General features: G+C 43.9%; 2 protein-coding genes across 2 annotated transcripts in view; both read left to right on the top strand.

The window, feature by feature from the left end:
* ttc12 (tetratricopeptide repeat domain 12) overlaps positions 1 to 27,462 on the top strand; it is a gene marked incomplete at its 5' end in the record, with an annotated part of 37,057 nt that extends 9,595 nt beyond the window's left edge. The window contains 21 exon segments of the mRNA XM_083636602.1: positions 7,233 to 7,393; positions 7,699 to 7,729; positions 9,958 to 10,035; positions 10,332 to 10,453; positions 11,074 to 11,133; positions 11,890 to 11,961; positions 12,311 to 12,371; positions 12,956 to 13,139; positions 13,141 to 13,142; positions 15,094 to 15,163; positions 16,327 to 16,415; positions 16,801 to 16,969; positions 17,379 to 17,474; positions 18,546 to 18,609; positions 18,790 to 18,924; positions 20,058 to 20,150; positions 20,560 to 20,628; positions 23,871 to 23,972; positions 24,397 to 24,484; positions 25,138 to 25,366; positions 27,305 to 27,462. Of these exon segments, the coding sequence (XP_083492728.1) occupies positions 7,233 to 7,393; positions 7,699 to 7,729; positions 9,958 to 10,035; positions 10,332 to 10,453; positions 11,074 to 11,133; positions 11,890 to 11,961; positions 12,311 to 12,371; positions 12,956 to 13,139; positions 13,141 to 13,142; positions 15,094 to 15,163; positions 16,327 to 16,415; positions 16,801 to 16,969; positions 17,379 to 17,474; positions 18,546 to 18,609; positions 18,790 to 18,924; positions 20,058 to 20,150; positions 20,560 to 20,628; positions 23,871 to 23,972; positions 24,397 to 24,484; positions 25,138 to 25,366; positions 27,305 to 27,374 (2,045 nt within the window). The 3' untranslated portion in view covers positions 27,375 to 27,462.
* A 29,546-nt stretch (positions 27,463 to 57,008) lies between these two features.
* Positions 57,009 to 65,432, top strand: ankk1 (ankyrin repeat and kinase domain containing 1). The gene is made up of 9 exons (XM_083637899.1): positions 57,009 to 57,197; positions 57,459 to 57,741; positions 57,992 to 58,143; positions 58,343 to 58,392; positions 59,255 to 59,410; positions 60,507 to 60,619; positions 60,929 to 60,962; positions 61,492 to 61,717; positions 61,936 to 65,432. The coding sequence occupies exons 1-9, from the start codon at positions 57,010 to 57,012 to the stop codon at positions 62,975 to 62,977; spliced, it is 2,244 nt and encodes a 747-aa protein (XP_083494025.1). The 5' UTR covers position 57,009; the 3' UTR covers positions 62,978 to 65,432.
* Positions 65,433 to 72,089: the final 6,657 nt, after the last annotated feature.

Below are 72,089 nucleotides of genomic sequence, written 5' to 3'. Positions count from 1 at the left end.
TGTATTGTCTCTTTACCACATCTACGGTGCAGTGCTGTGGAAATGATTCTGATGCATCAACAGCAGCTGAACACTGTGCGCAAATTTCTAACTGTTTTGTAGGCTTTTATGAATGACAAATTGTTCTCTTCAACATTTTTGAATTTGTCCTGTATAATTTGATTTGCCATTCTCACACGCTTCATGGTTCTCATCACTTGCAGTGTCCTTCCTTGAAGCCTGTCTAGTGTCTAGTGATGTGTGTCTCGTCTTCTTGTCTCGCCTGCTATTTAAAGACTTTGGAAACATGTCAACGTGGAATGTGTGAGACGACACTAGACAGGGACTTGGCTCCTTGTCTAACAGCGAGAAGGTCCTGGGTTTGAAACCCACTCCATCCGGATCCTTCCTTAGTGGAGTTTGCATGTTCTCCCCCGTGTTCGTGCGGGATTCTGCCGGTTGCTCTGGTTTCCTCCTTGCACATCTGGAATCCCTCATCCTTTATGTTGCTTCACAAAGCATAGCGACCTTTGAGGGGAAAGGTCACGTCTCCAATTCCATTAGGACATTCCAGTCAACACAAGAATTCCTCAGAGTTTTGTGTATTGAGCACACTATAAGTAACTCACAGCTCAATGGGTGTCCTCATTCGACACCATAAATCAACTGTTGCATGTGACCAGCCCTGCTCCGCCACTGAAGATAGTGCACCCCGGAGGGGGAGACGGCGACCTGGGTGGGGGACGAACAGCGGATGTGATGTTGGATAGGAAAATGTGCAGGACATTTACTCATCAGGTCCATCATAAATGTCCATTGAGATCTATTTCAATATAATTCCTGCTCTATAGACGGTTTTCACCAGAGCGCAACCCCACAGCACTTCCTTTTTCTCAGCATTCGGCAAACTGCAGAAATATTCACTCGACATCGTTACTTTTGTTTTCGCCGCTCAGCTGTATAGATGGTTTTCACGGAATGGTCAGTCCTGCACTTTTTTTTCTTTTATGTCCATAGCAAACACTGCAACAGGAAGTGAGCGGGGGTTCAATTTAGAATGTTTTTGTTGTCAAGTTAAAACCGTGGTGGACTCGTCCTTAGGCAATCCTGTGAAAGGATTCCTACACTGACAAAAATGCATTTTCAAATTTCAACCAATCAGGTGACAGTAGCCTGTATAAACCCACAGGCACTCGCCTCACCCTCATACCAGTCAATTCAGCTGACTGACGTGGAGGGGAGCAGCAGGTCTCAAGACCAGAGGGCTCTGATGGTGGTCATATAACCTACTACGGTATGTTATATATATAATGTATGTATTCCCACCATCTGGCATCCTCTGGTGGACTTGTTCTGACGATGGGGCCACGCTGGCCGGCCATTGGGTGTCCGGTCCCAAGGACAGCCGCCCAAGAGACTAGATCTAGGATCAAAGAGGGTCTCTTGGACATCAACAATGATCACAGAGCCCAACCCACTGAGCAGAATGCGGCCACACATGCCCTGTGTCCAGATAAGGAGCACAGAACCATAGAAGGAGCCCGACATGTCCCTCAGATAGGATCTGGTGAAAGGACAAGGCGATGCCCAATATATACCGCTGTGCATGATGTCCATCAAACTTGCCCTGCCAATCAGGGCTGTTGATGCAGCCACACCTCTGGTGGAGTGTGTGCGTGGCTGCTGTTTGCTAGTTGATTGTATTGTTAGTTTGATTCTTTGAGAAACCAAAACCAGGACTTTGTGGTGGCTGAGATGTGGTCCGTGTTATTGTAGGCTACAGTATTTAACCAAAGGTTCACCATCATGCATTGGGACTTGCATTAGCTTCAGATCATTTTAGGAAATGTATTTCAAAACTGTATAAGTAAAGGTCATGTTTGTGACGGTGATGATTAGGGTGTGTCAATTCATTGGGCGTCACTGTCAGAAATACAGGTGCATTGCTGTCAGCTATCCAAAGAGCCACTCTCTCTCCACACATGTAGCCTCCCAGGTACACTATGAGGCCATTTACACCTGAGTGCAGATCCTTGAAATAGCTCGCTACCAAGCTCTTGACACAGCAGGGCATGTGGAAGAACTCCATGGCTGATGTGGAACTGACCCATAGGCGTTGGCGAGGTCAAGCCCGATGACATGCAGGTCCGTCTTCTCGCTTTTGAAGTTGCTGGACTGACGGGGAGAGAAAGGATGAAAGTGATGTGCAGATTGGGGGAGGCAGCAGAGAGAGCCTCCTATTGGATATATGGAGTAGGAAGGAGGAGTTAAGCTGGAAGCTGCAGGAGGGAATGAGCAGTGAATTGGCCACTACTGCTGACCCGCCAACAGGAGAGTGTTATGGTTAAGGGTTGAAAGTTAACACTCAATGGCTGGGTTTCCCAAAAGCTTCTTAGCGCTAAGAAGCTTCTTTAACCCTTCTTAAGGCCCCCTTAAGAAGCAAACGCGTTTCCCAATTGCTTCTTAACCTAAGATGATCTTTCGTTACGAAGGCATGCATTTCCCAAAAGCTAACCTCGCGTCACCAGGCTCTTCTCGGTGAGAAAGAGCCTGGCTCCCGCCCACAATTGATTTTGTCACCCTACTGGTTCCGGCCTAGAGCCCGCCCTAGACCGGATGGCAGCGATTCTAGCTCGTCAACTTTCACGTTAACTTGACAATTTGACCCAAGTATCAGAACGGCAAACAACAAAACAAAAGATGGACGTACCGAAGTTCTTTTAGAAACATTGCGGATTCACAATCTCACATCTTTTAAGCCAATACAGAAGCTTTGCATCAGACAATTAATCGAGGGAAGAGACATCAAGCTAACAGCAACACAGATGTTTTTTGGCGCACTGCCTTCCGGTGTTCATTCTGGTTCCGTGGTTTACGCCCCATGACAAAAAGCGGGGTGGAAGGTGCCCAGACTACCCAAAAGCTAACCCTAACCCTAGCGCTAAGAAGCTTCTTTGACCCTTCTTAAGGCTCCCGTAAGAAGCCAACGAAGCCAACGCGTTTCCCGATTGCTTCTTAGCCTAAAATTATCTTCTGTTGAGAAGGCTGCGTTTCCCAAAAGCTTCTTAGCGCTAAGATGATCTTTCGTTAAGAAGGTTTTGTAAGAAGTGTCTGGGGCATTCTTAACACCTTCTTAATGACGAAACACTGGCAGATCCAGCCGCGTCAGGCAAAAGGAGATACTTGTGTCCACTGTTCCTCTTGTGTTTTTCCCTTTTTCCTTTCTTTCATGCACCCTTTAGTGTTTAAAATTGGGGAACACTTGAAAATCTCCCCTGTATGTATGGTTACTTGTGTTTAAATGTTTTACCGTAGACTATTATATTCCTCTAATCAGAATGGATTCCTTTTATAATAAGAATGTTGTGGATTTATATAGCACCTTTCACAGAACCCAAGGTCGCTTAAATTCTGTAGTGTTTCTCGCAATTTTGTTGTATGCTGTGTATATAAAGCAATTTGAACTGCAGTCCATGTCTGAAATAAATAATTTGGGAAACACTTCTTTGGAGCCTTCTTAACTCCTTAAGAAGCTTCTTAACTCCTTAAGAAGCTTCTTAACTCTTAAGAAGCTTCTTTGTTGGGAAACTCAGCCAATGACTGTTGGTAACCATCTGATGACATGAGCTCCTGGTCAAGGCTGCAGTCATTATGTAATGACTGAAGGAAAAGCATCCTATATGTACACTATATACTGTATATATATATATATATATATATATATATATATATATATATATATATATATATATATATATATATATATATATATATATATATATATATATATATATATATATAATGTTATAATGACAAACGTAACCATTGTCAAAGAGATATGTGATACACATCTCCACAGGTACACCTTGATTAGCCTATCAGAAGCTTCTAAAGCCATGACATAATTTTATGGAATCTCCCAAGCTATGCAGGCAGTCAACTTAGTGTATGTAAACTTCTGACACACTGGAATTGTGATATAGTGAATTATAAATTAAATAATCTGTCTGTAGAAATTGTTGAAGAAATACTAGTGTCATGAACAAAGTAGATGTCCTAACCGACTTGTCGGCTCTAGTTTGTTGTTAACATGAAATCTGTGGAGTGGTTAAAATGAGTTTTAATGACTTCAACCTGTGTAGGCGTAAACTTCCGATTTGAACTTTAAACATTCACTGGTCTGGCTCTCATTAACATTCCAGAGAAGGAGGTTCTTGCACCACACCGGAAGTTAATTGAACCCCCCCCCCCCCCTTAACCCTGTTAAGAAGGCATTTGGGAAACACTTCTTTGGAGCCTTCTTAACTCTTAAGAAGCTTCTTTGTTGGGAAACTCAGCCAATGACTGTTGGTAACCATCTGATGACATGAGCTCCTGGTCAAGGCTGCAGTCATTATGTAATGACTGAAGGAAAAGCATCCTAGGATGTATATGTACTGTATATATATATATATATATATATATATATATATATATATATCCGAGTTGAACTTTAAACATTCACTGGTCTGGCTCTCATTCACATTCCAGACGAGGAGGTTCTTGCACCACACAGGAAGTTAACTGAACCCCCCCCCCCCCCCCCCCCCCCCCCCACACACACACACACACACACACACAGCTGATGAAAGGAAAAAAAACATAATGTGTTGGTAATAAAACAGACACATCTATTAATAGGCTACAACCTACAACACTTTTAGGTGCCAGGGGCAGGGTCTGAATTTAACCATAGGGAGGCAGTGTTGAGCTATTGGTGAGAGAAAGTAACAGGAAGCGGCTGTTCATTGGCCTAGGACAGTGATTCTCTAAGAAGAGGCTGGTGACGCGAGGTTAGTGATTCTCAACCCTTTTCATCCATGACCCTAATTCAGTCCACATTAAATCCACAGATTTGATTAAATTTGATCTCTCTGATCCAAATCTGAGAATATTTTTTTATGGTCAGATGATTTTGTCCAGAATTAACTCCATAACTGTATATATAGAGAGAGATTATGATCAAAACAGTCATTCTACATTACATTACTACATCTATGTTCACTTCTTGTAAATTAAACACGTTTAACAATTCATCGGTTTTCTGGGGAGGCCCTGGAAGCCCCTCAAGGACCCCTGGTGCCCAGACCGCACATTGAGAAGCACTGGCCTAGGATTTAGCTAGGCCACTAGATGGTAATTAATTGAGGGAAAGGGCAAAAAATGTAAGAAATTCTTACATTTTTCCATTTTGCCCTTTATTTATAATGATTTTAATTAGATGGTTTATTCTTACTGAATTTAAAATCGTTATAAAGCTGCCCAGACGGCACTATTTGCAACTCTTTCACACATTTCTTATTTTGTAATATTATTCTTCAAAAGGTTTTACAGAAATGCACTTTTAGTAGCAAATTCTTTGGGCTGGAGCAAGCACGTGACCACCAAGGAGACAAATGCGGCCTTCAAGGGCTGTCGTAAAGATCCGTATTAAGGCCCAATTATACTCCATTTTCATCCGTAAATAAGGGCGTCCGTTTCAAACACTGGTTTCAAACGCTGTAATCGTCACTGCCCACATACTTCCATGCGTCTTTCACGTTGGTATCATGTTAAGCAATACATCCACCAGTGGGCAGTAGAGAGTCAAATGCATGAGTGTGTGTGTGGTTTTCCTCCGTTGGGCTCTGTCCGTCTCCGTCTCCGTCTTTAACGTTGAGTATAATTGGGCCTAGTGTGTGACGGACTGTGTGTATATGTGTGTGTTGGCAGTGGTTGGCAGGTAGGTATGTCAATTTGTTTTCGACCGCTGGCGGCGGTGCATGTTTTCAGTACTCGGAAGTAACATTACGAGGATCATGAAGGCAGCAAGAAGTTACCATGGTTACTCAAAACGCTGAAGCGAAACTTCAAGAAAAGGTAAAGTTAGCTTAGCCACGCTTAAGAAGAGCTGCCCTGTGGAAGAAAGCTGCATGATGGACCAGCTTGAAGACATCGAAAGTTTTGTGAAGAAAGCTGACAAAATAAGTGAGTAAACGTTATTGATGGAGCTTCTTCGTGCCAGAGTGAAGGTGCACATTAGCATATAACCTAATATACGAGGTATCAGTGTTGGTAAACAAAGAGCAGCACCTGCATTCCGTGTGAACTGATAGCTCATAATTATAATTATAATTATGCTGCTTTGACAGCATCGGTGTTCAAGTTTGCTGTCTGTTGTATGTCTATCTCAAGACAGATTTTCGATTTGCATAATTTCCTATGGATTCCCAGATTGACTGCCACCCTTATTGTGACCGCAGCAGTTATGAGTTATGCCAAACAAACGTTCTCAAAAACTCTCTCTCAAAAGCTATACATCACATCGCTTATATTTTGACATTATGTCTGAGTGAGAGCAGAAGTAGCTCAAGCCAGGCACTGATGCATAATAAAGGAGGCCTATATTACTATATCAGAAGATCACGCTATAGAACAAGACAGAACAATATGCATCCAACAGTAGTGTCTTGGTAATCCATAGAGGATTAATAATAGGAATATTCTACTGATACCATACAAACATACCCTAATTATATCGTTAGAATATAACTAAAGTCGCCATTGAATATCACAGGCACACTCCACTAGCCTACAGAGCAGGCTACGACACATAGGCTCCTATAGAGGAATATTCGATATAGAAGGGGAGGGGGGGGGGGGGGGTGGTAAGATAACTAAACTCACTGCCAAGAAACAGTGACATTGAGAAACCATGACATTATATGAATATTATAGTGATTTTTCAATAGGGCTGTTGTCATCTTATTGCTCTCTCGGCTCTCTCTCTCTCTCTCCCTGTGTCAAACACACACACACACACACACACACACACACACACACACACACACACACACACACACACACACTTAGCTGCTGCTCTGATCTCTACTCGGGGCTTCTGAGTATCAAGATACACAGAAAATATAAAAAATAACAAAGGATTTCAACCATTTAACGGACAACCATGCGACAGCTTACTCTAAAATAGTATCTAGGCTACTCTCACAACATTCTTTGGTAAACTTTTTAGCCTTGCAGTTACAGCCTTGGCCTCAGCACCCCCACTTTCAGCGTCCCTTAGCCATTTAGTTATTGTATTTAAATTCTACCCGCAATGAGATGTCCTCTGCTCTCCCCCCCCCCCCCCCTCTCTCTCTGTCTCTCTCTCTGTCTCTGTCTCTCTCTCTCTCTCTCTCTCTCTCTCTCTCTCTCTCTCTCTCTCTCTCTCTCAGGTGAACTGGTGAAGGAGCTAAACTCCTCTGATGCTGATGTCCAGCAAAAAGCAGTTGAGGAGGCTAATCACTATATTTCTGCCTTGGAGGTAGAGCCATGCAGGACAACAATCAACAGGACAACAATCAACACAAATCCTCCACCACAGCCTTCTTCACTGGTAAAAGACATTACAAAGGCTGTAGCCCATACATTACACATCACACACACACACACACGCACGCACACGCACACACACACACACACACACACACACACACACACACACACACACACACACACACACACACACACACACACACACACACACACACACTGTCCCTTCTTACTGTTACGTAGATTTGTGCAATCCATGCCATAGCAGGTAAATGTGTACTGTCTACTGTATGTAGCTACACTGCATTTGAATACATATCTTATGAAGTCCGTTATCAGTATTTTTAATTACTCTCATTGTTTTTACAGAGTCCACAGAATACTTCAAGTGTAAATCCAGGTGAGCAAAGTTGAAAGTAGATCTCCCTCTGCTGTCCTTAAAAAAGAAACAAGCACAAACCTTTTTTCCCCTCGTCCAAGATGAGACTTAGCTCCTCCACTTGGTCAGTAGAAATAGCATGTTCTGTCAGATTTGGTCACTAACCATTTTATAGGATTGCATTCAGCTCGAACCTTCACCAAGGAGAGCAGCATCAGTATTTTCTGTTTTGAGGTGTTTGGCAGTCTGATGATCTGTTTCTGAAAGAGAGCCCCTTGGTGCCATGGAAAGAGAACAAATCATTTTAGAGAGATTTAGCGACAGGTTCCGCTGGTGGAGCCATGAGATGAGAAAGTTTTGAACATTCAAATGCGTTGTGACACTTTCCCGTGTGGGTGTTGGTCTGAACATAGGATTTTTTTATTTTATTTTATTTTTTGCATTACTCTGAATCTATGAATACTTAGTTTGTTGGCAGAATTTTGCTCTGGTGTTCAGAGTGCAAATCAAGTACGGGTCTGTTTGTAAATAGTCACTCCGGGCTGGATACGCTCTGGACTTACTGTTCGTAAATTGGGAGCGCAGTTGGAATATATTTTGTAAATTTCTACTGTGGGCGTCCTTGCAAAATGAGAGCTTGCTCTCAAGGGCCTCGCTGTATAAATAAAGGTAAAATAAATACCATCCTCTGTCTGAGGAGACGGAGCAGCAGAGCACCAAGAGCAGAAAATGAATTAAAATGGTAAAAAAAAAACAGAGGAAGAGAAGAGAAGGGAGTATAGGAGCGGAGAGCAGAGGAGTGAGCTGTATAGTTAGCTAACTGCTAGCTAGCTTGCATTTTTAAAACGTATGTCCGTTCGTTAATTTATACAGAAAGCGCACGCTGTGCTTTTTTTTGAACAGCTGCGCTCTCATTTTAGTGTAGAGCGTCAGATTGGATTAACAAATTGTCAACTATACGCATATTATCCATTAGATTAGCTCATCAAGCTATGTTCTGACTGTTCTTGTTTCCAAATTATTTTGTTTTTCAGATATGAGAAATTGGCTTCCAAATATGCCTCTCTATGACAGGAAACAACTTTCTGGTAGTTTATAATTTAATATATATATTTTCTTATTGGTTTTGGCTTTGCCCACAGGGCAACAATCATCGCTGATATATCACAGCACTCTATCTGGCTCCAATATGGTTCAAGAGACTGGAGGAAAAAACACAAATGAATTACTTGTGATTACTGAGTGAAACTGAATGTGATGTAATAAGGCACTGATGTGGTGTTTAGAGGTACATTTTCATTCCAGTTCAATGAACCACATCTACTTTTTTAGTTGCTGGAAAAGATTCTGGTTTCCATGTGTTTATTGGTTTGTTATTTGTAGTGCCTAGTGGGACTGCATTGTTTTAGGCCGCAGATATGCCTGCAGAGAAAATATGTATGCAGCACTCATACACCAATACGGTAGTCACACAAGCATGAGCGAGCGCTAGGTTGGTGCGCAGTTCATTCACTACCAGGAAGAAGCTCGGTGCCTGGCTAGTCAATGCATGAATTACATATTTTCTTCAGCTTTTCTTAGTTAATTAAAACAACACTGTGGGGTTTCACTCACTCCAATCATGCATATCCCCCTACTCCACCCTAGCACTGCTTGCACTGCTGGGACACTTGTCAAACAAATTATCATCAAATAAACACCTAGAATTCTTCTTTGTGTAAAACAATCATTGATTACACTATGGCAATCGAGATGCAAATGAGCCAACTTTTACACCTCTTTGTCAGAAACCGTTCAATTCAATTTAATTCACCATAAACAGAGCAGAAAATAGTTTGTGCTTGAGGCACAGAAGACTGTTTCAAATTACTTTTAACTCCACGGTCATTGCACACTGATTTTTTGATACCATTGCTGACTGTACATGTACCTCGAACTGACATTTACTACTGCATATTGGACTTAAAGCAGTGTTTGTCTTTGGGATAACATTTTCCTTTTTTACTCCCCCGTGGGGATCAGTAACATTAACTTTCACTTTCAAAACATGATCTGAAAATGTCACTTCTAATACATGAATTGCTGCAATCTAGACCCCAACATTACTTTTTTGATGATTGGATTTCCGTTATTGGTAACAAAGGAACAAACGGTATTCCTGAAATGGTATGGATGTGAAATAACTTTACAGTTCACTCCTATTCTGTTCTAGCATTTATGCTCATCTGTTTTGTTTTGTTTTTGACTAGAGAATTTTATGAATTTTATGGAGAAAGATGCTGAAGACAGGAGACAGAAGAGGAGAGAAAAAGAGGAAAAGGCAATTGGTGGGTGAACTTTGGAGGCCATCGTATTCAGCTGTACTTGCTGCTCTGTGGGGTCAGCTGTGGTTTGTTTTTGGTGTGGTTTGTTTGTCTGTTTGACTGCAGGATTACGGAAAAACTACTGGCCGGATTTTCATGAAACTTTGTGGAAGGGTGTAGCATGGGCTAAGGAAGAGCAGATCCGGATCCGGATCCGACTCACGAATAGCGCACAATAGCGGGCCTAGCTTGGCGTAGTTCTGCACCTTCCGTGTGCCCTTCTGTAGATTTACATGTTGTTCTTTTATATATCGCTCCAGCACTCAAAGTCAAGGGGAATGCAGCTTACACCCAAGAAGACTATGAAACCGCTGTGAAGTATTACAGTGATGGATTGGCTGAACTACGTGACATGCAGCCATTATACACCAACCGAGCGCAAGTAAATATTTTCATCCTTTGTTCATACCTTTTGTTTTTTAAATGTTGACTTTGTAATGAAGACATGGGGTATGGGAGAAAGAGGGAGTACATTGTACGTTTGAAAAAGAGATTTGGATCCAGGCCTCTTCAGAGGCAGAGGAGTAAAACACATGAACGCTCCCCAACCTTCTTTTGTGGGGGGGGGGGGGGGGGGGGGGGGGGGCAGTTTGAGTCCAGCATATTGAGGACCTCATTGATGTTGAGCCCAACCTCTAAAATACACGATAGATCTGCCAAAGTAATGTTTTGTTCCTCAGAGGAACAGAAATAAAGCTGCTCTTACTGTAGCTCTGCGCTTGTCAAAGGCACCTACAGTCCAGTAATGGGACGTGGGCTTCCACGGGGGCCTCTGTGAAGCATGAGGGTTGTGTCGGCGTTGTTCATTTCAGATGTTCGTCAGATGCTATTACAGTCAGTTCACATTCATTCGGTTTCATTCCGAGGGCCCAGTTTCTGTAAAGCCTGCACTATAGTGGCCACAGCAATCTAACACTACTGTTTTACTTTCTGATCTCACATGCATTTACTGTATGCTTTCGCTGCCTCGTTACCATCTGTCCATCATTGAACTCTACCTAGGCCTATATCAAGCTGGGGAAGTACAAGGAGGCCATCAGTGACTGTGAATGGGCCCTGAAGGTAAGGCCAGAGACTTGGCACTGGGGTCAGTTGGTTCGCTACCTCATTCATCATGGTGTCATCTCAGCACCATTCTTTGTAGTTCTGGGAGTCCAGAGGATCATAGGTTTCGTAGGAAGATTGGTGGTATGTCTTAACACCAGACTATGTTCTGTCCTGCAGCGCAACACTCAGCCAGGAGCAGTAATAGATGCAGGGTACAGGTCATGAGCAGTGCAGCACTCTGAAGAGAACATTCTGTTCGAAAAAGCGTATAAACGAATCATGTTTATTGGTCCATCCTAATTTGTTTTTCTTTCTTTCCCCTAGATGTCTGTCTGTTCTTGGTTACTCAAACCGAGTACAAGTTCTAGCTGTCCCCCCGCCTTAGTTTTGGATGATAAATATGCTCGATAAACAACTGTTGTTTGTTTCATTTAAATTTGTGTAATCACATCTCTATAATACAATATAAACCAGGCCTATACTATATAAACGCTTGACGTTCACAATGAGTATTTTCAATTTCACTGTACCAATGTTTAACCATGCGGGGCGGGGGCGCACACGCACGCACGCGCACGCACGCACACACGCACGCACGCACACACGCACGCACGCACACACACACACACACACACACACACACACACACACACACACACACACACACACACACACACACACACACACACACACACACACACACACACACAATTATGTAGATTTGCTGCTGCTAAAGTGCTTTAACCCAAACATTCTCCTGCTCATTCTCAGTGCAATGACAAGTGCATCAAGGCTTATCTTCACATGGGCAAAGCATATATGGCACTGAAGAACTATAACAAGGTGAGCATCATTACCCATCATTACATCTAATTATGCTTCTTTGATTTACTTTTTTCTTTTAACAAGGCGATCATAATTACCCATGATTACACCTAATTATGCAACCCATTCATTGGAAAATACGCATATTTAAACATATTGCTATCTTGTCAAGGTTCTCTTTGATACAAATATTGCAAAGTGCACAATAAACAATTAATGGTTTCCGATTTGTTCTTGCCACTCTTGTGCTGAGATCGTATTTTGGTGAAGCCATACAGTAAATGTATTGATTTCCATGGTTCCAGAAGAGATATGCACATCAACCTGTCATTACTAGAGTGATGTACCAAAAGCCTCTCTTTTTCAGTCCAGAAACTGCTATGAAAAGATCATGGAAATTGAACCTGGAAGGGAGAAGATGGTCAAAGGTAAAGAATCCCCCTCCCCCCCAGATGTTGGGTAAAGACAATTCAAATTTATTTCAATCATTTTGAGGGCATTACCCTCATTAGTGCTGTATCATTTCACACCATCTCAAGTGATTTTTTTCTTGCAATATATTTATGCTTTTTGGAATTTAAGCTGTAAATTTAGAGGGTGATTTCATTATTATTCCATGAAATCATTCAACCATTATTAAGAATACTACTGTATATCCAATCTGGGAACCCAGAGTCAAACGTCCGATATTTAGGAGTTTCCGAACCTAAAACCACTCCCTTACTTAGCGTCTATCACTGTCTCATGTAGCTTTGCAAAGACAATTTTGTTGTATGTATCATACACTTTGAATACATCGGAAAGAGTGCTAGCACACTGTTCTCCTCCTCTCTGGGTGTGCTGAGGAAGTGGAGAGAGTCATCTTGAGGTGGCTGTTGGCTTTCAGATTGCCTTACTCTGTGGGGGTACAACTATTAGTTACACGCTCAGCTGCTCTGGAACCATTTTTCTCTCAGATCAGGTTCTGGTTTCTCATTTCCCTCCTTCATGTCTTTTCATCTTCTCCTCACAGGATACTTAAGCCAGGTGGATTTGGAGGAGGAGAGAGAGAGCCAGGAGAGGATTGCGAGGGAAGCGTTCAACAAGGGAGAGGAGAAGGCCACAAAAGTGCCCCAGCTGCTAGAGAAGCTATCAAGACCTGGACAGATCCCCCTCTACTACTGTGGAGGGTTGGAGCTTCTGTCACAAGCCATTACCCTGTGAGTACCCATCTCCTCCTGCTTCTATGGCCACAATGATAGCAATAAAAGCTCTTTTAGGTCAGGTAGGTAAATAGGGCATGAAGGCGGAAAAGAGAAAAATCTTCACCACCTTAAGCAATTCGAGGTCTTATTCATGATTCGGCTGTAGTTGTCTTTCAAGTCAACCTTTTTGTTCATACATAAGTGCCTGCAATGGTCTTTCAAGGACATGACAACAGATGAAGCATGGCTGCCAAAACCAAATATTTGTTGTGGGCAACTGTCAATCTGTAATACCTGTGAAAATGGAAGCGATGGGAGACCTGATGCTGTCCACCATTGATTTCTCTTCATGCTCCATTTGCTTGTTACAGTATAGTGAGCACATTTCCAATCCAGTCCATAGAGCCACAGAGAGACAGAGCAAAATCTCAGTACCACCTGTGCAGGACAAGGGAATACAATAATAAATACTTAAAGTGAGCCCAAGCCATGTTCACTGGGGAGATGATGGTCTTCTCCTTCTGGCTAAGCTTACACCTATCCTAAGGTTAACACAGAGACAGATGGTCAATGTCTGGAATAGGCTCAGAAGTGTTGAGAGCTGCCTGGTGCGACCGATATAGTAGGTCCTAATAAAACCAAATATCATAGTTTATTTTCTCTTGCACAGATGGAACACTGCCATGCATACATATACGCTGTGTGTGTGTGTGTGTGTGTGTGTGTGTGTGTGTGTGTGTGTGTGTGTGTGTGTGTCTGTGTGTGTGTGTGTGTGTGTGTGTGTGTGTGTGTGTGTGTGTGTGTGTGTGTGTGTGTGTGAAACATGACTTTAGGCGGTCTTTAATAGTACATTATAAGCCCAATGGACATGACTTTTCATCCAACATGTGCATGAAAATGACAAGCAGAAAAAGCCAAACAAAATCTTCATCATTTGGAGGATAGTCAAAAGTACTTCTGGATGAAGAGGCATGGCCATTTGTTTATCAGGTGCTATTTGGAAGGGACAGGTAGAGTGTTAATAACCTTGGATTACAGACAGCAAGTCCACTTCATCAAGTTGTTCGCCTCTCTTCTGTCAGCTGCTGATACACCCTCCTGTGAATACTCTTGACCCAACAATTTGACTTTGAAACGCTGCACTGCTAAAATATCTCTTTTTGGCTCGAGTCAAAAGGCAGAAAAGACACATTTCTGCATTTTGCAGAAAGGGCCTAACAGCACAATTGATCAAGGTTAACATCGTCCTCAGAGGAGTATTAATTTTGTAACATTTCAACTGAATAGCTCTAAACGTTATGACGTGCCCGACACATCATTGCTCTTACTGTTGACAGGTCTGGTAGCTATAGCTCGTCACTCTCGGTAAGCCATTTACTCTCAAGACTCTTCCTTGGTGTAATGTTAACTCTCTCTCTCCCTCGTTTAACTTGTTTTGCTATGTCTAATACACCATGTTCCTTTGTACCAGGAGTCCTTTGCAGAAAAAAGAGAAGCGTTTCTCATCCAATCCCTCCTTTTTCTTCATTTGGATGATATACTGTCAGAAGATATAATGCCTGTCTCACAGTGCCATTGAATGGAAAAGGCCAATTAAGTTACATAACTCACAGCTGAAAGGACCTGGGCAGGGCTGACAGTACAGGCTTTCTCCACTCGCAGTGCTCCGCCTCTGCTCTGCTCCGCTGTCTGTTTACTCCAACTCATTATTTGAGGGGGGAAAAATCGACCATTCCTTACTCACCCACTAATTCCAATTGTGTTTTATAACTTATTTATTCTACTCTCTCATGCCCTTGACCGTGAACCAGTGCACAGCCAGGGTGATCTAGGAGAGAGAGAGAGAGAGAGAGAGAGGGGGGGGGGGGGGGGGGGGGCGTTGTCCTTCTGTCAAACCCGGAGGCTACCTAGTGATGATATATGGGTTATCTGTGTTCTTACATGATCTCGTGTTCTCTGCTAACAGGTACTGGCCAGACCCTGTTCAGGCTGAACAATGGCTTCAGTATCATCAGCGGCAATGACACGGTGAGGAGGTAAGGAGACCAGAGGCAGCTGACAGGCATCGGTGGGGAGGGGCTTTGACAGATGGAGCCAGTGACAGGGGCGTACAATGACAAAGATGGTCCAGCCTAGAGAGAGCTCACCCTCCTCACCTTGGCTGTTTGTCTTCGTAAATGATGGCCCAAAAAGGAAAACATTATCACAGATTGAGATGAGCAAAGGACCCGTATTTTGTCCCAGAAAGAGGTTTTTTTTCTGTACGATTACTGTATGACTCCCACATGTCAGATTAGTACGGGTATTATTAACTACACTGTGTTGGCACTGACATTCAAGTTGGAACAAAGTGTCTGGAAAGTTGTTTAGGTTCCTGCAAAGAAATTTAGCTGGGTGGAAAATGGCCAGTAAGCTTAATGAGCCAGCCTGGTGGTGAAGCACAACGAAATGAAATCTATGACAGGTATTTTGTGTAGAAGACCAGTGCCAGATAGTCGGTCTGTGTGTGCGAACGCCCACAAAATGTTACTTCCAGTATCGTTGTGTCAGTAGGACGAATGCTAGGACCGTGGGGGACCGTGGGGGACCGTGGGGAACCCCCCCCCCCCCCCCACCCCCCCCCATATATCACAATGTGCTGACTCACCAGCAGAAGGTGCTGCGGCTCTACACTACAGGATTGGGGATTCAAGAGCAGGTACATAGACATCTGTTCAGATGTGCGTTTACTGCGGGAGTTGAATCCCCGACCCTGTCTGCCTGTGCTGGGCTAGCAGCTAAATGCTAACTATGCTGAATGTGAAGAACGAGAGGATTTCCCCCATGCTGACCCATTGACCACGGGTCTATGACGAGACACCGCCTGCATGTATTCTCACCTGTCTTGGTCACTCTGGGCGCTGCTTTAGAGAGCCTACATTTAAGAGTCAAAGAATCAGGGACTTACAGCAGCAAGAGTTATCGACTCCCTGTCTGTACTGGTACAGTATATTATATTGTGGCTATTTGTTATGTGTTATATTGTGTTTTATGCCGTGTTTTATTGTGTTTCCGTTATTTGTTTTGAGATTTTAATGCATTTTTCCCATTGCCATTTTTCCCATTGTTAACCTTGTGTCTAAACTGCATTTTCCCTATTTCTGCATTTGAAGAGCAATTACTGTAAGAATAAAGAATACATATTTTGTTTTCTGTCCAGTTGCCTGTTGCAGAAAGCGAGGGAAGCGTGCGCACAGGAGCTGTGTGTGTCCGTTCTGAAGTTATGGCGGGTGATTTGCAATGGAAATGGTATGTCGGTGCTTGAGGTACACTTCATTTTCTCTCTTTCTTCACACAGCAATTTGTTCTCATTGGATTGGCAGGAAAAAAGAGGAAGCATTCTTGAAATACCGAACATCTTCGATAAAGCCTTTGTGTTGTTATTGTCACGGTGGTGCTGAAGCCTCCTCTTGTTAAGCCCTCACTTGAGTCACACGCTATGTGGGCTGCAACACATCAAATCTCACTAAATAGATATACACAAAATCCATATGGATGGAACTTTGCAGTCCACTTTGTGCTTAGAGTAAGCAGGTTACCAGGAACATATAGAAATCAAATATATTCCTACACAGCATATTCTGTGTGGAGTAAGCTAATTCTCTGCATATGCCCAATTTCTTTCTGTTCTTAGATGAAAACCAGAAGATGCTGATGACATGCCCAGTCTCCCGCCAGTCCCTTGTTTACTTGGTAACATGGGAACATATTGCGGTGCGGACAGAATGCCTGGCACTGCTGTTTTTGTACTCGCAGATGCCACACAGTAGACGTTTGGCCATTGACAACTTGAATTTGCATATGTAAGAAATTGTTCCATTTTGTCATCTTATTGCAATTGATGGGAGTAATAGCACAGCTTGATTAAAAATGCATCCAAACCCATAGTGCGTAGGGAATTAAGAAATTAAGAAGTGTAATATGATCGGGAATTTGGGTTTATACTCTAAATAATAACATATTCTATTCCACGCCTCTCCCCTTGAATAGAGCTGGAATTGAACTAAATTGTTGTATTCATTAATGTGCTAGTCATGCGATGGCTCCCTGTATTTGCACTAATAGTCCTTCCTGTCTTGAGGTATTAATCTCATTTTACGGTTCTGCCACTTATGGAGAGTGTGTAATTTTTAGCAAATGTTTTCTCCTCCTTTCTCCTTTCTCCTTTTCTTTTCACTTTGTCTGTACTGTGCACTTAATCTCTATGTGAAGGTTCATGAAGAACCTCATGGAGTGCATCTTAAAGCCAACACAGCAGCAGGAGAACACAGCAGTCGTCGTTCTGGAGAACTTTGCATCAGAAAACAAGTACTGCCGATGCAGCAGAGCACAGCAAATACACACGAGCTTTCATTCTCACACGAAAATGATGAATGCTATTTCTGCACGAGAAAATACATCTAATTTTCACATCCTCTGCAGAATTCAGACTATTACCCATAGGACAGCCTATTATCCTCACATAAATCATGTCCATATATATTAAAAACGCTTTAACATCCACCCACATCAGGGGAGGGCCTCTGAGAAATGGAACATCTTTAATAAATCAACACGCGCTATCGGTGTTAATCTCACTGGAAAGCAAAAGGCCCTTGCGTTTCTCAACCTGTTTCTCCCTCTGGAGCTTCATGAAAATGGAGATGAAAAGACAAGGCAGGCAGGCTCTCAATTGCAGCAGGAACATAAGTCCAACTGTCAAGCAGTGAAATAGGGAATAATCTTTTTCCCTGTCCGTAGCTCTCGGGACATTTCTTCACTAGTGCCAAACCCATATTGAGTACTCATATTGTACGTGGAAAGATTGAGAATGACAGATTATGTCCAAAATGATTTAAAAATGTATATTCCAAGTCATTTCATAAGCCCTTTGCTAAAATGCTATGTGCAACTAATTGTATAATGCTTGTTTTACTCTCCGAACATAGACAATAGATTTGTTAGTGATTCGATTTAAAAAAAGGATGGTCCAATGAAAGTACCCCTCACACCTGGATCTCAAATACTGTGTTGTTGTTGTTGTTGTTGTTGATGGATGTTGATCAATGCTATTTGACCACTCAAGTGTACTGCTATGTCACGCAAATCACCCTTAATCCATTGATACCTGATGCAGCATTTGTGTGTATCCCTTTAAGACCGCGAACTGCGTGACGCGGTTCGCGGTCTTAAAGGGATACACACACAAATGAGGGATATACACACAAATGCTGCATCAGGTATCAATGGGTTAATTACTCTCAGACTACCATCAGCCAAGCGTTGCTGGATGTTGTTGACAGAAATGTGCTAATGTTTGATGATGGAATATTTAATATATTCAACCTTTGTCTTACATTATATCTCTTACATGGAGAATGTTTTCCTATTTTCTTACAGATTTTGCATGCAGCTAAGGGATGTGTTGGAAGAATCTGTCTGTGTCCCATTTACAACAATACTGGTAAGCTATTTGCAAAAAAAGTTGCTTCATCGTCAAACATGCCAGACCTAGAGGTAATCTCACCTTTCAGGATCTTATTGTGTGTGTGTGTGTGTGTGTGCGTACGTGCACCTGTGTGTGTGTGTGTGTGTGTGTGTGTGTGTGTGTGTGTGTGTGTGTGTGTGTGTGCCGATTTCTCAGAGAAATATCAGCAAGTCCAATCAGCATGTCCTTCCACCTCTGATCTCAGCTATTGGCTGTCTGGCTAGAGATGATGTCATCCGCCACAACATGGCTCACAATCCAGAATGTTGGGAGGCCTTTCTGGTCGCCATGGTGAATATGATTACAGACTTGTCCTTTTTGTATAGAATTACTAAGTGAGTACTATTCACTTGGTATTGTGTTGAATTCTGATACCAAAACAAGGCTTCTAAAGAAGAAGAAAACAACAACACTTCAATGGGAATGCTAGAAAATAAAACGCTCAGATATCAGACATATACTGTACAGTAGTTTGTCTTGCATAACCCTCCATTCAATAGAAAGGAATTGCATAAAGATTTCCCCATTCTTTAGGATCGAGTTGTACAATCTCTACAACCCAGCTTGCACCGGTTACCTGAAAAAGCCCAATTAATGGATCAACCTGGGATCTCCGAGCACTGGGTGGGAGACCCAGGGGTCCCCTTGGGGGGGGGGGGGGGTGGGGGGGGTGGGAGAAGGGGTCTCGTAGACCTTAAAGTTTGCATTGAATGGAGGATTCATAGTAGATCGGGTGATATTGTCCACATTGTTTTGCTGGTGCATAGTTCACTGGATATAATTTTATTCAACTAGAAATCGCGCGCTATGCACACAAGATTCCGCTGCGTGGCCTCGCCCGCTCTATTGGCATGCGCAGTACACGTTTGCACAACTTCACATCACTGATGACATCACAATTGCTCGAGTGGCGTCACTCAGCGCATGTTCAACTTTGCACGTCATAGACATTGTGACATCATCAGTGACATCACAATTGCTCAAGTGACATCATTGATGACATCAGTGATGACCACACTTCCGGTTGAGTGACATCACTTCCGGGACAAAAATCGCAGAGAGACAGACATAACCCACTTACTCCCTTCTTGCATCATCAGTGACATCACAATTGCTCAAGGACATCACTGATGACATCACTTCCAGTTGAGTGACATCACTTCCGTGACAAAAGTTGAAACAAACAAACAGAGCCCACTTACTTCCTTTTATAGATAGATAGATAGATAGATAGAAGATAGATAGATAGATAGATAGATAGATAGATAGATAGATAGATAGATAGATAGATAGATAGATAGAAGATAGATAGATAGATAGATAGATAGATAGATAGATAGATAGATAGATAGATAGATAGATAGATAGAAGATAGATGATGATGATGATGATGTACTACTGTATGTTGTTGGTTGTTATTGCAGAAGCTGTGCAGTGCATGTGAATACAAAGAGATCCTTTATCCTATGCTTGGGCTGATCATCAACCTGTCCACTATCAACTCTACAGCCATACAGGTAAGCGAGGCGCTGATGGGTGGTACTGATGTTACCTTGACTGGTGTGGATTCTCAATTACAACAATTGAACAATCGTAGTCTAGCTGGATGTTTTATATGGCTGTGACAAACATCTGCCTCATCTCTAGTTATGTCAATATATCAGGCACCCCATTAGTTCTGTCATATCTTAGGCAAGGTTGGCCTGAACTATGATTCCATTCTTGAGTGGATCTTTGGCATCTTTAAAAACCTCAAATGCGTGTGTGTGAATGGATAAGACTCCACAACACTGACATTCAGTAGATGAGACAACACAAAGTGGAGGAGCCATTTGTGTGAACCTCGATGTGTGATTTCACTCATGTGGATGTGATCTGTAGTGAAAATGAGTTGTGTCTCTTCTCTGTCTCCTCCGGTGTTTGTAGGAGCACGCTGTTCCCCTCAGTGCTTTGTGTCTGGGCCTGCTGCGTGACCATGACGGAGGAATCATAACTGTGAGTGGAGGAACTCGCTTGACTGTAGCACTAGAGTGCAGTACCTACTGTAGCAGGACTACAAACCCCACCACCACATCAAAGTGAATTCACTGTATCATAACTCCCACTGATATTTCATAGAACAGTGGTAGACCAAGAAAAGTAAATGTATAATATTTAGCAATTTCTATAATTGTTGAAGCTTGTTGAAAAACAAGTTTCTTGTTTGTTTTTCAAACTTGCTCACAGCCTACAAAGCACAAAACAACGACAAAATAAAAGACATTTGTCTCTCGACTATTGGCCTTTCCTTCTGCTTATAAACTCCCTGGCAGTGTGCCAGTGTGTGGGAACACAGCAAGCCATATTGTTCAGAGGATCCTGTCCGCGTCATTATAGTTGATAAAAGTCCAGCTCCAGGTGCTGCTGTCTGTGCTAACAACTGTTATAGCGGGTTTATTTCCCATCTGTCTGCTGACTGTTGTCGCCCTCTGCCACTCACTCCCTGGCTGCCACTTTCTCTTCCCTGCTGTAGCTAGGCTGTCAGTCTCCTTTTTATCTCTTCTCTTCTCTTCTCTCCTCTTTTCTCCATGGAATCCCACATGGAAAGAATCTATATGAACATATATGCAACTATATGCAACCTATATGCAACCTATATGCAGCATATATGAGCATATAGGCCATATATATGCCGCATATAGGTTGCATATAGGCCAGATTTAGGTGCATATATGCGCATATAGGAGCATATAGGCCATATATATGCCGCATATAGGTTGCATATAGGCCAGATTTAGGTGCATATATGCGCATATAGGAGCATATAGGCCATATATATGCCGCATATAGGTTGCATATATGCCAGATTTAGGTGCATATATGCGCATATAGGAGCATATAGGCCATATATATGCCGCATACAGGTTGCATATAGGCCAGATTTAGGTGCATATATGCGCATATAGGCCACATTTATGCCGCATATAGGTTGCATATAGGCCAGATTCAGGTGCATATAAGTGCATATACCGGGCATATAGGTCTCCTATAGCTTCTTTATATCCACATATAGGTACTATATGTGCACATACAGGGCATATATGTCTCCTATATAGCTTCTTTATATACACATAAAGGCCCTATATGTTCATAATACAGGTCATATAGGTCTCACTTCTTTATATCCACATATAGGCCATATATGTACACAATACAAGGTATATGCCTCCTATATAGGTCATTTACAAATCTGTTTGTATACACTGTGTCATAATCCATATATACCCAGCGAGCACAAAACGTTTTTTCAACGTTGATTTTTAGTTTAAATCTGGGTGATATTGGGTTTGAACGTCTAAGACCTAATTTCACCCTCTTTTCAACCGGCTAAAATGCGGTTACAACGTAAACGTGTAAAAAAACACAATTTGGTTCATCATATTGTTAAAACATTTGTTGTAGTTTGGAATAGAGACAATATTGATAGTGTGTGAATTGGCATTTTATTGTCTTTTATTGTGTAACTGAGAGTTGAAATCTGATCTACACGAAAACTACATTTCAACGCATTTTATGTCACATGAAATATCATAAATATGGGACTATAGGCTATGTGGTGCCAGCAAAAAGCTTCCAGGACACAACTATGGTTAATAGTTTAGCGCAATACTATAAAATAATGAATTCAGTTCCTGCAGCAACGAGCATGCGCAAGTACTTACTAGCTGTGACTGACTAGACCAAAGCAAGTCTGCACCGGTCTGCACCAAGTGCGGAACGAGGTGCTCTGGGCACACTATGTTATTGTAACAGACTATACGAGGCTCTGTGTAGGCCTACCTCCTGAGTCTCTGGTGTTAAATGAAGTTAACCTCTGAAGCCGTACAGCCTGCAGACTATAGATGCACACACACACACATCATCATTTTAGTCTGTTACGATCGTACGCATCACATAAAATAACTTCCCGATCGCTGACAATTGTGGTCTACGTTGTGTGCTAGAGAGTATATAATATGCCCGGCTAACTGGTTAGTATAAGAAAATGTATAGCTCAGCGCTAGAGCGCACGGCTTGAACCTTGGAGAACGGCGTTCGAATCCCGTGTGCGCTGCTATTTTTTTTTATTTAAAATCCTACATATAGGTACATATATGTACATATAGGTTTCCCATATATGGTGCATACATAAAATTGGCCGATTTCCTATATTATATGTACATATAGGTACATATATGTACCTATACATATAGGTACATATATGTACATATAATATAGGAAAACGGCCAATTTTATGTATGCACCATATATGGGAAAACTATATATGGCCCTATATTAAAACATATAGGGTACATATAGATTCTTTCCATGTGGGATAAACCACACCCAGGCTGTGAAGTAGAGCTGATTGCTCTTCAGTACTCTGTACAGCACTTTGGCCCTCCTCTGGTTGTTTTAAAGCGCTTTAGAAATAAAGTTGGATTGGATTGGATTGGAAGTAAGCAGTGCAGGTTTACAGTAGTACACTAGAGGCCGTCTGTTGAGGGCAAGGCTAAGCAAGGAGACTGATTTTATCTCTGTGTGTGTGTGTGTGTGTGTGTGTGTGTGTGTGTGTGTGTGTGTGTGTGTGTGTGTGTGTGTGTGTGTGTGTGTGTGTGTGTGTGTGTGTGTGGGTGTGTATGTGTGTGTGTGTGTGTGTGTGTGTGTGTGTGTGTGTGTGTGCGCGCGCGCGGGAGTGCGTGTTTCTGCGGCTTATAGCCGCTCTCCATAGCAAAGTCTGGGCGAGATTGCCCATGGGAGCTGAGGAAGTGAATTCTCCATTCATTTCATAGACATTTCTTAAAATCCTTATTTAAAGAGTGTTCGATCATATCTCTTGTTCCTGTATCCTCAGCATATCTCTGTTGTTCTCTGTTGTTCCTGTATCCTCAGCATTCTATCTTATCTCATTGGAAAGCCTGTTTATTTCCCTTTACAGTGAGGCCCCATTTGTACAGTGGCAGTTTTCTCTCTCTCCTTTTCTCTGCTTTTTTCCTACCACACTCTCTCATTCCCTCTGTCTCCACTAGGACTCTTTCTCTATTTTCTCTATTCTCTTTCTCATCCAACTCTCTCCCCCATAGAAGTTGTCTCTTGGTCATCTGCTATTGTCCCTCTCTTTCACTATTCTGTCTTTTCCCTCCACCACTCTCCCTCTGCTTTGTGTCTATTCTCATATTCTCTCCTCTTGTAATGCCAGCATTGTCTCTGTCCTCCAGAGAGCCACAGGCGTGCTGAGCACTGTCCTCCCTCAGTCCCCTGCTGCGGTTCAGCATGTCGTCCAGGGGGGCCTGGTCAGGACCATGTGTCGGCTGCTGAAGGTATACATATGGCCACACCTGCCCCGGGTTAGCTACCCCAACAGTACTCACACTCAATCACCTTTATGATCTTACCAATATACTGTATCTCCAATATGGCTTTTATCACCATCTTTTATTGAAAGAAATTCAGAAAAACGCACGCATCTCTGCATGTTATGATCACCTGCAAGTGTGCTATCTGGACCAGTGATGTCATTCATGCACAAATTACATCACTGGTCCACAACTAAATGAATGCCTGCAAAACTATAGTTTTCTGATACACTACTGATGTTGTAATGATATACAAAGCTGGTTGAAAATCACCGGAGTGCTCCTTTAATCCTATTACAGGCTTCATGCAACTTTTGACTGTCATAAAGTTGCATACTGTACCTTGTACTTAATTGTTTTTGTGTCTCGCTTCCAACCCAGGGAGCAGACTACCACCAAGTATGTGATGAAGACCCTCACAGTGTGCACTGCTGGCAGTCACTTGGCACGGGAAGAGCTGCTGAAGTCTGATAAAAGTGAGAAATTATTGATTTACCACACTCTTAGATGAAGTGGTTCTGTATGGAACTTTTAAGGGTTCTATAGCTTGGTACCTATTTGGAACGTATTTGGAACCCTCAAATGGTTCTATGTAGAACCATTTCAGATGGTTCATTTAAAAGAACCCTTGGGGTTCTATATATAACCATTTTGGGGTTCTATATAGGACCACTTTTTAAAAATAAAGAAGAAGGGTTCTTTGAAGGGTTCTTTGTTGTCTTACAGAAATTGTATAGAACCTTTTTAGACATGGGGTTCTTTGGTAAATTATATAGAACCTTAGGTTTTATATAGAACGCTAATGAACCTTATTTTCTAAGAGTGTTTATGAGCTGCTTCATTAATCCTGGAATAATATTTGGATGCGGGGTGACCTAATATGCAAATGAGGTTTCTGTGTGCATATGTCTGTGCATTATGCATAATGCATAATGTGTATGCGAGTGTCTATGTGTGCTGATTATATGTTAGTTCAGGTGTGTTTGTGAGTGTGTCTGTGTGTGTGTGTGTGTGTGTGTGTGTGTGTGTGTGTGTGTGTGTGTGTGTGTGTGTGTGTGTGTGTGTGTGTGTGTGTGTGTGTGAGAACAGTGTTATTCTCTTTGTGTTGACTATTCATCGTTCTTCACAGGACTCTCCATTGTATGTGGTGTGCTGGGCTCCAGCTGTGATGAGGTGGTGTCAGGTAATGCAGCCCTGTGTCTGGCCCACTGCCTTGAGTTGGAGGGAGTTGCCAGCAGCCTGCTGGGCACTGACATTGTGGCGCTCCTGCTGCGGCACGCTGCAGGGAACTCCAAGAGGACGGCTGTGCAGCAGAATGCAGCTATCGCACTGGGGAAACTGTGCCGATCCGAGCCCAGGTGCCCTCCCTCTCACTTCACTCTATGAGCCACCTGATGGTGATTACATTTAGGATCTAGTCTGAAGGTATTCTGATACACTAGCAGGTTGTCAGGTAGCCACACTGACATTCAGCTAATGTGACGTTGAGATGTTATGGCTCTGACTTAAGGGCGGGGTTATTCCCATATAAAGCCAATTCATGACTGCTAAAGGGCCCATATTGTACTGTGCACAGTAGTGCACAGTCCTTTTGGGCATGTATATACTGTAGCAATTACTTGGTTTTCTTACACATCTTCAGCTTTGAATTAAGTTTTGAACTGAACAGCTGCCAGAGATAAGCTTATCAAGCTTATCAAGCACCTGCTTTTGAAGGCAGTAAAACAGGTGCAAGCAAGACACTAATTAGAGCCCCGGCACTGCAACACTTAAATGGATTGGAAGTTGGAAACCTTAATTAGTGTCTTGCACCTGTTGTAGTTCCTGCCTTTTAGACACAAAATGGGTGGATTGGGGGGGATGGGAAATAAGCTAATGCATGCATACACAGCTGCGGTTAAAAGCAAACCTCTAACCAACACAACAACCAAAGTACAGGGGGCACAGTGGTGCAGTGGTAGCGCTGTCGCCTCGCAGCAAGAAGGTCCTAGGTTTGATTCCTGCCTGGGCGCTGAGGGTCCCCATCCCCATGTCCTCAGTGCCTACTGCCAATGTGGGCTCGTCAAAAGGGCCTTTCTGTGTGGAGTTTGCATGTTCTCCCCCTGCTCTCCTGGGGTTTCCTCCAGATAGGAATCCCCCGCTAAAAACATGCGAACAACAACAACCACCACCAAAGTAAACAAACAAATTTAATATTAAATCCAAGAGAGAGACTACAGGTAACAAGGTAACGCCACTTACGTTGGTTGCCTAAATAGATAGATAGTCCGCAGGGCATTTCTCCAAGGTAGCTCCAGTCACCAGACGTATTTGCATATCAATCAATATAGGCTACCTAGGGAGGGGGAGCTGTGTGTGGCGATTCATCTCTCAGTCAAGAGTCTCTTAGTCAATGCCGCCCTCTAGAGGCCACCGGTAACCGTTCCACGTTATACCTGACTCACCTGACATAGAGAGCCCCAGGGATGACGTATTTTTGTAGTCGGAACACCCGGACTTCCGGGTTCTTCACTGTTTCTGCCTATGGAATTTTTGAATGGGTTTTTGGCGCGATGCTTCAAATAAGGTCTCTGGGCAACGCAAGCTTAATCAAACGCGAACCAGTGTTCAGCGGGATAATCTTCACATATGAGGACCACTTTCATGAGTTTTGAAGTGTAAATGCGAGCCCTAGAAGTAAAAAGCTCGTGCTAAGCTAATCCAGAACTACACACAGTGTCGCATAGGCTTCCACGTCACGTCACCGCTCAACCTGGAGTGTTGTTGATGTGTGAGCTGCTGTGCACTGATTACCCCGGGCTGAACCAGGTGAGGGAAAGAGAATTTCCATGTTGTCCTTTGAAGTGATGACGTTATTGACGTATAATATCCCCGTTGACTCAACAGTGTAGTCTCATTTAGCCGTTTGCTAGCTAGCCGCCCTTTTAACGCCACGTAAAAGCTTAAACACTCATAAGAGTGGTCCTCATGTGTGAAGATGATCCCGCTTCCCCCCAGCCACTCCCGCTACCCACCCCTCGAACCCCGTACCTTACTATTTCCATCTTGCTTTTGTTTGGAACTCAATGGTTAGCACCGCAGGGCAGAAAGCAACAAATAAGAGGGCCTTTTTATTTCAGCACTGTTGAATGAATGTTGAATAAAATAAAACTTCAACACATGCAGTACTTAAATGCACAATGAAGATTTGCTGCTGTAGGCAATCTTCCATAGCAACTCCCTTATGATTATGAGGGTATAATGTGTTAGTGTCCGCCCACTTTTTTTTTTACATATTTCTTTGTCTTTGTTTCCAGACATGTGACCAAACTTCGAGAACTCCACGGTCTTGAGATCCTCCACTCCTGCGTGAAGCAAATAACATGATTTTGTGACAACATGAGTTATTATCTCCTTGCTTCTTATCAATCTTGCTCTCGTCTCTCTTCTGATTTTTGTCTTTTGACTGTTGTAGCCTCGGGCACTCACCAACCTATTGAGAATAGATGCAGATTCACTGATATCACTATCATAGCTGCAGAAATGGCAGCTTTGTTTGAGTTTATTTTATACTGTTATCAATCAATAAAGGAGTGAATAATACTTCTTCATGTCCATGGCCTTCTTCAGAGTACAACAATTGAAATAAGTCTTGTACGTATTTGTGTTTTTATACTCGATTGATTTTTTTTAATTAGGTATATTACTATATTGTTTACATATATTTGGTTTTAAAATGATCAAATGAATCCAATCAAATAAAATGGAAATCACTATTCCCATAGATGCTTCAGTATTTAAAACATAATAGGAACACTTTCTTTTTTTAAGATAAAACGATTCTGCCCGTAATTGCTTAATCTACATAAACAAGGTTATAAACATAGCAGCGTTCTTGGCTGCATTTGTTTTTACACGTCTATGTGAATTTCTGGTCTGTTTCATCTATTATACTATCAATGGTTTCATCTTGTTTATTTGGATAATATTCTCAAAGACCATTCATTTTAATAGCTAAATATTAGTCCTCAATCCTTTTCTTAATGTATGGGGAAAGAAACTTAAAAGAACAGGAAAGTGCCGGGAGCAACCAAGAAGCAGTTCACTTCTAGGGGACACCGGGTATAGTTGTAACATGGGTCAGTTGCAACACTTTCAATTTCTCGAATCAGGAACAAGATACGAATCACCTCATTCACTCTCGTTGCGCGTTTGCACCCCATGGTGTGTTACAACTAACCCAGAAAATGGGGTGGATTGTTTGTGTTGCAGAGATAATAGCTACACCATTTAATACCAGACGCATGTAACTAGTTTAAATCCAATTCTGAACACAAGATACAGACAGAAATGTGAAAAATGTTACAACTATACCCGGTCTCCCCTACACAATAGTGTGAATGTGAGGCTTGACATTGATTACGCAGCATTAACATATTGGTGGTGTTTGAAGTGGGAGATATGGATTAGAGTGATGTATTCCTGTGGCTCAAGGCTGTTCATACAAGCATAAACCATGCAGGCACTCTATCAACCATGAGGGATTAACTCTTATGTAGCATGGGGAGCCGTTGTGCAGCATACTGGTGCTCAACAGCTAGTAGTGTATCACTGCCTATCACATCAGCTATATGCATGGGCCTACTATGGGATTGTACTCATGCGCACGCCAAACCAAGGGCTGTGAGCGCTATCTCTTAAAGAAGCATTTCACCCGTTAATATCTCTATATTTTGTGCCAGCCTTTTGGGTCATTTCTGTTACATTCTCTAGCATGCTTTGTTTTGATTTGAATTCCTAAAAGGTGCTTTTCTATTCAACAAATTATTGATGGAGAAACTATAATGTACCTCTCCAGCTGTGTTGGAAACCTTCTGTGGATGACAGCACTGGAAGGACAAATCCTCCCAACCTAAACAAATTACTTAGACGTCTGTTTACCGTTGCAGTAAATACTACACATACACACAATCAGTCACGTTCATGCCTAAGGGCAATTTTGAGTCTCCAAGTGACTTGACTTGCATCATGTCTTTGGAACACAAACTCACAAACAAACTCCTCAGAGATCGAGGGCTGGTGCCAGGATGCCAACCGGGGAGCCTCTTGCTCTAAGGCAAGAGTTCTAACCACTGCACCCCTGCACCCCACAAACTGCTGCCATGATACTGTTAGTTTTACTGCACCAGTAGTGACAAGTGGAACAGGAATGATGTTGGCTAGAGAGTGCATAGCTGGTTTGAAGTCCCAGTGGGGAGACTAGTGTCAAAATGCTGGTAACATTTGGGAGGAATTACATAGTGTAGGCCAGGGGTTGCCACTACCACTATGTACCAAACCAAATTTCCCAGGGAGCCTCCTGCGCATAGCAACCATTTTTTAACCCATCAAATAAAATTTGCTGATTTAAGCATGAAATAGCATCAGAAAGGCTAAATAACAACATACTGTAGCCAGGACTTCTGGTTCAAAATGGACACACACACACACACACACACACACACACACACACACACACACACACACACACACACACACACACAGAGAGTATATGTATGCATGGCAGTGTTCCATCTCTGCAAGTAGCACAAAAGAAACTATGATATTTGGTTTTATTAGGACCTACTATATCGGTCGCACCAGGCAGCTCTCAACACTTCTGAGCCTATTCCAGACATTGACCATCTGTCTCTGTGTTAACTTTAGGATAGGTGTAAGCTTAGCCAGAAGCAGAAGACCATCATATTCCCAGTGGACATGGCTTGGGCTCACTTTAAGTATTTATTATTGTAACAACACATTACCTGCCAACATTAGGCCGTGAAAACCCCTTTGAAAATGTGTTTTCCTTCGCAAAAATTCGGCCTCACTTTGGAGCATTATTTAGCTACCTTCCTGACAAGTGGGTACAGCCATGAGCACTTATACATTAGGTAAGAAAAGCCAATGGAAACTTTAAAGTGTTGGCTAGTTTCCTAGAATGTATACAATTAATCTTGATCTACCGCTAATATAAAGTTACCCACAATTCTTTTCCTGGAATTGATGGGTAATAAACTAATTAGTAATAGCAAAGCTTTTAAAAAATTAAATACTTAATTCAATAAGTATAATTAATTACTTTTCAATAGACTGTACTATGCTTTGTAATGTACGTAATAAATACCTGTAGGCCGACGTAGAGTATGGTGAGTGACAGGGAGTGTTACTGAGAAATCGAATCCATTTGTAAATGAAGTGCAGAGAACAAAAGCTCCCAGTAAGAGACGATACCAGCTGTGGGTGTCTGCAAAGCAGCGATATCTTCTGCTCAGCAGGATTACACAGTAAAAGGGACACTTATTCACTGAGGCTGAGTAAACAGGACTGAACAGAAATGAGCAGCCTTTCATGTGTCACCCTGTTTGCTTTCCTGCTTACAGGTATGTCAACATTTTGTGCTTATTTGTTAGCTACAGTAGGCTAGGCCTCTCCAACTCATCTTTGCCCTGTAAAGGTCACATGGTTAAAATACTCATATTTTATTAGGAATTGTATTATAGAATTGTGTGATTTGAATGAATGCTTTCTCTGTCTCTATTATTAGATAGATAGATATGATAGATATTAGCCATGATGAGGATGACTGTTCACAAACCGTAGCCACAATCAGTGACTCGAGTATTGCAAAAAATCAGAGCTAAAGTCTGGCTTTTGTAATATTCAAGCAATTGTCTGTCAGAAATATGAATGCAAGGCAAGGCAGTGAATTGAAAAACTATACATTTCTCATTTCCACTGAGTTTGGAATGAAAGTGTGCAAGGTTAAGGGCATTGCATATGGGCATATAGAGGTATCCGATAGTCTTTCATTTCAAAATCATGTTCTGAGTACTTGTGTGGAATAGTATAGTAAAAAAAAAATCTAACTTGAAGACGTAATCTAAATCTCAATCTTTAATTTCAGTCTCTCAAACTCCCAAAGAAAAAGAGTTACATTGCTCCTCCTCGCCCCTTCTCAGCTTGGAGTGCTTTTCAGTCTTTGGAGGGAAATCTTATTTGGGCTCGGCGACATTCATTTCTTTTTTCATTTTCCCTTATCTGTTCCTTTTCCCCTGGATTTTCTGTTGATGAAGTCTGAGTTTTTTCTTTGTTCAGCCATGGTGGCTGACTGGCTGTTTACTCAGCATTTCTACTTGACTTGACTTGACTTGACTTTTGGTTTATTCCAAACAAACCACTGTTGCTGCTGCCTGAAACATAAAACGCATTGCTCCCTGTGCTGCACAGTATTTCTTCTGTTTCTTCTCCTATCCGATACTGGGTGTTTAGAACAGCAAATGTAAAAGCTTTTATGTACGCTATAGTTGAATTGCTATTGAACGGTATATCTAGAGAGATACTAAGAGAGTCGAAAAATGGTTTATTGTTATGAAAAAGCTACAGGTTATTGCAGAGATTGCACAGAAGTTGGGCAGAGCTAAGTTTAAAATCAATCAATCCATAAAGTGTGTTCACATCAGAAAGTATCTGTTGTCAGTGTCATCTGTCATCAGTGACATCAATATATATGTGTGTGTGTGTGTGTGTGTGTGTGTGTGTGTGTGTGTGTGTGTGTGTGTGTGTGTGTGTGTGTGTGTGTGTGTGTGTGTGTGTGTGTGTGTGTGTGTGTGTGTGTGTGTGTGTGTGTGTGTGTGCGCGTGCGTGCGTGTGTGTGTGTAGGATTTAGGAGCACTAAAACTTGCAGGGAAGAGAGATGAGTGACTCATGTTTCTTTCCCTTCGTAGTCCAGGGTGAAAATGAAGATTTCCAGCATTACCACACAGAAGCAACAGAAGGCTCAGCAGTCACAATGGAGTGGCTTTTGACACGGGGAAATACAACAGTCCGTGGCACAGTGGCAAAACCTACAGAGGATAAACGCACTACAGTGGCAGTGAGGGCCAATTCTCCCGGGACGGTCTTGTTCCATCACACCACACCACTGCCCCCTTATGGTAGAACGCAAAGCGCAGAGACTTCTTCTACAGTTGCCTCACCAAGCAGAACCGGTTCTGTTTCCAGAAATGGGCCAGATTCACTGACGACAATGGAAGACAATCTATCAGGCATGAGATCTCACACTGAATCAGAAGTCCCATTGATCTCTAATTACGAGAATATTGTTTTCTCTTCCGCCGAAGCTGCATTTGAATCAATGATTAATGTCACCTCAGAGCCGGAGGTCTACTCGTCCACAGGCGCAGCGAGCGCCCCTGGTTGGCTTCACACACTGCTTGATAACAGGAAGCAGAGAAACCCTGACTCTGTTACTGTCACATTCGCTGACGGAGGGCCTGCTGTTCCACTGCCATCTGCATCTCCTCCCCGTGTAATTGATAACCTGGCCCAGCCACAAAACAACCACGATGACAAACGATCTGGAGGCAGGGATGAAATAGGGATTTTGAAATGGAAAAGAACAGAGTATTTGTTTGGCACAACACAGCACTCCGTCTTCCAAACTGATACCGCTGAAGGCTTGCTGAAAGGAACAATCATGACAAACTTGTGTTTGACCTGCCTGAACGATGGAAGTGCAGCGTCCACTGAGAAATCGGTGGCCCTGCCCGGGCTGTTAGTTGAAGGTTCCTCAGAGCCTGCCAATATGGAGGAGCTCACTTTCGATTCCAATCAGAATACAACCTCAATACCTACTTTATTTCAACAAACGGTTGGAGGACGAGAAATAATACTGAACAGAGAGATTTCTTATATTGAACATTACAATTTCTCTGTGACAGATTTAGAGAGACTGGATTACAATCTGACACATCCTCCTTTGTCCTCCAATGAAACAGTAAATCATAGTCAAAGCATTTTGAATGATTCTCTTGCCAATATGTTTTTCTCAGATACAGGAACTGTTGGACTAGACACAAAGTATATTCGTGAGATGTCAACAAAGAAGCCTTTGAGGCATAGCGATCCTAGCAAAACCTTCGTTAGTGAGAGACCAGTTTCAACCAGCAATCCTTATCACTCAAACCCACTGCAAGATGGAGAACAGGATAGGTTTGGAAAGAATATGAGCATCAGGGACCCAGGGTCAAAACTTACATTCAACAACAGTAAGATAAAAGCTTCCCGCAGTCAAGACAGTTTCTCGCCGAATTTCCAAACGGCAGTTTCCCAAAACCAAACTTCGGACATGAGCGGCGGGTCAGTGAGCGATATGTCTATCACGGTGAAGGCTCCCCACAGCATTCAAAAGAGCATTCGTCCAGAGGTCATTGATCGCAGAGATGAATCATCTGAAGCTCATAGTGGACTAACATCACCCGGCCCGAGGCTGACCACTTCTGCAGTCGAAGATCCTTCGTCTCACTCTCTGAAAGGAACAGCAAAACCTTTGATGTCTGTATTGAGCGGCATGGGCCAGCTGCCAGCTAACCACAGGTCTCAGCCCACAGATCCCCTATTGACTTCATTACCAGAGGGTTCTGGCACTGAGCTTGCATCTGCAACCACAACGAGACAGCGGACGGAAAAGCAACGATCTCAAGGACTCAGCACTCTAAACAGTATTGTTAAGCAGGCTGCGTCTTCTGTTGATTTCTCGGCGCCACCTAATCCAATTGTGAAAGAACAACATACTCAATCCTTCACTGCAACAAACGCTGTTGATTCCACAACGTTGTTTGTTTCAGAATTGAGACAGAACTTTGATGATGATGTGTCCATGTTGATTCTAACAACGCCATCAAGAAAGTCCTCTTCTGAAACATTCACACTGAGTAGACTTTTAGGGGGTCACAAGACCAGTCAGTCAATCATCACACAGGAGAGGAATTTTGATGACAGCACTGATCTCCGCGAGGGGCCTACACATGAAACCTTCATACAATACAATGGAGGTGTCACCAGACAGTCAGTAATAGTCCAGAATTTGGACCTAGGAGATAACAATAAGCGGGAGTTGACTCTAGTCGCAGCAGATGAGCAGACAGAGATTATGAGGAGAGACGGCAAGGAGGGCGAAGAAATCAAACAGCTGAAAGAGATACAGACAATGGAGGAAGAAGTGGAGACCAGGAAAGATGAAGAATTGGATAGAGATGAATCATTGAGAGATAAGATGACAGAAAGCAGGAGTCAAGAAGAGGCGGTCAGTGATGGAGGGAGGGAGAGCAATCTCAATAGAGACAGAGAAGAGGACAGGATGGAACAGGAACACAAGGCCAAGACAAGCAGAGCGGAAGATAAAGTGACTGCAGGACAGGGTATGAGACAAGAGAGAGATCCAAGAAGAGAAGCAGAAGTGAGGGACAAAGGAGACACTAGAGAAGAGGAGAGTAAAATAAATGATAATTCTAACAAAGATGACAGTAACATGAAGGAGAAGGACAGGGAGACTAGAACTGAAAAACAGAGAGAGTTGTTTGCAGAGGAAGGAGTACAGGCTAGAAGAGAGGAGACAGCAAGCAGGGAAGACGTCAAACATATCAGAGACATTGGGAGAGACAACCTGCCAAATGGTATTATGAATGCACAACATTCAGTTCTGTTTGGACTTACTACTAATTCTAAAGAACTTAACGGGGACAAAGGACACACTGTTACAAACACGTCTTTCTGCCACATTTTGATTAAACAGTTTGGAGCCGCCGAGCACAAAGGCATTCATCTGGGGGAAAATATTGCTCAAATTGTGGAAGTGAAAAATAGCGTATTTTCCCCTCAACTGACAAGCAATAATAGACCACTACAAACTCCAGGAACTCAGGAACCCGAGCGCACAAGTATGGTGTCTCTACCCAAAGAGCCATATACAGGCATTAAAGCATATCTCTCCACCCATACGGCTACTTCTACAAATCACGGGCTTACGTCTTCACTAAAACTGCAAAGTGCAAAGTACAAAGTTATTGAGGCTACACTCACTGCGACTGCCAACATACCAAAAATGGTCCCAAACATCTTGCATAGCTCATATAGAATTAGAGCTCCAAAATGTACTGAGACATTGAAGCCAACAAAATCCCCACACCGCACTGCGACTATTAAATCACTTCTCTCTGTGCTTCACGCTGCTGGGACTCTGTCTTTGCACACCACCCCACGAACGGCTGTGCTTCACGGTGCTGGGACTCTGTCTTTGCACACCACCCCACGAACGGCTGTCGTAAATACTTCTACTCGTCTCAATGCATCAGTTATTTACACTATCTCAGATCAAAGGCATCAATTTAGTAGTTCAGTGTCAGAAGAAAAATCACTCTCACAGACCACCAGTGTGATGTCTGCTGGAGAGCATACCAAACACATTCTAAAAGCACATCTATCTGAATCCAATGCCAAGGAGGACTCTTTAGCCTCTGACACGACTGAAGAAGTAATTATATCTACTTCCCTGGATGCTGCCCCGCTCCGCCATATGTCTAATGACTCATCCAGCAGCCCACCCACAGCAGAGGCCTTGTTGTCTGAGGCCCACATCTCCGTAGGCCTGTTGCTGCTTCCTGGCCAAGGACCATCTGCCCCGGAGATAACTCAGCCCCCCTCCTCCCCCTCCTCCTCCTCCTCCTCCTCCTCCTCTTCTGGTCCACCATGCTCATTCACACACTCAGAAAACGCAGCTTTGCATTCTTCTGCTGATGATAACGAGCTCAGCTCCTCACAGGCGCCGATAACCTCAACAAGCCCGGAAGCAAAAACAGATAAATTTGCTCTCCGCAGCGCGCCATCAGGATTGTTCCTGATGTTGTTCGGAGGTGACCGTTTCCCTGACAGATCGGCTTCTGAGGAAGGGATATTGAGGGCAGATGAAAGCCTCATTTACAATTCTGAATACATTCACAATGAAAGTGACCACGATGGATCCATATTAGCTACTGCTGATGAGACTGTGGACAATGACCATGTGTTTTCTGTGGAGACCTCTGCCGAAGAGAACTTGGACGGAATCAATACGCACATTGCAGAGAACAGCGATGAAAACAAAAGTTCCACTTTTACAGCACAAACAACCTGCAAGACTGCTAATAAGAGCAATGAATTCAACCTTTTGTCTATAATACCAATTGGTGGGGAGAAACTTACAGGAGAAAACACCGATGAGAGTAAGCAGACGGACCTGTCCAATGTAGAATCAGACAATGATGAAACAAACAATCGAGTGAAAACCACTAACGAGAATAACCACGAGCCATCCCAGTTAGAAGCTGCTAATGAAACAAGCAATAGATCTATTATGTTTCCAATTCAGCCCACTCGTGAGATTGAGCAGCCAATAAATGGGAAATCTGACCCTCTTAAGAACGACTTTGCTATATCTGCGGTTGAAACGAATGATGAGAGTGATAACGTAATTATTGAGTCAGGTAGCCTGTCCAGAATACAGCCTCCTGAGACAAGTAGCGCATCCAGAATACAGCCTCCTGAGACAGGTAGTGCATCCAGAATACAGCCTCCTGAGACAGGTAGTGCATCCAGAATACAGCCTCCTGAGACAGGTAGCCCATCCAGAATACAGCCTACTGAGACAGGTAGCCCATCCAGAATACAGCCTCCTGAGACAGGTAGTGCATCCAGAATACAGCCTCCTGAGACAGGTAGCCCATCCAGAATACAGCCTACTGAGACAGGTAGCCCATCCAGAATACAGCCTCCTGAGACAAGTAGCCCATCCAGAATACAGCCTACTGAGACAAGTAGCGCATCCAGAATACAGCCTCCTGAGACAAGTAGCCTGTCCAGAATACAGCCTCCTGAGACAAGTAGCGCATCCAGAATACAGCCTCCTGAGACAGGTAGTGCATCCAGAATACAGCCTCCTGAGACAGGTAGTGCATCCAGAATACAGCCTCCTGAGACAGGTAGTGCATCCAGAATACAGCCTACTGAGACAGGTAGTGCATCCAGAATACAGCCTCCTGAGACAGGTAGTGCATCCAGAATACAGCCTCCTGAGACAGGTAGCCCATCCAGAATACAGCCTCCTGAGACAGGTAGCCCATCCAGAACACAGCCTCCTGAGACAGGTAGTGCATCCAGAATACAGCCTACTGAGACAGGTAGTGCATCCAGAATACAGCCTCCTGAGACAGGTAGTGCATCCAGAATACAGCCTACTGAGACAGGTAGTGCATCCAGAATACAGCCTGCTGAGACAGGTAGCCCATCCAGAATACAGCCTCCTGAGACAGGTAGTGCATCCAGAATACAGCCTCCTGAGACAGGTAGTGCATCCAGAATACAGCCTCCTGAGACAGGTAGTGCATCCAGAATACAGCCTACTGAGACAGGTAGTGCATCCAGAATACAGCCTCCTGAGACAGGTAGCCCATCCAGAATACAGCCTACTGAGACAGGTAGTGCATCCAGAATACAGCCTCCTGAGACAGGTAGTGCATCCAGAATACAGCCTACTGAGACAGGTAGTGCATCCAGAATACAGCCTACTGAGACAGGTAGTGCATCCAGAATACAGCCTCCTGAGACAGGTAGCACATCCAGAATACAGCCTGCTGAGACAGGTAGTGCATCCAGAATACAGCCTACTGAGACAGGTAGCACATCCAGAATACAGCCTACTGAGACAGGTAGTGCATCCAGAATACAGCCTACTGAGACAGGTAGCACATCCAGAATACAGCCTACTGAGACAGGTAGTGCATCCAGAATACAGCCTACTGAGACAGGTAGTGCATCCAGAATACAGCCTACTGAGACAGGTAGCCCATCCAGAATACAGCCTCCTGAGACAGGTAGCCCATCCAGAATACAGCCTCCTGAGACAGGTAGTGCATCCAGAATACAGCCTCCTGAGACAAGTAGTGCATCCAGAATACAGCCTACTGAGACAGGTAGCCCATCCAGAATACAGCCTACTGAGACAGGTAGCCCATCCAGAATACAGCCTACTGAGACAGGTAGCCCATCCAGAATACAGCCTGCTGAGACAGGTAGCCCATCCAGAATACAGGCTACTGAGACAGGTAGCCCATCCAGAATACAGCCTCCTGATGTGACAAACAACTCTTTATTTAATATAGAGTTTCATGCAGCAGAAACAGCAGAAACTACTGATGAAAATCAGCATGGCCCATTCACAGCACAAGTTATTGTGGCTTATGCTCCTGCTGCTACACAGACTAATTTTGGAAATGAGCTTAAGGTCCACAATATCTCTGCAAAGCAGCAGATTGCTAAAGGGCTAGCAAATAGTCTTTCTGCATTTCAGATAACCACTATTAAGACCAATCACTATGTGTCTCTGGCACCGATAAGTGATCTTATTGTGTCCAGAGAGCCTCGTGAACCCGCAGTGACCGTTGGTGACCGTGGACGAGCCGTTACTGAACGCTCATTTCAGACTTCAAATATAGCCCAGCCTGTGGTCCAGTCCAATAATCACATTGAGCCTTCTTCATCGCGGGAGCCTTACTCAACTGCCACCACTGCTAAACTAGAACCCAGTGTGAAAAGAACGAGTACAACCGAAATACAGAGCACAAAGGAGGCTGACCATGAAATTTCCATACAGCGTATCGAACCGCCTCAGCAGCACGGCCTGCCTGCAGCGCTCACAATCACACGTCCTATCCATGACCTTGACCTTGACAAGCGAGCAGGTATGTCTACGTTAAAGGCCACTCACAGAGCTGGAGGCGCGCACGATGACACAGCACGCACCGTGAGTACAGGTGCAGAATATCCTTTATCAATAGAGATCAGAACAACACAGACAACAAACAGAGCTTTTAAAGACAGCCATGCTGGGCCTGGGCGGACTGAAGCAGTACACACATTGGAAAGAGCAGACCCAAACGAGAAGCACACTTTATCTGACAACACGTCAACAACTCGGAAGGCACTCAAATGTGTCAATAAAACCAGCTGTGCTACATCAGGCGAGACAACTAGTAACGTTACACAGGCCCCAAATGGAGCAGGTGAGATTGATCATGCTGCTCTACAGGAAACATATAAAACACAGGCTCGTAATGGAACAGATCCTTTTTACTCTGAGCAGACTCGTGATACCAAACCAGCCAATAACGCGCCTGGAAAGACCGCCAGCCTTGACCGCACGGTGGCGAGGAAAACGACATCACCTGCCACCCGTGAAGCTGACCTTGACCGTGCCATTGTTGTTGACACTACAAATAGAGATACCAATAGCGTGACAGATGGGACTTCAACAGAGACACAGAGAGAAGCTGTCCAAACGGAGCATTTTGCCACATTTGGGAAACCTGACCAGGCTCAGTATGTAGAGAAAACAACACAGGAACACTCACGTGGAGAGAACTTTGAAGCTCAGGAGGACATTACGGCAACAGAGGTTATGTTGTCTGAACCTGAAGCAATTACTGCACCCACCATTGAAAAGACTTCTGAGCACACAGCGCCGAGCGAGACCCACGCGAAAACACAATTCAACAATGAAGCAGCCAAAGATGAGATAGTTGACGCACAGAAGGGCACTCAGTCAGAGCCTGCTGTGGCGGCAGGAGAGACAGCAGTTGAAGAGTCTGGGCGGAGGCTGATGCTGTTGGAGTCCGGACCAGAACCACCTAGGCTCAAACACAGGAGGGCCTCACCTTATCTACATATCTCTGGGTAATCATATCATCTTGTAACCCTATTATGGTGTTACAATTATTATTAAAGTTATAACAGTGGTAATAACACTTTTTGGAAACATTTGGACACAGACATGAAAACTATGAAATAACAAACATGGAATTATGCAGTGAGTGACCAAAAAGTGTTCAACAAATCAAAACAATGTTATATTTTAGATTCTTTAAAGAAATTGTCCTTTGCATTGATGGAAAGGCAAATGCTTTGGAAAGAAATTCACACATAGGCATCAACTTCACAATTTGTTCACAATTGCTTAACTGCCAGTTGAGCAGGTGAGCATGCAAAGCATGTGAGGAATGCTAGGAATGAGCATGTGAAGCATGCGATACAGTAATTCTAACAATAACAATAATACAAAATAAATTAATTAGATATAAATGTTGAACTATGAGTAGCTACTGATGGACTAATCAGATTTTAACATATATAAGTAATAAGTAAAATTAGTGTTTAATTCATCGTTAACTAACTGATAATAACTGCCTTATAGATGGAAGTTAGTATAAAGTGTAACCGGCTTTAAGAGAATGAAAAACATAGTTCAGTACATTCAAACTTTTGACTGGTAGTGCAGGTAGACATACATACAGTAAATACCATGGTTTGATTCTGCAATAATGTGAATCCGTTATCAGCATAACAGAAGTTCCAGAGCTGTGTGGCAGTGGGAACTACACCGCAGAGATGAGTCTGAACCTGGGGAGAGGTGTAGAGCCTGGTGATGCTGTACCGGCCCTGGGGAACCTCAGGGTGGTCATTAACCTGAAGACCAACAACAGTCTGGTCAACCTAGAGGTCAACTCCTGCTGCCTGTCCCCCACTGTCCAGCCCAACCTCACCAGCGCCACCTGCTGCCTCTTCTCCAGGTAACACAGTGAAAATCTGAAATTTCCATTTCTGCACAAAGGTGAGTGGGCAGCAGTTGATTCCTTTATTCCGAGAGGAGTAGGAGGAAAATGGGGCAAATAATTATACAAGGACAAGCAGAGCAGAAGAGTTATTTTGAGATGGCATAATATAGATGTGCGTCATATGGAATTTCCCAGTGGGAAATGTTCTGTAGGCTGCTATCAGTGGTGTATAAAGTACTCGAACGCCATGAGCTTGAGCAAAAGCCATGAGCAAAAGTACATTTCCCAGCAAAATACATTGGTAAAAGTCAAAGTCACTCATTAGAATATTACTTGAGTAAAAGTCTTAAAGTACTTGATATTTTCTGTACTTAAGTGTAATTTTCTGATATTAAATGTACTTAAGTATCGAAAGTAAAAGTACAAGTAAATGCTGTTTAAAAAAAGCAAGCATAAGACATGCCTGGGCATGAGTGGAAGTCTCTTTCTTCTTCTTGAGTTTTATAGCGGTTGACAAACAACGTGATGTTGCATTACAGCGACCAACTGGAATGGCGTGTGGATGATTAACGTAACTTGCAAACTAGGAACACTGATTCGCCAAACCTGATTGCTTGCAGGCTACTCAATTTCTTCTGATTTTACTTTGTAACTAAGATGCTTGGGGGAAATGTAGTGGAGTAAAAGTATCCATTTTATTTAGGAAATTTAGTGGAGTAAAAGTGAAAGTTGACAGGAACATAAATACTCAAGTAAAGTACAGATATAGATAGTACAGATATATAAAAAATACTTAAGTACTGTACTTAAGTATTAATACTTCGTTACATTACACCACTGTCTGCTATACATGTATGGGAGGGCAGTCTGGACAGCATTTCATGATAACAAAAGCAAGTTCTTCAAGTTTGTCATATTGGGAATTGGGCCGAGGCTTTCGAAAAGAATTAGGTTAAAGACTGTCCTCGACCTTTTTTGTCACACTGTACAAATACAGCCATGAATAATGCAGGTGAAACTTTTTCACAGAATAAACCTCTGTGACCATTTCAACACAACGCTGTCAAACTGTCAATGCGTGCAAAAGTGTTTACCAAGGAAACAAACAATGTGGCTGTAGCTCATGTAGATCCAGGGCGCTGCGGGACATTTTCAAAGAGCTGAATATTGTCTGGCAGGTAAATGGAGGACCGCTGTAGGCTGATGGTGTTATCTGTGGGAGGCAGCATCAGTGAGATGGATGGGAAATTCAATGTAGCCTACCCCCCACACACGCTCGAGGGGAGCAGTAAAAATATACAGCCTCTAAATTCAAATCTGTCAAATGTGAATAAGCTGGCTGACTGCACTTTTCCTGCATGCCTGCGTGAGGTATGCACTGTTATACTCTCATCTTACCACTTATTTATAGGGAAATAACAAGGTCTCTATGTGTTCTGTGTGGCGCCTCAGGTTAGCCGCGGAGCCAGCGGGGATCAGGCTGCTGCCCAGGGCCTTGTCGAGCAGTGCCAGCTTCACCATCAGTCTCTTCCAAATGATTAATTACTCCGTGGCGTACCTACACTGTGATCTGAGCGTCTGCCTGAGGAACCGCTCTGGCTGTGAACGGGTACTACGACTGCGATGAGTCAACTGTGTACTGGATATGAAAGGATGAGATAATGCATGGATGAGAGACTACAATTTAGCGACACGCTGGGTATGATACTGACCGTGAAAACAGGGAGACATTACAGTATGTGGAAGGAACAGGCTGATGCAAATGGATTGGGAGGGGGAGCAAGATGGGAGACTGGAGTGTGTGTGTGTGTGTGTGTGTGTGTGTGTGTGTGTGTGTGTGTGTGTGTGTGTGTGTGTGTGTGCGTGCGTGCGTGCGTGCGTGTGTGTGTGTGTGTGGGTGTGTGTGTGTGTGTGTGTGTGTGTGTGTGTGTGTGTGGGTGTGGGTGTGTGTGTGTGTGTGTGTGTGTGTGTGTGTGTGAGTGTGTGTGTGTGGGTGTGTGTGTGTGTGTGTGTGTGTGGGGGGGGGGGGGGGGGGGGGTGAGTGAGTGAGTGAGTGAGTGAGTGAGAGAGAGAGAGAGAGAGAGAGAGAGAGAGGAGTAAAGTACTGGGTGTTAAGAACAAGATAGCTCACGGGAGGGCGAGGATAAATATGACTTGCCCCTGAACTGGAAGCGCATGTTAAAGTGGGGGAGAGGGTGAGATGATGAACAATCGCCTGTCAAAGGTACAGCGAGCGAGCGGCTCTCCTTTTATAGATGTGGTGAGAACTCAGAAAGGAATAGAGGTGCGATAGAGAGAGACAGGGAGACTGAGAAATTCACAGACTAGGGAAAGGTGAGACTAAGGCCAAGTGGAGCCAGAGACACGCAGACTAAAACATTATGAAGTCGTGTGAGTAGTTACGCACTCTGAAAGACAAATAAGGTCTCGCTGAAGTCAAAGACAAAACACTTGCAGCAGAGGAGCAAACAAGGTCAATGTGCTGATGCCATTCGCTGTCTCCTGCAGAGCGAGTGGGGAAAAGTGAGTCATCTGATGAGCAGGGGGAGGTGAGACAGAGGATACACTTTGGACACTCTTACCTCACTCACTACATGATGCTGTGATGTGTGTTAGCATCGTATAGTTATTAATAACAGTTAACTGTCTGTTGACAACAAAAACATGTTATGGTCAGCATGGTTAGCAAATGCTGCAAAAATACAGCATAGTTAGTTGCCGTAAGTAGGCTACGTATAAGTGCCTGGGGGGGGCGAGCAGGCGGCAATATTTGACAATTTAGCTGGAGCTCAGTCAAACTTGATTTAACATTAGTTTTCATTGTGAATTAGAAAATGGTCGGAGGGCCACTCGGCACCGTATCACGGGCCCCATCTGGCCCCCGGGCCACAAGTTGAGTATCACTGAATGAGTGATATATTCACCATTTCTGAAGGACGGTTATTATAACGTATTTCCATGTACTGTATTTGTGGTCCGCCTCTCTTTGTGTGCATCTATAAATTGTTGTCCCCCCCCCCACTTAATTGAAAGGGTTTCTCTGTTCCTGGCAGACTGCATAATTCTCTGAGAGATATCAGAGCTATACAGTATACATCTCAATTAGCTGGTTTGAATTATGCCAGCTCAGAGTGGGACTCTTAGATTAAAAGAAAGTGGCTTGCTTTGAACCTAAAAACCTATTTCCAGCTCTCTGTTTGTAATAGATGTTTCTGCTCCCATCCTTTTATCGAAACAAAAAACAGCACAAAGGGAAAAATGTGTTGTTGTTATTATTTCAATTACTATTTAGGTGCATTGTAACCAAGATATCCAGGAACACACCATCCTTCTTCTAAAAGCTAATAACATTTACTCACATATTCCCCCCTTTTTGCCTTTTATTTGATAGCAGTGTGCACAGCAGAGGAGTGCCTTCCCCTCGGAGGGTCCAGAGGCTACTGTCACCAATCTCAGGAACCGCATATCCTTTGGACCCATGCTGAAAGAAATGAAGAATTCTACCTTCCCAGAGGAGATAGGTAGGCTAATTATGAGCTGTGCCTTAAAACAAAATCAATTTGAGATAACGGAGCACGCACAGGAGATGCTGCCGAACAGGAAATCAGAGCTGACCATGCCATTTATCTCTAGCATGTGAGGAATACTGTGGGGCTCATGTGTGTTTGTTTAGCTCTATGTGGGTTTATCATGAAAGCTACTCAAAGCCTTTTTTTTTTTTTTTTACAGCTGAGGGAGGGGCTGCAGTGTATTAAACTAGACTTTCATATCCTGTTGTTATTCTATTCCTGTTGTTTGGTTTTCAGACCTTTCAGGCCTGGACCTGGTTCTGGTCATCCTCAGCCTGGTGGCTGGCTGCTCTGTTGTCACGGTGACCCTGCTGCTGGTGTGGCTGGCCTACCGTCGCAGGGCGGACTGGCTGCTCCGACCAGCCGCTCCACCGCCAGCCTGCTGTGGCCGCCTTGGCTGCCTACGCACAGGAAGTGACTCGATCCCACTGTGACCAACCAGGAACCACCGCCGATCACGTCATCACAAAAATCGCTGCAGGCGATTGCATTAGTCAACAGACAGTCGATCATTATTAACTAGAGCAGGGGCGGCCAATTGTATCAGCTGGTGTAGACCAGACTAGACGATGAGGAGCAATCCAATTCACGCCTCCTGTCACAGCTGCTGCAGTCAAATGTCACACTTAACCAGAAGCAGTCTATTATCATTCACTGAAGAGAAACAGCATCCTTAAATAGATTATCTTTTTCCTTCAGTGGCAACAAATCAATACCCTTAATACAGCTTTGACATTGATAGGTGATTAGCTAATACTAGGGGTGTCACGATACACTCAGTTCACGATACGATACGTATCACGATACTGGGTTCACGATAACGATACGATACGATACGATTTTAACAATATTTTTTTAAACTTGAATAATGACAATATATGACTGGAAAAGTAGTATTTTATTTGAAATGCACAAATACAAAACATGCTGTTGTGGGAAATTGTTATTACAATAACAACTAGAAAAAACATGAGATTGGAGATAAGGCTTATCTTGAAATAGAATGAGTTACACCGTCACTTAGATTTACTTTGAACTAAAAGGTTTCTCAGCAGTATAAATTCTCATTATGCATCTTCAGTTTTTCTTCAAACTCAAACAACAAGACTTTTCTTAATCTATTTTTTATGCATCTTCAGTTTTTCCTGTCAAGTAAGCAGTTTTGCCAGAAACTCAATTGAATGGTTTCTCTCCTGTATAACTTCTCATGTGTCTCTTCAGAGACTTGTTCAACTGAACTACTTTCCACACATTGAACTTCAACAAACAAAGACGTTTCTTAGTCTATTTTTTGGAAAAAGAAAAAAAAAAAATTTTTTTTTTTTTTTTTTTTTTGCGATATGAGATTTCATCTCAACGATACATATCGTGACGTTTTACTATCGCGAAATTTCGTGGGACGATATATTGTGACACCCCTAGCTAATACTGGTTTAATGTGATGTATGCATTTGGGGCTTGATGCTTATACTGAGAGACACAGAAATATGTAATTCTGTGTTTTTCTTTGTCAATTTTCGAAGAAAATTATACTTCATTCATCTGATTTGTGTTATGTCGTGATATGGCAAATAATCTAAAATGTTATAACATTACCATTGTCTTCTTTGAGAATTCACTGGTACCTGTATAGAGAGCCAAAGTGAACATTACTTCCTGCTTTTCTCCCTGTACCACTGTGTGGAAACAATATGAATGGTGGTGAACGGAGTGATACACTACCTTTTTGATCCCGTTTGAATTGTGCCACGGGAGTACACATTTGTCAATGTAAAAGATAACTCTGCAAGTTGAGAAAGTCGCAGTTTGTGGTAAAACTGTGGTTATAATGTAAATCAGAAAGACTATGCACAACCAGTCGCGTTGATGGTGTAATGTGCGACACGAGATGCAGTTGATTGACAAAACTAAACCTTATGTTTAAGTTTCAGGACAAACTGCGACTTTCTTGGCATGCATATATCTTTTAAATTGACAAAATGTAACATGTGTACCCTGTGGCACAATTCAAACAGGATAAAAAAAGTAACGTATCTCTCCGTTCCCCACCATTCATATTTTTTCACACATTGGTAGGCCTACAGGGAGAAAGCAGGAAGTGACGTTCACTTTGGCTCTCTATTGTAAGCCTGCAGAGAAAGGAACCCCTCCAGCAGTGTGACCTGCCTCACCACTCAAAAGGAATTCTGAACCATTATCAATCAACTTGGTTTTTAATTCATGCTCTTAATGCCGACCTAAATGCTTAACAATTTTTGTGGAGGAAATTATGGACAAAGCTGTGATATAATTTCATAATTTTAATTATGAATCAATGTAATGTCCACACACACGCTAAGATTATTGAAACAAATACTATTCTTTTTACCATAGTAGATCACAATGGAGCTTTTCAAGTATTAGATGATGAATATGTTTCAAAATGTGCAACAGTAGATGATAAAAAGGGTTGGAACAATGTCACTGCTCTGTGCTCTCTGTCATGTATCTCAGCAGTTTCCCATTCTGTGGTAATAATATGTTATGTTATCTTATACATGAGATAAGCTTTTGATTAAAAAGAAGTTGGTTCATGTTTTGAGACAAAGTTCCTTTCTGATACCACAAGAACCAATTCATTCTCTAGTACACTGGTTCTCAAAGTGGGGTCCGGGGACCCCCAGGGGTCCTTGAGGGGCTTCCCGGGGGTTCCCCAGCAAAAAGGGGAATAATTTATCTTCACTATAATACCATCCACAAGTAACACAATAACAGAATGTATGACTATTTTGGTCATGGGTTTCATACACTTTCATGTAATAAAACATCTAAAAGCATAAATATAATAGATAGGAGACCCTGGGACAAAATCTTATCAAATGGCAGGTCTGTGTTCTAAAGTTTGAGCCAACATGGTCTGTATTTACTCTACTGTAGCAATTACCACAGTATGTAACAAATTACACTGCACTTTCTTCAGTTTGAATTTGTTTGGCTATGTTTAGTCCTTTCTATGCACACAGAATATGGGGCACTTAAGTTAGGCTGATTATCAGAGGACATGAGGGACAAGCCTGTGGCTCTGAGCCTGTCAACTCACCCAGCATGGCGGAGCCTGCTAATGTGATTGGCTGAGCTGTGAGGTGTGGCGGAGCCTGCTAATGTGATTGGCTGAGCTGAGGCTGGTGTTGGTTCCATCGATCAAGAGAAGACTTCTCCCCTCATGTAGCCTATCAGGAATCACAAGTGCCTGGTCCATATTGCAACATCAATCCTCTGGGTCTACTCCTGATCCTAATAGTGTGAGCTAGTGAAGCATGAAACTATGACTATCAATGAGCGTTAAATTAATCTTACCACAGCGAGAGGGAGTTGAGGGGTTGGCAGATGCTTGGGAGAACATGTTGCAAGTAATTAGCAATCAAATGAAATAGATCTATCACATCAAAAATGAATCTGTCAAATGAAAACACTATGGAAACACCTGCCAGTAAAATACAGATGACTGCACCAGGTTTTATTGTGGCTGTCAAGACCAACATCTCATGCTCTATGAATAGTTCTCCTTTTTCATGTTCTACTTATTGGTTAGTCTGCTCAGGTCTTCTTCTCTCATTTCACCTAAACAAGTCTGACATCACCACCATAATGATCCACAGTGCATTAGTGTGCTTGAATTTGTAGGCTAATTGTTTGAATTCTCACAATAATATGTTTACAGCAATTTCGCCATAACCCGTGGGACAAGTCTATATGCAAATCACCCCCACAGGCACACATCAGTTCCCCACCATGGCCACACCAAAAGAAAGCAGATGTAAAAGAAGCAGAGAGCGGAAAATGATATTGAAAAGGATTTACTATTAATAAAAAAGATATTTGTCTTAGAAATGAAAGGCTGAACAAAGCGACCGCTGGGAGCGTAGAAGAAGAGGAGAAACCGCTGCAGAATTACTGGCGTGTGGGCGTTCTCTTATGAGACACATGGGCCAAAATCCAAATGAATCATATTATTGCCTTTTATATGAAAGCTACAGAGGAGACAGAAATGGATGGGTGCCAAACAAGGCTTTGTTTACTATTGTGAGGTGGAGGTTTGGACCATCGTGCCAAGGAGGAAACACAGGCTCAATCTAAATGTCCCGTCTGCTGGGAATGGAAAAACCCCAAGGGACATGTGTCTAATATTTATGTAAACACCAACTGTACTTGTGGCCCTTAAGATGACCAGATTTCTGAAATGAAAATCGGGGCAATTTCCAGCAATATATCATTTCAATCATGAAAGACTAGAAAGAGGTTTCAATCAGTTTTAATGAAACAATAAAAACAAATCAAGTTTGGCGTATGATATGATATGATATGATGATGCTCCTCCTGAGATGTGAGACGAGAGGGTGTCGGTGAGGTATAGGATAGAGAATCCCCCATAGGGAGTGAGTGAATGAGTGAGTGTGTAAAAATGTCCTGTATGTATAATGCATGTCCATCTCTTTGTTTAAATTCACAGTGCCACACACAGTGCCATGTTCCCAGATAAAGTTCGCCGTAAACGGGGCTGAATGAAATGTGATATAACTGACGAGCCTAAAAACACAACAGCAGGTGGACAACAAAGAAGGAGAAAATGGTGCAGGACATATTTATTTTCTCATCTTTCTGAATGAACTCCCTATTACCTTCTCTCATAAAGCCATTTGAAGTCTAACCGAAAGCTAAGCTAGAAAGCAGCAAATCTCACTCTATTATAATCAGACCACAAGCACAAGCAAAGCAAAGCAAAGCAATCAAAGCAAAATATGTTCAAGTCTGACGCAGTAGACCAAGACGAGTCAGCATGCTGCAATTCCAAATTTACAATTCAACTTTTTCAATTTTCAATTTATGCCCTACTTGACTTTATGCCACCATTTCCATCACACACACTCCAACCTGTGTGGGGGCCTCCCTCATTTTGGCTGAGGCCCAGGGAAGCAGTTTTCCTGAGTGAGAGAGACAGATCCAGCTTAATTCTTTCTTTCTTTCTTTCTTTCTATCTTTCTTTCTTTCTTTCTTTCTTTCTTTCTTTCTTTCTTTCTTTCTTTCTTTCTTTCTTTCTTTCTTTCTTGCGTTGTGTTGACAACCTAAGGGATTGCCCAGGGGTGGGAGCGGGATTGGAACCGCAGACCTTCCCCTTCCAAAGCACACTATACCCACTGTGCCAAGGCAGAGCTGGTTAACCGGCCTTTATACTGTAGAGTGAGTTTAAGCAACCTACTTGCTACCACAGGACTCACGATGACTCACAGTCATTAGACAAGTATGAGAGAAATGAGGCCAGGCCATTAGTGTCACAGAGACAGGCACACAGTGAAGGTATTCGCTTTAAAGTCAATCATCTTCTCTAAGATGTTTTACCTTGACATATCTCCTTTGGATAATAGAGAACTGTATAAGGTTGCTTTCACACTGACGCACCGGTACCGTTCCCAAGCACACTTGTCCCAAAATTTACCCCCGTTTCGGAACGTTTGATGACTGTGAACATTCCGGGAATCGTTCCAGGGTGCGGAACGGAATGGAACGAAAGCAATCGTTCCCAGTGAGAAAGCACCCTGAGTGTGATAGATTGTTTACCATACAGTGCATGTTTTGAATATTGCTTACATTCTACCATAAGCTTATGATAATATACTATTCTCTTTTTTATAGAGTTGTTGTTGCCACATCCATCCATTTGTTTCTATTAGTTGTGTGATAATTGCCAAGTAATCCTAATGTAAATCCACCTGAACTGCCAAAGCATCCAGAGAGTACGTTTATATATTAAGTAATCCTAATGTAAATCCACCTGAACTGCCAAAGCATCCAGAGAGTACGTTTATATATTAAGTAATCCTAATGTAAATCCACCTGAACTGCCAAAGCATCCAGAGAGTATGTTTATATATTAAGTAATCCTAACGTAAATCCACCTGAACTGCCAAAGCATCCAGAGAGTACGTTTATATATTAAGTAATCCTAACGTAAATCCACCTGAGCCCTGTACTACGAAACTAGATAGTCCCTTTGATCTGGTTTGACTGAACAGGATCAAAGCTATCTAGTTAACTGATACTACGACGCTGGTTTTTTACTAGGTAAGTGGACCTGGGATCTGCCTGTGCACGCGCACGTTTTTCGCTCGTGCACAGGCGCGCGTCCACGCGAAAGAGGTGCGCTGGCCAATCACATTATGAACAGCTGAGTTGATCCACGCCCACACCCATTTCCACACCCATTTCCTCGTTCCATGAAAGCGCAGTGCATGATCAGAGTTTTAGCGGATATTTAATGTACCCGCGATTTAATGTCAGAATGAAAATCCGCGTTGGATAGTCTGCTGAAGGGCTGTCTAAAGCAGCAGCTTGTATTCACATCAGTCATTTGATTTAGGCTACTTTGATCAGCGATTTCTGTCTGATACAGCTGCATACATTAATACAGCAGTCTCAGTCTATACATTTCCACAATCTGTAAGCCTATTTAGACCATAGATTTAGAAACGCATGCTCAATGAATAATGATCTCTATCACTCATGTGTGTGGTTGCACTGATCGAATAATTCATATATAAAATAGCCTAGTATAAAGCCTAATAGCCTACTATAAAAGAGAAAACTGCTGAACTGAATTGAGACGATGCGGGCATATTATCATTGATAAAAACTAGCCTATTTTTGCTCATATATTGGCATACAGCCTACAGGACACAGTTCCAGCTGAAAGATGCAAGAATAGCCTGCATATTTAGTATTGGGGCTATCCATATTCATCCCATATCTATATTATATTGTAACGTATCCGTTATCTCAGGAGGCAGAGGCTTCTTGATGGTACAAGGGTCTTTATTCACAGTTAGTTATATTACAACTCTCAGCGGTTGTCACGCTCCAAGCTAGCAGCTTTCCCTCCAAGTAGTGTGTGTAGACTGACGCGCATGCTCAGTTCACTCCGGAAGTATCCCCACAGCATAGTGTTCCCCAATACAACACTCCCACACATCAGTTCCTATCTGCAGTCGAGACACTACCAATGCTCACCCCTGTATGTGTACTGCTGATTCGCTACATACTCCCCGCCCAACAATAAGGTCAACGCCCACGTTGATAACACATCACACACCCCCTTGTACCAAAACATCTTTTTTTTTTTCCTTTAACAGCTTCTTTGTTTTTTCAATCACAGCATGTTGCACTCTCAGACTTCCCCACATCATCTCCCCCACAATATCTCATGCCATGCACATCATTTACTTTCGGTTACAACATTTCCAACCACCATCTCCTCCTCTTTTTTTTTTTTTTTTTTTTTTTTTTTTCAAAGTCCCCCAAGTGTCCCATTAAACACAGTCCTCACACTCCCTGTGGTATCTCCACACGTCCTCCTCGTATCCGGCCCAGTAGAAAAGTGCACTAACATTGCGGAGCATCTTCTCAGGCTCGTCATGTCCCGTACGGCCCCTGTGCGCCCACCGCACAACCAACCCCTGCAAGTATCTGGGCACAATCGTCTGCCTCCCCTCAAACCCTTGCCCTGTTCTCCCCAACAGCCCATCTTCATCCAGCAGCAGGTCGGAAAACATGCTCCACAGTTCTTTCTTGGCACCGGAAAACATGTGAGTTTCCCCCACGGGGGGCCGGCGTCCGGCCGCCACCCACGCAAGCACCGGACCGATCTCCGCGTCCTCCGCCTGCCTGCGTTTAAACTCCCCCGCGTCGACATCCATGATGGTCATGTCGTCGTCCTCCAGGTCCACATCTGCACAGCCCCCCTCGTCTTGCCCTCGCTCGTCCTCCCGTCCCCCTCCCCCAGGGGGCGGCGTGTTCAGGACCACAGGGGGAACACAACCGGCCTCGCTCTCCACCTCGGCTTTCCGCACAGCAACCGTGGGGGGCGCAGTGCAGTTTCTGGCTAAGTGCCCAGGCGAACGGCAAGTCCAGCAGAGTCTCACCTGTCCGCCGCCTGCACGTCTCTCTTCTCCCGCTGCCCTCCGGTCCCCGACAGCCTTTTGACACTCTCTAGCCAGGTGTCCAATCTCGCCGCATGCCCAGCAGGCTCCCTGCTGTCCATGTCGTTGTCCCGCATACCCGGTCCGTCTCCCGGGACCGCTTCTGCACCACCTCGCCACGTGGCCCGGCTCTCCACATGTCCAACACAGTCTCTTTTGCGGCTCCGCGTGGGGCCCGTGCTCAACTGTGACGCGGTATACAGTAGGGGTGTCACGATACACTCAGTTCACGATACGATACGTATCACGATACTGGGTTCACGATAACGATACGATACGATACGATTTTAACAATATTTTTTTAAACTTGAATAATGACAATATATGACTGGAAAAGTAGTACGGTATTTTATTTGAAATGCACAAATACAAAACATGCTGTTGTGGGAAATTGTTATTACAATAACAACTAGAAAAAACATGAGATTGGAGATAAGGCTTATCTTGAAATAGAATGAGTTACACCGTCACTTAGATTTACTTTGAACTAAAAGGTTTCTCAGCAGTATAAATTCTCATTATGCATCTTCAGTTTTTCTTCAAACTCAAACAACAAGACTTTTCTTAATCTATTTTTTATGCATCTTCAGTTTTTCCTGTCAAGTAAACAGTTTTGCCAGAAACTCAATTGAATGGTTTCTCTCCTGTATAACTTCTCGTGTCTCTTCAGAGACTTGTTCAACTGAACTACTTTCCACACATTGAACTTCAACAAACAAAGACGTTTCTTAGTCTATTTAAAAAAAAAAAAAAAAAAATTTTTTTTTTTTTTTTTTTTTTTGCGATATGAGATTTCATCTCAACGATACATATCGTGACGTTTTACTATCGCGAAATTTCGTGGGACGATATATTGTGACACCCCTAGTATACAGTGATGTTATTGACGTTTGGTTGCTCCCCTGGAGCGGTGGGAGGGTGACCCATCTGGACTACCGGCCCCCCTGCAAACGTCAGTGTGCTCTTCCCTAGGTCTACTGTGCATTGATTTAGCGTCAAGTAGTCCTCCCCCAAGATACAGGGCCCCGCCATCTCTACTACCCATACCGGAAAGTTCACTGTCTGTCCCCCCACAGTTATCATCACGGACCCCCTTCCCCTCATCGGCATCAACTCACCGGATACTGTCCTCAGCAGCTGGTCCGCTGGCTGCTCCAGAAGCGCTCCCTCTGGCATCATGTTGTAGTTCACCAGCGTTGCCGTACACCCCGTGTCCACCAGGGCGACACAGGGCTTCCCTTGCAGGCGGACCTGAACATGGCAGCCGTTCATCGTGTGCGGCCCGTTCTGCATGTTGACAGCGCCGGCGATGTCGTCTGCTTCGGGGGAAGGCGACGCCCCACCTCCCCGTCTGTACCACTGGGCCCCCTCCAACGGTGACGTGGCCATAGGGAATATGACGTAGGGGGCCCGTCTCGCCCCTCTTAGACGGGCCCCGCGCCGTTTCCCTGGTTCCACGCTCCTCCGCGGCACTCTCTGGCCCGATGCCCGGGGCGTCCACAGGTCCAGCAGCGCATGGCCCCGGGCCCCCTGGCCCCGGTATTGTCTCGTGGGGTGGGCTGCAGGGTCGCTCTTTGGAGCAGTTGTTCTGTTAACTGGCGCACCGACTCAGATAGCTCTTTCACCATGTTGCCTTGCTCTGCCAAGGCCGTCTTCCACGCTGGCTCTTCTTGTAGCTGGCTCTCCGCTGCCATTCTCACCACTGGGGCGGCCTCCATTATGCTGCTGCTCTTGTCCCAGCCTTCCACTGTCTCTATCTCCAGTGCCAGCCCCAGCGCTGCTCCCAATGTTTTCGGGTGTCCCAGCGTTACCTTCTGGCTTAGGCTCCGTGGCTCGATGGCCTGGACAAAGTAGCTTAGGGCTAGTCCATCCAGCGTCTCCGTCGGTAGCTGGCTGTATGCGCGCCGGCTGAGAGTCTCAATGTCCGTTGCCAGTGCACGTAGTGACTCACCCTGTCGTCTGCGTCTGTTACACAGTTCTGCGGCTACGATGGCCTGCTCCTCGCATCGGCCGAAACGTCTCTGCAGGGCCGCCATCACAATGTCTAAGTCTTTTGTGTCTGCCATTGCTGCCACACATGTTATAGCTTCGCCCTCGAGCGACATCACCAAGTGACTGGCTCTCTCTTCCCTCGACCAGCCATTCATGTCCGCTGCTACGTTAAACATTGTGCAATATGGCTCCCACTCGCCTTTACCGTTGAATTTTGGCGGGGTGATTTCCTTTCTTCCCCGCCGCTCGCCGTCTTTTGCCGCCTCGACCCGTGTCCCGTCTTTGTCCTCGGGCCGTAGGCTGGCTCCGCTGGTCTGTGGCACAGTCTCCATGGCTACAGCGGCAGTGTCAACCCGCTCGATCTTCACTCTCACCGGTCCCGGTTCTTCCCCTCCTTCTCCCGCCTCGCTAGCTTGCCTGCTAGCTCCCTTGGGCTGCGGGCTAGCTTCCGTGGCTACGGTGCTAGCTCTGTCTGGCTCGGATTTTATTTTCACCAACCCCAGGCTTTCTGTTGTTTTTCTTTCTTGGACCCCTGTGGTAGCAGCTGCGTCTACCCAGACATCATCCTCCTCGGCCGGCTGGTAGTCTGCCCCGGCTCTCGCCTCTCCCGCCTCTCGATTGAGCCGCTTGCGCTCTTTCTTCAGGAACTTGTTAACCATTTCGCTAATCTGGAGGCAATATTCACCGTTTAAACTTCTGACGCCAGTGTAACGTATCCGTTATCTCAGGAGGCAGAGGCTTCTTGATGGTACAAGGGTCTTTATTCACAGTTAGTTATATTACAACTCTCAGCGGTTGTCATGCTCCAAGCTAGCAGCTTTCCCTCCAAGTAGTGTGTGTAGACTGACGCGCATGCTCAGTTCACTCCGGAAGTATCCCCACAGCATAGTGTTCCCCAATACAACACTCCCACACATCAGTTCCTATCTGCAGTCGAGACACTACCAATGCTCACCCCTGTATGTGTACTGCTGATTCGCTACAATATGTATAGGCTTTTCTGGCATGGAGGAGAATATCACCCTCACTCCATTTGAGGGTCCATTCATGATATGCGCCGCGGTGATTAATAGTGATCATATTTCTCCACGCATCGTTGAGCTGTTAAGACATAAAGTGGTAAGTAGGCTTAATTTAATTATGTAGCCTACAGAGCCACAAATGTTTTTCTTGTTATATTCTCAGTTGACTGCAATCTATTTTTCATATGGCGATCTTATATGAACGGTGAGTGACTCCAGAGAGCCGATTATATGGGTCTGTCATGGATTTTGATCTTATCCTCTGAAGCTAACCTGGTCGCGACCAGGTTAGCTTTGCAGCATCAGTTGCCATGGTGATTGAAAGTTAACTTGCTTTGTAGTACGGCTAAACCAGGTTTAAACTCAAACTTACTCGGATAAGGCATTAAACTAGCTTCGTAGTACAGGCTACTGAACTGCCAAAGCATCCAGAGAGTATGTTTATATTATACGAGGGATCAGCTGAGCAGCATTTTGGTAAACAAACCGCGTCACTGGGTGGCAACTGGAATGGAACCCCATGGAGCCCAAGTGGCGCGAGACTTGTGTGTCTAACTCTAGCCAGTTATCTCTGTTTACATTTTAAAAACTGCGACAGTTCACACAACTTTAACACAACATGCATATATTATACATACATACTCTCACTCAGAATGTCAAAATATAAGCGATGTCAGGTATAGTTTTTGAGATATTAACGTTTGTTTGGCACAACTCTGATTTGTCCTATACACAGCAATCCGCAGAAACAAGCTGCTTGAGAATTTCACCACCAACTCCACAAAACTGTTTCACTTGTAGCCTACAGGGGCAAACTTGACAGCATTTTGGAAAACAAATCCTGCAAAATATTATAAGACAGCGCTTCATAAAGGTTGAGGTCACAACACGCCTTGTCAATGCATGAGGTCCAGTTTTAATCTTGCAAGACGGTGGGCGTCCGGGTGTAGTGTAGCGGTAGATTCCCTGCCTATACCAACACAAGGGTGACAGAGTCGCGCCCCCGTGTTACCTCCGGCCTGGTCAGGTGTCCATACAGGCACGATTGGCTGTGTCTGCGGGTGGGAAGACAGAATATGTGTCTTTATTTTAAATCCAAAGGCAATTTATAGTACAGTCATTATTTTGGCCTGGCTGGGGAGTGAAGGTTTAACACACACACACACGCACATGCACACGTGCGCGCACACACGCACATGCACATGCACATGCACACACACACACACACACACACACACACACACACACACACACACACACACACTGACACACACACACACACACACACACACACACAGACACACACACACACACACACTAGCAGGGCCAACATTCGGAGGCTGTTGATGAGCACCTCCGCTGGAGCAGCTGGGGGTTAAGTGTCTTGTTAAAGGGCACTTTGATAGCAGTAAAATGGTTCATTAAGCAGTTAATTTATATAGAGACACACATTATTGGCATATCTATCATATCTCTCATTGTGCAACTCTGCTGCATTGTGATTGATAGTCTGTTGATGCCACATTGACACACTTCTGTCCGATTGCTTAGTTTTGTATATCAGATGGTCATAAATCATTTCTGGAATGAGGGCGAAGAAGATAGAGAAGAGCATATCCAGGCTGAAAGCTAGGTCAGCAGTCTTGGCAGCCGCTTAGAAACCGGCTCAGTGACATTGCAATGCAAACACGTTGTGTGCCACAGCTCCTCCCATGATACCTTATCGACGGTTTCGTTCTGTGAGCCAGTTACCATGGATTTGAACGTGCATGTGCACGTTCTACAACTTGCATCATCTATGATAGCACCTCTTTTTCCTTTCCCTGTGTGAGGCGCTTTGGGGCAGATAGCTTCTCCGGTGGTATTCATCACCGTCGCTCTGAAGGATAATCCCTGTTAGTGTGTGGGATTGCATGCATGTGTGTGTGTGTGTGTGTGTTTGTGTGTCAGGGAGGATCATTGTTCTCATGGATTATCTTGGCGGAGCCCCTGGGAAGTTCGGGAACTTCAGGAAGGATGACTTTGAGGCTGACTGGATGAAGCTGGCAGAATGCAGATTGGGCCAGCAGGTGTACCAAGTCAAGATGAAGCTCTGGCGGGAAAAATGTGTCCTGAAAAGCTTTGACACAAGCCTGTGTGAAAACAGCTTTTACAGGTGTGGGGCTTTATTCATGAAAGCTATGCCTGGCTACCTTCACATACTGACACGTTAGCTGTCCAAATCCACAGCGATGTCATATAGGTTTAATATTTATGTTGTATTAATACTGGACTTCACAACAAAAATACTGTGCTTTCGTTGGTCTTTGCAGCTACTGTTATTCGATTTTGGACATCAGTGTTTCCAATGGTCAAAGTTCAAAACGCCTATTCAACGCAGGCCCTGACTGACCATTTTTCATCTTTGTATTCACAGCAGAATAATACACGAGGCGCCCAACATAGCCAAAGTGAAATTCAAGTACATCGTGTCCGTCTACGGACTGTGCCGCGAAGCGACTGCCATGGTGATGGAGTACTTGAGTAATGGATCACTGGACAATCTCCTCGCCAGTCACACGTTGATGTGGCCCAAGAAGTTCCAGATGATTCATGAGGCCACCATGGGCATGAATTTCCTGCACAGCATGAACCCCCCGCTGCTCCATCTCAACCTCAAGACATCCAACATCCTACTGGACGATCACCTTCATGTCAAAGTGAGCAAAACTCAGTGAACATAATGTGCCTTTACTAAGGATCTATTGGCAGTTTTATTTATTTATTTATTTATTTATTTATTTATTTATTTATTTATTTATTTATTTATTTATTTATTTATTTATTTATTTATTTATTTATTTATTTAATTATGTATTTATGTATTTATTTGTTGTTTGTTTGTTTATTTATTCTAATGAGCTGTGCAGGGTAATGCATGCTAATTAAGGACTGCAACTTTCTCCAAAGATTTCCGATTTTGGTTTAATCCACTGGGAAGAGGGTTTGAACAAGAACAAGTTCATGGAGCATCTGACAGCAAGAGGGAACATAAATTACATTCCTCCAGAGACGTTCACCCAGTGCCCTGAGCCTCCAGGAACTACCTTTGATGTTTACAGGTGAGTTACCAATAAGGGCGTATAATATTCCAACATGGCATGATCAAGTTTCACGGCTTTCTGTTTTCACCGCTAAAGTCCTTAATCTTAAAGTGGGGATTAACAGCATTTTCTTTGTGGATGTCATTGAATGGAGAATACACAAAGAATAAAAACAAATAGGATTATTAAGTGCTTCTGTCTGCTCTGATCTATATAGCTTTGCAGTTGTGATGTGGGAGATTCTGACACAGCAGAAACCTTATCCAGGTAGGAAATACTGCTTTCATAACACTTCTCGGCATGTGGAACAGGTGATACTGCATTCATAACACTTCTCGCCATGTGGAACATGTGAAAATGACATCTTCATTTCACGGCATTGTCACATAATCCAATTTGTGGTAGAGGAACATAATAATGAAATATGACATTATAGAGCACAGCAGGAATGAGTCCGGAAGTACTGTATACTTCTTCCAATGTCGTCAGGGGAAAAGTGAATGGGCTTTTAGAATGGGGATTTCACTTAAATGCATAAAATAAGGTCTGTGCTTAACAAAGGTTTATGGGAGCGCGAATTTGGGTTCAGCAGGATAATCTTCACAAATGTGAATAACTTTGATGACTTTTGGAACGTAAATGCGTTTTCTAATGCATTTTTTTAGAAAAGACTTCAAAAGGCATAAAAGTGATTGACGTTTGTATAAAGATTATCCTGCTGAACCCAAATTCGCACTTCCATAAACCTTTGTTAACCACAGACCTTATTTGATGCATTTAAGTGAAATCCCCATTCTAAAACCCCATAGACTTTTCCGCTGGTGAACCAAAAAACGCACACATTTCTACTTACAAAACTACCTACAAAAATATGTCATCCCTGCAGCACTCTATTAAACCCATTTATTGAAAGGATAAACCCCTTGAGATGAAACATAAAAAATTAAATTTTCAAGGAGGCACTTGAAAGACAAATAGCCTATATGACACTGTGACACACTAGGCATATAATTTGTGTCCATAAAATGTAATTTCCTTTACAGACATGCTAATTTCCCCAAATGTTCTGAGCCTGTATTGGACTGATTCTGTACTGAACCTCTTGCCTGCCTCTGCCTTGTGGACCCAGGCAGCAGTGTGACCACGGTGCTGATACAGGTGTCACGTGGTAAGAGGCCCAGTGTAGAGCTGATGCCTGAGCGCAAGCCTCGCGAGTGTGACCAGATGATCTGCATCATGGAGCAATGCTGGGACCAGGACCACAGGAAGAGGCCGCAGTTCTCAGGTGCTCTTATATAAAACAAATGTGACTAGAACACTTCTACCAAGGCAAACATGTACAGAGGTCTTTAGCCCTTGGTGTAGTGTAGATGTTCCACGGGTGTTGCAGGTACTGGTTTTCTATTCACCTTGTGTTCCAACCACGCGTCAGCCAATTACTTCCTATTGTGTTTACACTTCCTGTGACAGTACAGTACTTATATTGTGTTCATTGTGTTAACTGAGGGGAATGAAGGTGTGTGCAGACCCCTAAGAGCCACCAGTGAGTCAGACTAGGTTTGAACATGTAAAACAGATGGCGTTTTGAACAGGAAGTTGTAACACAACTGGGTCAAGTGGGCGGCGCTACATAAGGTGAAACATGCAGACACACGCACACACACACACTCTCTCTCGCTCTCTCTCTCTCTCTCTCTCTCACACACACACACACACACACACACACTCTCTCTCGCTCGCGCTCTCTCTCTCTCTCACACACACACACACACACACACACAGACACACACACACACACACACACACACACACACACACACACGACTGAACACACAGAGATAATAATAATAATAATAATGATCAAGTCCTGGGTCAACAAGCTGTCACATGCTCAGTGTCACACTATGGAGCGAGAACACTTTTGCCTCTCAGTTCCCTTCAAGATAGAGTGAACCACAAGAGCCAGCAGGTCACTTTTTTGAGACAAGCAATTACTGTATGGCTCGAACAGTCATGTTAATGAATACAAATGAGTGCCATGTTTATTCATACATAGTAACTACTCCAATTTTAAATGTTCAAAGAAAAACAAGAATACAGACATTATTACCATATCGGTGGGAGCATTTACGTATAATTTATGTGTGAAAGCTCATTCTCATTAGGGATGCACTTCTGTACTTGACTCTTCAGAGGTTATGGATTATGCATATATACAAGTAGCCCTGAGGTCATACTGGAACTGAGTACGTTTCGTCACACTAACGACTCAACTTTCACGATTTCATTCTCATACAGCGGCAATTACTGATTTGCACTGCATCTCTTTGATTACATAAATTCAGGAGAACGTTAGAACAACCCTATTGTTCTGTTTGCAGACACTGTGAGGAAAACAGAGACTCTGAGTGAGATCCTGACGATCCCAGGAGGAATCCAACATGACCAAGGACAGAAACCAGACTACCCTTCGTTGGTTTCTCCTACACAAAAAGTTAGTTTTGCTTGCTGTAGTTAAAAAAATATTGCAATGCCCTCTGTTACAGTACGCCACCTTTGCTGTAATTAGCAGGTAGGAAATGTTTCGACAAAGAATGGCAATTTACAGAACACAAATAGAAAGTACAAAATGTATCTTCTGGCATTCTATTGCTCTGTTTCACTCAGTCAACACAGCTAAAAATGATTGCTACTGGGCAGTAAAGTGATTTGCAAAATGTCCATACTTACAGCTTGATTTACAAGTGTGATTATTGCGTTACGGCTATTAACTTTTGTAGCATTTCTTTCTTTTCTCATTTAGATAGCTTCGCCTGAGATGCCTGCCCTGCCCTCAGGTAAGCACACAGGTCGAGAGAGAGAGAGAGAGAGAGAGAGAGAGAGAGAGAGAGAGAGAGAGAGAGATGAGAAATAATGTCCATTGCACTACAAAGCCTGGAGGGCTGACATTTAAAGTGCTATATTTACTGTGCTGTCACATTTCTAATCGGGCAGCGAAAAGAACAGTCAACTACTCAGATAGAAAAGTAGAGAATAAAAGCTGCAACGTTAATTCAGCCTCTCAGATCCATTTACTCTGAAATGTTGACTTGTTGACTGTAGATGAATATATTCACAGTGCCTTTATCGATCCCACCCCACTGCCAGCCAAGATTAATTAAATTCAATCGTTTCAAAGTTTGATTCCCTGTCAGAAGCACATTACAGTATTCCATCGAGAAATCAAAGAGTGGACTCAACCTGATTAAAGCAAAAATGGAAATCTGACAATTGCATTGGTTTGAAATGTAATCAGGCATGTCTGTAGCTGTCTCTTTAAGTGTGTTTTGTTTAGTAAAATAATTCACTTTTCCTTTCATTTCACAGATGACGGCATTCTCTCTCTCCTGTCAAAGAAGGACTTTGGCGGTTTCAGGCAGGCGGTGAAAAGAGAACATATTTCCCTGCGCTTTTCCGATAGAAACAGTCTCCTCCACTACACCGTAGCCAGCGCTGATGCAGAGAGCATCCAGCGTGTCCTGCGTCTGGGTGCAGACGTCAACTGTCCTAGTGCCAGAGGTTACACTCCTCTCATTATTGCTGTTCTGCACAGGTCCGTATGAAGACGCATTGTTAGTGGTCTGACTGCCAGCTGTTTTGATGGGTTGAATGCCTGACTTAAATGAGCAATATCATAACAGCGACAACCAAAATATCCTTTATATATTTGGTTTGGTTCAGCCGTTTTGTCTAAAGCTTTCAAGTGTTTGAATGGGCTCACGCTAAAAACTTCAAAGAATACAGTAGTAAGAATGACTTTCCTCTCTACAGGCTTCATGACATCGTCTCTTTGTTGCTGGAGCATGGGGCAGCTACCACGCAGGGAGACGAGGACCAGTGGACACCGCTCCATTTCGCTGCTCAGAACGGCGATGACAGGACCGTCCGCGTCCTGCTGGATAAGGCGGCGGTGGCAGACGCCAGAGAAAGCGCCGGTTGGACGCCCCTCCATCTGGCCTGCCAGAACGGCCACGAGACGGTGGTCCGACTGCTGCTGTCCCGGCGGTCAGAGGAGGCGGTGCGGGAGCGGGAGGAGGCCCAGGGCAGGACACCGCTCCACCTCGCCTGCGCCTACGGGCACCTGAGCATCGCCAAGCTCCTCCTCTCTCAGGGGGCGGACCCCAACACCGCCGACCGCTCCCTCTGCACCGCGCTGCACTCATCCGCCGAGGAAGGCCACAACAGGGTCGTGAGGACGCTGGTGAAGAGCGGCGCCCGTATCGACAGCCAGGACAGCAGAGGCTACACTCCGCTGCACATGGCTGCTCTGAGGGGCCACACGGGCATCTGCAGGCAGCTGCTATCGAACGGGGCCAGCCCGGATCCCAGAACCCTCCAAGGCTGGACTCCCATGCACTTGGCTGCGGTCAGGGGCCACGGGGCCACCGTGCTCCAGCTGGAGAGCCAGGGTGGCTGTGCAAATGCTAGAGGAGGGAATGGATGGACTCCCCTCCACCTAGCCTGCCACCAGGGCCAGCAGGAGGCGGTAGCTAAGCTCCTGGCTGCCGGAGCCGAGCCAAACGTGACAGAGGACAGCGGGGGCTGGACGCCGCTGCACCTAGCGTGTAACAGTGTGAACTTCACGAGTGTCCTGCTGCTGATCTCACATCACGCAGAGGTCAACGCGGTCAACAGGTGCAAGGCCACACCTTTACACCTGGCTGCCCAGCATGGCTGCGTGCCCATCGTGAAGGCCCTGGTGCTGAACGGGGCGGACGGGTCACTGCTGGACTCGTCTGGATCCACGGCTCTGAGCGTGGCCCAGAGGTGTAAAAGAGGAGAAGTGGTGGAATTTCTGGAGAAGGAATGCTGACCTAAGCTGACCCTGAAAGATGGTTTGTTACACAGAACCGCCTGGAACTGTTTCGAAAAGGGCAGGCGCATTTATAAAAAATGCCTGGCAGGTGATTGGGTGAACCATCTGTCTATCACCGTCTATCACAGGGTCGCTACTCGCTGTCGTCATGCCTAAACCACACCCATAGCTCCCTTTGGACGCTTGGTCTGGCCCATTGCCGGGACGGGGTTAAACCAATACCTTGGACCACGGCAAGAGGGATTTCTCGCACGCCCATGATCTTGTGAATCCAGCTGCCTCGCAAGGTTCATGCTGACCATGACTCCATGTGAAGACGGGAGTATGAAATAGAAAAAATTACAGTACAATGAAAATGAAAACAATGAACATAATCTCTTATAATGTGTTCTTTTGTTAAGACAAGCGAGACATTCAAGTTTTATAAACTGTGCATTTTGGAAAAGTTAAAATACCACAAAGAGTATTTGAACTAAACAGTGTGCAGTGTATGGTGTGTAAATGTTGCGTTTTCTGCACGCCTAACCCATATGGACTGTGTGCTGGCAGGCTGGCCAGCGGGGAACCCAGATATTTCCGCGTCTTGTTTGTTCCTGAGACCCACAAATGTTGTAAAATCTGTCGAAAATAGCTCCCCAACAGATACAAAGACATGATCATATAAAATGATAGTGTGGTTGATGTACATACAAAGAACTGCAGATCGGTTTTAAACACGCACTTAAAGAAATCAGGAGTTGCCTCTTCCTGGAGCTGCAGGTCCTTATTCTGACAGCTCCTCAACTTGTCTTGCCTCAACAGGCCGCCAGACTGCAGATGCTGCGGCCCCGGGTGATTCACACGGTGGTGGAGGCTGCGCAGCCATTGTGCAGCATGGCCAATTAATTGGCCCTAATTACCTAATTAAAAAATCCGGCTGCCTTAGGTCGCCTGCAGCGGTGCCGTTTACACTTGCTAAGAGTCAGTGCGATCGCACGTAAAATTTTATTTTATTTAGTTTATTTTATTAGTTTATTTGGCAGGGACATATACAAGAAACATTAAACCCCATAGGGGAAGAGATGCTTTGCAACCGATTTAGCCATAGGCTACTTTCCATCTGGAGTCCCTGGAATGGCATAGCTCTGGCCAAACACAATTCTGCTTGCCCGCTCACTCACTCACTCACTCACTCACTCACTCACTCACTCACTCACTCACTCACTCACAGGAATATGTTATTTGCACCTGTATGTCAAATACGCAGAATTTAAAATGTTTAAGCACGTCTAAAGTATGCACCCGACACGTGCACCTATGTGCAGTGAATATGCCACTGTCTCTGACTTGTCTTAAAACTATACTGCCTTATGCTTGTTGTGTCTCTTGTTGTTTTTGCACCCATATGCCCTGTTATATTTGTTATATTTGTACTATTTGCACTATGTTGTAAACGGAGTCCACAGCACAAGAATTTCACACGTGATACTTGTACCATGGAGTGACAATAAAAATCTTGAATCTTGAATCACTCACTCACTCACAGTCAGACACTTTGCATTGTTATTATAGGGTGTATCTGTCTAGTAGCTCCTGAGAGATGTTATAACTGGCTGCTATGGTTCTGTGCTGTTGCCAGCTGAGCTCTCACTGTTTTGTCCATTAGAAAGGCTATGTCCGATATAATACGGCATCACATAAGTACATCTAATTACAGCATGTGTTGCACAGTTGGAAATGGCAGCGAGCCGAGACATGGGGTTTGCTTACGGCGAAGCACATTACAGTGGAGAAGTATATTGATTCTACTCATTCTCCTGTTTGAGCTATCTTTCCTCCTACTATAGAGGTGTTATAATAATAATTAAAGGAGAAATGTTTCACTTGTCAGACGACTATGAATGAATGTATTTTGTGTCTAATATTGGTAACAATACTGGTGATAATGATACTTGGTCACTGTTTTTGGCATTGTTTAAATATCATTATTGAACCTTTCAAACATAAATGCATGTATGACAGTAGTTATGTTATTAGGTATGACATGGCAAAAGTGATGGTAGAGGATAAGTTGGATTATCATTCAGTCGCTATACGAATTAAGGAAAGGACCGCCCAGCTTGTGCCTCATTTACCATGGTGACACCTTTAATTGAATTGAAGTGCATGGTTTTTTGAGTTATATTGACCTGTGCATTTCTATTGCCCTATGGCCTATTTAGGGATGATTATGAGGCTGACAATGACTTTGGTGACTTGCAGGATGAGATTAGGCGCGCTTCTACCCAAGCAGCCCAGCAGGGTGGTCCTGTGCTCTCAGAGGGCGACTCTGTCGAAGACACACTGTCGAAACGTTAGTCAATAAAGAAACCTGTATGCACTTGATCTGTGTGCTCCAGTCTCCTTTTGGATGTTCATCTGAAGCCTCAGTCTCTAATGACTTTTGTGACGTGTGATGTGAACATGGAGTTTAAAAAGCAACTGTCAAAAGAGGCTCTCTGAGAGACAACTGTGTAAGCGTGTATTACGCTTCACTGGCTTAAAAGTTGGAAGTGAACCATACTTGTCAGATTGCATTGCTATCTAAGCAGTCTGACAGCAACAGTTAGGAATGACACACATTTTTGGCATTCACTTTCCTCTTTATGACAGATAGCTAACCTGCCTGACCATCCACCCCCCCCTATACTAACATCCACATGATATTTTCTTCCTGGTGTGTTCCCCTCCTGAACATTTCTGGTTGTAACAGGTGTCATGATGTATGTAAAACACCTCTGGGCAGTGGGTACACAAATGAATGGTTCGTGTGCAATCATAATTTTGTTCTGATTGACAATTTCTGCTAAATGAAACTCAATCTTCCAGCAGCATCTAATCAGGGCCACCTAAATCAATGGTGCTGTCCCAACCTTTTTACACACGGTGGCACATCGGACACCTTCTATCAGCCAATAATTGGGTTTGCAGAAGCCTAACCTGATTAAATTTTCAAACAGGGAGACAAGCAGGAAGTGGATAATGTCATGCAAGTTGCTGCTGCTACAAACACAAATAGCACAGTAAATTAAGAAGACAGCTGCGTCAATAATGTTTTTTCTTTCAGTTTAATTTCTGTAACAGAAAATGAATGGAAGATTCTGTATATTTAACATCTAATGTACCGGTATTATGTATCAAAATAAAACAACTTACATGAAAGTCATATTTATTTTGCCATACAATTATTTCATGTGTACATATTTTCATATTTTCAAGACAATAAATCATTGTTCTCTGATCCCATTCAAATTCAATATGTGTTTTGTCTGTCTGTGCGTGCCACAACTCCATGCAGAATTGCAAAAAAAAAGAAAGAAAATGTAGGAAAATAGATAAATCAGCTTCATCAGTCCCTGACACAATGTACAACGCCCATGTGCAGTTTCAGACTGATTGGCCAACCCTTTTAAGAGAAAAATAAATGGGACAGACAGTTTTTAATAATGCTGCTGCATTCAACGGCTTAAAAGGGCTTTGTTGTTCAACTCAAAATAATTGGAACTTTTTAATTAGCCCTTCATATCATGGAGTTTTTGGCGGCTGCATGAAATGACAAATTATTACCGTCTGATTTTACATAAACCTCTATACACTGTTCAGCGTCTACCCAAGTTTGAGAGTTTTGTCATTGTGTATAGGCACAAAATTTAAAATGTCTGAACACGTCTAACGTATGCACAATGCCTAATGTTTAATTGTATGTTTAATAAGGTACATGCTACTTGCACTGTAATGTATGTCAAATACGTCGAATTAAAATGTCCAAACACGTCTAACGTATGCACATGACGTGCACCTATGTGCAATGAATATGCCACTGACTTGTCTTATCGCTATTCTGCCGCATTGCCTATTGCTGCTTAGTATTGCTTATTGATGCCTATTTCTTATTGCCTATTGCTCATTGCTTGTTGCCTATTTGTACTATGTCGTAAACGGAGTCCACAGCACAAGAATTTCACACGTGATACTTGTACCATGGAGTGACAATAAAAATCTTGAATCTTGAATCTTGAATCTTGAGGCATTGTTTTATTTGCATGAAAATGAAAAAAAAAAAAAAAAAAAGCTTATGTTGTTTAAGCTAGGCCGACATGTTGCAGGATGTCATGCGATGCAACCTTGATAGAGTTAAGTCTGTTTGACATTCACAGTTTCCCTTCTCCATGATGCAACCTTGATAGAGTTAAGTCTGTTTGACATTCACAGTTTCCATCTCCACGGTGCAGTATAGCTATTAAGCTCCTCAGAGGAGAGCCATTACGTTGTCTGCAGAGCCCCTCTTAACTGGCAAGGTTAAACTGTGCACTGAGCCGTGGCTTCACCTGTGGTGTTCAGCAGCTGCAATCCTGGCTAATGCAGCTGTGTCTTTTGACCCATGGTGTGCCGCCTCAGCAGGGCCGAGCATCTCGCCAGCCATCTCTGGCTGGAGCCAGGATAAGTGACTGAGTCACGAGTGATGATGTGGAAAACATTTCTTGGCCCTGTCGTCTCTTAGCGAGCGACCTCTCACTCTGCAATCTGACGGTGCAAAAACACAGCCTAACTCGCTCTCGCTAAATCCCCAATGTTGTTCCTTGCTGCTGTGCAAGTGACTGCTCTCTCTCCGCACCCCCCCCCCCCCCACGTCACACACACACACACACACACTTGGTGACCTACCATTTAGTTACATGGTAACCAGAGAGCTTTTTGGTTAGTTTTAAGCCTGTAAATGTTTCTCTCCCACCACACTAACCCTTTGACTAAGCACTAAACATTAAGCATTAAGAGACACAAAACACATGTAAAGGCAAAATACACATACTGTAAAGGTTAGTCTTTGTTGTCTTACACATTCTCCAAATAGTGATCTATTCCTATAATGCATATCAAAACATGACATGTTTAGGCTACTACTGTGGCTCAAAGAGGTCTTTTTAGTATTACTCAAAAGCCGAATGGCCTTGTTTTCTCCAACATTCTTCTTCTTCTTCTTCTTCTCCGTGTCTCCCGTTTCCTTTCCTTGGTGCTGTCATCGCACGCTGCTCTGAGATGATTAATGATGAATTTCACTGCTATCTTTCAAGCCCAGAGCAGAAAGCCCCTATACTCAACCTACACTGCATGAATACCCTATACATTCTGTAACAACATCCCACACTGGAGGCGATTGCATTTCCTATATCCACTGCTATACACCCGCAATTAGCAATTATCTCTGAAGTAACCCATACTAACTCTGAAGGCATAGTTAGGGATCCAAGCCCTGCAGTTGCTCAAACCCCATGATTTATGTTAGAATTCTTCTTCTTTTTCTTCTTCTGCCTTCATGATCCAGACAAACCAAAATAGGCCATACCTAATCATCCCTCGTAATTGGCACATTCAATCATCAACTCTCCACCATGATCGCTGATGTGTGGTGAGTGCATCACCCAGGTGGCTGCTACACATCGGATGTAGATGAGTAGATGAGTTCCCTCCCCCGCTCCCCTGATATGTGAAGCCCTTTGAGTATTTAGGTGTAATATAAATGCAATCAAGTATTGTGATTATTATGATTACTAGAAATTTCGTGACTCTTGAGACGATGCGCCATGGACGCACTTTTTTTTTTGGTGTGACCAAACTCGTGCCAACTCATGCGCCTAGCACGCCACACGTCTGTGCCCCTTCTGCTGTCTTCCGCATGGTGCAGGACCAAATGGTGACCTGGTCGTCCAGGTCTTCCGTCATCTTGTGGTCTAGAAGTGGCTCGAGCTGGTCCATGTTGTTGGTTCAGTCCAATTTATAACCGCAGGGAAAGGTTTATGACATGACTGATGACATCACAATTCAGTCTATGAGGATTTATGATATCACTGATGACATCACAATTTCAGACATCACAGATGATGTCACAATGTCTATGACATCATTAGAGGATATGACATAAGATTTATTACATCACTGATGACATCACAATTCTGTCTATGCTATGGCACAATTCAGTCTATGGCATCACTGATGATGTCACAATGTCTATGACATCACATCACCAGTCAGTGTGGGTATGTCTGCTATGACATCGGCCACACCAATCAGTCATGGCCCCCACTCGACGATTTTGGGGCATGACATGATCAGTGGGTATGACATCACTCGACGATTGTGGGGCATGACATGATCAGTGGGTATAACATGATCATCAGTGGGTATGACATCATCAGTCGGTGGTGTTTGCATGCTCAGTTGATGGATTGTGTTTGTGTGGGTCGCCGCGCTGCGGAATTGCCGCCCTGTCATATTAGTAATAAAAAGATATTGAAATTGCCTGCATCATGGATCATGGAAAGTAACCATTATTGGTCAACAAATGCAATGAAGTTTACAGTGCAAATTCGCAAACCTAATAATAATTTAATGCTAGAGCAAGCAAACTTCACTTAGTATTTGTGAAGGATTTTTAGTGTGTCCGCTCACATTTGTCATCATTTATAAATTGCTACTACGGTGAGGACAAATTGTCAATTTAGCAAATTGTGATATTTCAGGCAGTTGTGTGTTTGTGGCCCATGGGCTGGACCCCGCTATGGCCATTTGTGGCTACATTTGCTGTTTCCTGCTGCTATCTGTCTATGAAGGCTGGCATAGACTGGAAGAAAATTTGCATCATTTACGCATTCCCCATCTATTATAACACATTGTTTTAGAAGCAATTGGCTCCACAGGCTAGCATGCGCTAAGGTTCATTTGCTATGAAATGATCTCCTAGCATATCTTGTCACAGGCTGAATAAGTGAAGCAATCAAAGCTTCTGTCAGAGATGGTAATGGAGTTCTGAGGTGAGCTGAAAAATCTCATTCTCACTCTCCTTCAAAAAGCAAGTGCAGCAGAGCATTTCTGAAGTTAATAAAGATCATTCTACGCTGTTGGGCGGAAGGGACCTAGAGAGGTTCTTTGCCTCACAGCATGGTTTCAAACTGCAGGTAGGATTTCAGAGTCCTTGTTAACAACTCAGCCCAACACACACGCAGAGGAGGGACTAATGTCTCTATCTGCAGTGCACACCAGGAGAGAAGCCCAGCACACACACTACACGCAGAGGAGGGACTAATGTCTCTATATGCACACCAGGAGAGAAGCCCAGCACACACACTACACACAGAGGAGGGACTAATGTCTCTATCTGCAGTGCACACCAGGAGAGAAGCCCAGCACACACACTACACACAGAGGAGGGACTAATGTCTCTATCTGCACACCAGGAGAGAAGCCCAGCACACACACTACACACAGAGGAGGGACTAATGTCTCTATCTGCACACCAGGAGAGAAGCCCAGCACACACACTACACACAGAGGAGGGACTAATGTCTCTATCTGCACACCAGGAGAGAAGCCCAGCACACACACTACACACAGAGGAGGGACTAATGTCTCTATCTGCACACCAGGAGAGAAGCCCAGCACACACACTACACACAGAGGAGGGACTAATGTCTCGAAGCCCAGCACACACACTACACGCAGAGGAGGGACTAATGTCTCTATCTGCACACCAGGAGAGAAGCCCAGCACACACACTACACGCAGAGGAGGGACTAATGTCTCTATCTGCAGTGCACACCAGGAGAGAAGCCCAGCACACACACTACACACAGAGGAGGGACTAATGTCTCTATCTGCAGTGCACACCAGGAGAGAAGCCCAGCACACACACTACACACAGAGGAGGGACTAATGTCTCTATCTGCAGTGCACACCAGGAGAGAAGCCCAGCACACACACTACACGCAGAGGAGGGACTAATGTCTCTATCTGCACACCAGGAGAGAAGCCCAGCACACACACTACACACAGAGGAGGGACTAATGTCTCTATCTCCACACCAGGAGAGAAGCCCAGCACACACACTACACACAGAGGAGGGACTAATGTCTCTATCTGCAGTGCACACCAGGAGAAGCCCAGCACACACACTACACACAGAGGAGGGACTAATGTCTCTATCTGCACTCCAGGAGAGAAGCCCAGCACACACACTACACACAGAGGAGGGACTAATGTCTCTATCTGCACACCAGGAGAGAAGCCCAGCACACACACTACACACAGAGGAGGGACTAATGTCTCTATCTGCACACCAGGAGAGAAGCCCAGCACACACACTACACACAGAGGAGGGACTAATGTCTCTATCTGCAGTGCACACCAGGAGAGAAGCCCAGCACACACACTACACACAGAGGAGGGACTAATGTCTCTATCTGCACTCCAGGAGAGAAGCCCAGCACACACACTACACACAGAGGAGGCACTAAATGTCTCTACCTGCACACCAGGAGTAAAAATCACACTCACGGGAGAAGTAAGTGGTGCAGGGTTTGCAGGTTTTCTCCCCCCTCCCCCTGGCACTGTAGGCGTGCGTACAGTCGTGCGTGCATTCGTGCGTGTGTAACGGCGTTGTGTAGGTGGTACTTGCAGCAACCCATGTTAAGGGCTTACCCAGTGGTGGATTCGAACTGCCGACCCTCGGCTTGGGAGTCCAACATGTTAAACGCAACACCAAGAGAGCTAGCTCCCTTGGCGGAGCTGATTAACATGCCTTTATACCTGGGGAGTGAGTTTAACCAATCCACTCGCTACCACTCGGGACTCACGAGGTGATCACCTCGGTTACACTCACCCCCTTAAACTCACTCCACACCCACTGGACATCCGGGTTCACGGCATCAATGTAACGGCGTTGTGTAGGTGGTACTTGCAGCAATCCATGTTAAGGGCTTACCCAGTGGTGGATTCGAACTGCCGACCCTCGGCTTGGGAGTCCAACATGTTAACCGCAACGCCAAGAGAGCTGGCTCCCTTGGCGGAGCTGATAAACATGCCTTTATACCTGGGGAGTGAGTTTAACCAATCCACTCGCTACCACTCGGGACTCACGAGGAATCCGCGCTGATTCAACTCAGTTACACGTGCGCACATCCGCGCCACTTTCCGATGTCAGTAATGTCTTCTTCTTCTTTTTGGAGTTTTATGGCAGTTGGCATTACCTCCCTCTTCTGGATCCATCCATCTTCTTCTTTGGTGTTTTATATACTCTTCCTCTTCTCACCCAGTCACA

This window comes from Poromitra crassiceps (assembly GCF_964638095.1).
Source record: "Poromitra crassiceps genome assembly, chromosome: 5".
Taxonomy (NCBI): domain Eukaryota; kingdom Metazoa; phylum Chordata; class Actinopteri; order Beryciformes; family Melamphaidae; genus Poromitra; species Poromitra crassiceps.
This window is presented reverse-complemented; position numbering and strand designations above follow the sequence as displayed.

What these genes read in the sequence shown, in the direction of transcription:
- ankk1 (XM_083637899.1), top strand. Translation starts at nt 57,010, where the DNA reads ATGGATTATCTTGGCGGAGCCCCTGGGAAGTTCGGGAACTTCAGGAAG. An exon ending in ACGATCACCTTCATGTCAAA is followed by an intron (nt 57,742 to 57,991) that starts GTGAGCAAAACT and finishes CTTTCTCCAAAG; the next exon opens with ATTTCCGATTTTGGTTTAAT. An exon ending in TGGTTTCTCCTACACAAAAA is followed by an intron (nt 60,620 to 60,928) that starts GTTAGTTTTGCT and finishes TTTCTCATTTAG; the next exon opens with ATAGCTTCGCCTGAGATGCC.